Below are 72,089 nucleotides of genomic sequence, written 5' to 3'. Positions count from 1 at the left end.
AATTATTACTCACCTGTATACTGTTTCATCGTCCCTCATGTCCATATGCAATGTTGTACCGGGAAATGTTGTTACCCTCCTTTCCACCAGACGGCAATAATGAGTTTCTTTTCTCACCTTTAACCTCCCTGACGCCGCGGCTTTTAAAATTTAAACACCGCCGGCTTTATTAGTCTCATTCCTCTTCTCTCCTGCCGATCTGGAAACACGGGACAACATTCCTGATGACAAACCTCCGCATTGTATAGGTCAGAATTCGTGTTCTATTGCCTGAAGAAGGTCTCATTCTATGACCGAAACGTAGCGCATATTCTGTACGTAGTCCTATTTGTTTTTTGTTTTATTTTTGAATAAATACTTTTCCGAGGAGAAACCTTGTCCTCGCCGGTATTTACTTACCTTTTTTAGAGTGTTGTACATTCTCCCCCGCTATTCGGGAAGACTTTTCACACTCATTAAGACACGTACGGAATGTTACAACACGAGAGGGACGATCTCTGGACCGTAGTCCGTTACGGTCGCCGCAAACGACTGCCGCAGAGCGCCGCGGCCGCTCAACGCTCCGGCTCCGGCCAACAGCGGATCTCCAACGGCCAACTCCGTCCGGACCGCCGCTTCATTCAAGTCTCCGCACACCGGACCGAGAGCCGACACCGGATTCCTGGAACACAACAACACACACGGGAAGCGGTTCGGCCCGCACACAGAATCCAATCAGATGACCCGGACTTCACAACTAAGGTCCGTATTCTCCATAGGGTTATTATTGCAACACATCATCTGGTCAATATTTCAACGGATCAGGCTCCACCCACCATCAGCCGTATGACACAGACCTTGGCCGCATTCATCAGGCCGGCGTTCCCCACGGAGTCTACGAATCTCCTCATCCAGGGCAACGCCATGAACTGGGAACACACGGCACTTCTGATCCTGAAAGAACATTATAACTCAATTATTGAAAAAGAAATTAATAACCTGATGTTTTTCAAAAATCTTGACTGGCACGGCCCCTTCCAGATCGCCTCCATTTGGGCCAAAAGGAGGCTGGGCCGCCGCCTAAGGGCCGACACCATCCCACAGGCTGAGGCCATCATCCTGGCCCAGCTCTCAGACCAAGTCCCACCAACACAATCCATAACTACAACACACAACAATAAAGTCTCTCCCCCCACAACCAATAACAACCCACCTGCTCCAGCTTCCACTCCACCCCCCAGACCTTCCAGACCTCCCAGACCTCCCAGACCTCCAAAAGCCCCAGCGCCTCCAGCACCTGCATCCTCCAACAGAATTTCTGTTGGCACCTCCACTCCTCCTCCAAGACCTCCCCCACCAGCATCAGCACCTCGTCCTAAGGGAAACAACCACCACCCCCCTCCCTCATGCCCCCCCCTCTTACCTGGAACCCGTCCTGCTGCTCCAACGGCGGCTGCTCCACCTGGTCCATCTCCACGTCCTCCTCTGGCTCCTTCACGGCTCCTTTCCTCCAACTCACCTGTTCAGGTTTCTAAACACCGACCCACCAGGCACATTCACACCACTAAAAAAATGAGGGACTGGGGCCTCACAATCAGACAGCCAGTCCTGATCATGGGGGATTACAACCTGGCCCGTTGTCCCTCATTCAAACACCACGATTTGCAAATTGACAGTTATCCGGGGGCCAACTTCAGACACGCAGGGGCCATCATTTCTAAAGCTACCTGCTCCCAGGCCCCACACACAATTGTTTTGGCCTTTGGCCTGAATCACAGGGCCCAAAAAACCTCATCCTTTGCCATCAAACAGCTCCAAAGGGCCCTGAGAGCTACAAAGAGGCACTTTCCTCAGACCCAGATCAAGGTGCCTCTGATTAACTTTTCTCAAGAGCTCCCACAAACACAGAGGAAGAACCTGGAACGTGTTAATAAATATATTGCACAATATTGTGATTTTATTCCTCAGCTCCCAACCTCCAGGTTCAGCACTGAAAAGGACAAAGTGCACTGGTCCAGAGAAACGGCAGAGGCCATGCTTCACCACTGGGTGGAGCACTTGGACCTGAAATAAATGTCTCTTGTGACCTATTGTACATAATTCCTTGTTTTCTGTGTTTTAAATGCTACTTTGTGATGACCTTGTGATAACCCAAATTTTTCTACTATTTGGCCCCAAATTAATACCTTTTCAGGAATACAGAACACCATTTGTTGCCTGTAATTATCTCTGCCTTAAAATACAATTTGACCTTAATCAGACCCCAAGACAGAGAACAATGGGGACCCTAATTTGTAGATTTGGACATTTATATCCACAGGGCCTTGTGGGGGATAGGAGTGATGCTTCGCAGGACTGTATGGAGTGTGCACATAACCTTCCCCTTCCCCTTTCCCATTTCCTTTTTCCCTACCCCAACCCAACCCTAACTCTAAACCCTACCAATGCCGGTGCCTGCAGTCCATGTGGGGCATCATCTCTGACCCCCCCACGCCTATGTGATCAAAATTCCTTAATTATTAATATATTCTCTCTATTTCAATCAGACGGCTTATTGCCCTAACCTTAACCTGGTCATCTCCTTGACCAAGCCCAACCCAGTCACTTATCCTAACCTTAACCATTTTATAACCCTGGCCCTAACCTTAACCCCATTTTATTGTAACCCTAACCATAACCCCATCTGACTGTAACCCTAACCTTAACCACATTTGACTCTAACCCTAACCTTAACCCCATCTGACTACAACCCTAACCTTAACCCTATTCTACTGTAACCCTAACCATAACCCCATTTGACTGTAAACCTAACCATAACCACCTCCATCTGTAACCCTAACCTTAACCCCATCTCACTGCAACCATAACCACATCGATTTATGAATCTACCCCTAACCCCACCCGACATTTCTGGGTTCGGCTTGGTCCCCTGTATTCAGATCACTCAATCCAGTTCCAGTGTTTAATGTCTCGTTCATATTGTAACCTTATATTCTTGTATTATGATGTTCAACTATCACTGTGAAAAATCTTTTTTGTATTTTCATTCATAGGCTAATATAGGAGCATCAGAGTGATCTGGTACAACATTATTATTTGTGAATATTTTTCTGCACAATTATTATCATTAAGTTCAATAATGTCACACTACAGATTCATGTCAAAAAACTTTTTTATTTTTTACAGACAAAAAAACAGTAATACTTACCATGACCCTACATAATTTGTATACTTACCTGTTTAATTCATATTTATGAGCACAGTATTTTCAAAGATTCATCTACAATTTTTCCTTACCTGTTTATATTGTACAAAGCTAATTATTACTCACCTGTATACTGTTTCATCGTCCCTCATGTCCATATGCAATGTTGTACCGGGAAATGTTGTTACCCTCCTTTCCACCAGACGGCAATAATGAGTTTCTTTTCTCACCTTTAACCTCCCTGACGCCGCGGCTTTTAAAATTTAAACACCGCCGGCTTTATTAGTCTCATTCCTCTTCTCTCCTGCCGATCTGGAAACACGGGACAACATTCCTGATGACAAACCTCCACATTGTATAGGTCAGAATTCGTGTTCTATTGCCTGAAGAAGGTCTCATTCTATGACCGAAACGTAGCGCATATTCTGTACGTAGTCCTATTTGTTTTTTGTTTTATTTTTGAATAAATACTTTTCCGAGGAGAAACCTTGTCCTCGCCGGTATTTACTTACCTTTTTTAGAGTGTTGTACATTCTCCCCCGCTATTCGGGAAGACTTTTCACACTCATTAAGACACGTACGGAATGTTACAACACGAGAGGGACGATCTCTGGACCGTAGTCCGTTACGGTCGCCGCAAACGACTGCCGCAGAGCGCCGCGGCCGCTCAACGCTCCGGCTCCGGCCAACAGCGGATCTCCAACGGCCAACTCCGTCCGGACCGCCGCTTCATTCAAGTCTCCGCACACCGGACCGAGAGCCGACACCGGATTCCTGGAACACAACAACACACACGGGAAGCGGTTCGGCCCGCACACAGAATCCAATCAGATGACCCGGACTTCACAACTAAGGTCCGTATTCTCCATAGGGTTATTATTGCAACACATCATCTGGTCAATATTTCAACGGATCAGGCTCCACCCACCATCAGCCGTATGACACAGACCTTGGCCGCATTCATCAGGCCGGCGTTCCCCACGGAGTCTACGAATCTCCTCATCCAGGGCAACGCCATGAACTGGGAACACACGGCACTTCTGATCCTGAAAGAACATTATAACTCAATTATTGAAAAAGAAATTAATAACCTGATGTTTTTCAAAAATCTTGACTGGCACGGCCCCTTCCAGATCGCCTCCATTTGGGCCAAAAGGAGGCTGGGCCGCCGCCTAAGGGCCGACACCATCCCACAGGCTGAGGCCATCATCCTGGCCCAGCTCTCAGACCAAGTCCCACCAACACAATCCATAACCACAACACACAACAATAAAGTCTCTCCCCCCACAACCAATAACAACCCACCTGCTCCAGCTTCCACTCCACCCCCCAGACCTTCCAGACCTCCCAGACCTCCCAGACCTCCAAAAGCCCCAGCGCCTCCAGCACCTGCATCCTCCAACAGAATTTCTGTTGGCACCTCCACTCCTCCTCCAAGACCTCCCCCACCAGCATCAGCACCTCGTCCTAAGGGAAACAACCACCACCCCCCTCCCTCATGCCCCCCCCTCTTACCTGGAACCCGTCCTGCTGCTCCAACGGCGGCTGCTCCACCTGGTCCATCTCCACGTCCTCCTCTGGCTCCTTCACGGCTCCTTTCCTCCAACTCACCTGTTCAGGTTTCTAAACACCGACCCACCAGGCACATTCACACCACTAAAAAAATGAGGGACTGGGGCCTCACAATCAGACAGCCAGTCCTGATCATGGGGGATTACAACCTGGCCCGTTGTCCCTCATTCAAACACCACGATTTGCAAATTGACAGTTATCCGGGGGCCAACTTCAGACACGCAGGGGCCATCATTTCTAAAGCTACCTGCTCCCAGGCCCCACACACAATTGTTTTGGCCTTTGGCCTGAATCACAGGGCCCAAAAAACCTCATCCTTTGCCATCAAACAGCTCCAAAGGGCCCTGAGAGCTACAAAGAGGCACTTTCCTCAGACCCAGATCAAGGTGCCTCTGATTAACTTTTCTCAAGAGCTCCCACAAACACAGAGGAAGAACCTGGAACGTGTTAATAAATATATTGCACAATATTGTGATTTTATTCCTCAGCTCCCAACCTCCAGGTTCAGCACTGAAAAGGACAAAGTGCACTGGTCCAGAGAAACGGCAGAGGCCATGCTTCACCACTGGGTGGAGCACTTGGACCTGAAATAAATGTCTCTTGTGACCTATTGTACATAATTCCTTGTTTTCTGTGTTTTAAATGCTACTTTGTGATGACCTTGTGATAACCCAAATTTTTCTACTATTTGGCCCCAAATTAATACCTTTTCAGGAATACAGAACACCATTTGTTGCCTGTAATTATCTCTGCCTTAAAATACAATTTGACCTTAATCAGACCCCAAGACAGAGAACAATGGGGACCCTAATTTGTAGATTTGGACATTTATATCCACAGGGCCTTGTGGGGGATAGGAGTGATGCTTCGCAGGACTGTATGGAGTGTGCACATAACCTTCCCCTTCCCCTTTCCCATTTCCTTTTTCCCTACCCCAACCCAACCCTAACTCTAAACCCTACCAATGCCGGTGCCTGCAGTCCATGTGGGGCATCATCTCTGACCCCCCCACGCCTATGTGATCAAAATTCCTTAATTATTAATATATTCTCTCTATTTCAATCAGACGGCTTATTGCCCTAACCTTAACCTGGTCATCTCCTTGACCAAGCCCAACCCAGTCACTTATCCTAACCTTAACCATTTTATAACCCTGGCCCTAACCTTAACCCCATTTTACTGTAACCCTAACCATAACCCCATCTGACTGTAACCCTAACCTTAACCACATTTGACTCTAACCCTAACCTTAACCCCATCTGACTACAACCCTAACCTTAACCCTATTCTACTGTAACCCTAACCATAACCCCATTTGACTGTAAACCTAACCATAACCACCTCCATCTGTAACCCTAACCTTAACCCCATCTCACTGCAACCATAACCACATCGATTTATGAATCTACCCCTAACCCCACCCGACATTTCTGGGTTCGGCTTGGTCCCCTGTATTCAGATCACTCAATCCAGTTCCAGTGTTTAATGTCTCGTTCATATTGTAACCTTATATTCTTGTATTATGATGTTCAACTATCACTGTGAAAAATCTTTTTTGTATTTTCATTCATAGGCTAATATAGGAGCATCAGAGTGATCTGGTACAACATTATTATTTGTGAATATTTTTCTGCACAATTATTATCATTAAGTTCAATAATGTCACACTACAGATTCATGTCAAAAAACTTTTTATTTTTTACAGACAAAAAAACAGTAATACTTACCATGACCCTACATAATTTGTATACTTACCTGTTTAATTCATATTTATGAGCACAGTATTTTCAAAGATTCATCTACAATTTTTCCTTACCTGTTTATATTGTACAAAGCTAATTATTACTCACCTGTATACTGTTTCATCGTCCCTCATGTCCATATGCAATGTTGTACCGGGAAATGTTGTTACCCTCCTTTCCACCAGACGGCAATAATGAGTTTCTTTTCTCACCTTTAACCTCCCTGACGCCGCGGCTTTTAAAATTTAAACACCGCCGGCTTTATTAGTCTCATTCCTCTTCTCTCCTGCCGATCTGGAAACACGGGACAACATTCCTGATGACAAACCTCCGCATTGTATAGGTCAGAATTCGTGTTCTATTGCCTGAAGAAGGTCTCATTCTATGACCGAAACGTAGCGCATATTCTGTACGTAGTCCTATTTGTTTTTTGTTTTATTTTTGAATAAATACTTTTCCGAGGAGAAACCTTGTCCTCGCCGGTATTTACTTACCTTTTTTAGAGTGTTGTACATTCTCCCCCGCTATTCGGGAAGACTTTTCACACTCATTAAGACACGTACGGAATGTTACAACACGAGAGGGACGATCTCTGGACCGTAGTCCGTTACGGTCGCCGCAAACGACTGCCGCAGAGCGCCGCGGCCGCTCAACGCTCCGGCTCCGGCCAACAGCGGATCTCCAACGGCCAACTCCGCCCGGACCGCCACTTCATTCAAGTCTCCGCACACCGGACCGAGAGCCGACACCGGATTCCTGGAACACAACAACACACACGGGAAGCGGTTCGGCCCGCACACAGAATCCAATCAGATGACCCGGACTTCACAACTAAGGTCCGTATTCTCCATAGGGTTATTATTGCAACACATCATCTGGTCAATATTTCAACGGATCAGGCTCCACCCACCATCAGCCGTATGACACAGACCTTGGCCGCATTCATCAGGCCGGCGTTCCCCACGGAGTCTACAAACCTCCTCATCCAGGGCAACGCCATGAACTGGGAACACACGGCACTCCTGATCCTGAAAGAACATTATAACTCAATTATTGAAAAAGAAATTAATGACCTGATGTTTTTCAAAAATCTTGACTGGCACGGCCCCTTCCAGATCGCCTCCATTTGGGCCAAAAGGAGGCTGGGCCGCCGCCTAAGGGCCGACACCATCCCACAGGCTGAGGCCATCATCCTGGCCCAGCTCTCAGACCAAGTCCCACCAACACAATCCATAACTACAACACACAACAATAAAGTCTCTCCCCCCACAACCAATAACAACCCACCTGCTCCAGCTTCCACTCCACCCCCCAGACCTTCCAGACCTCCCAGACCTCCTAGACCTCCAAAAGCCCCAGCGCCTCCAGCACCTGCATCCTCCAACAGAATTTCTGTTGGCACCTCCACTCCTCCTCCAAGACCTCCCCCACCAGCATCAGCACCTCGTCCTAAGGGAAACAACCACCACCCCCCTCCCTCATGCCCCCCCCCTCTTACCTGGAACCCGTCCTGCTGCTCCAACGGCGGCTGCTCCACCTGGTCCATCTCCACGTCCTCCTCTGGCTCCTTCACGGCTCCTTTCCTCCAACTCACCTGTTCAGGTTTCTAAACACCGACCCACCAGGCACATTCACACCACTAAAAAAATGAGGGACTGGGGCCTCACAATCAGACAGCCAGTCCTGATCATGGGGGATTACAACCTGGCCCGTTGTCCCTCATTCAAACACCACGATTTGCAAATTGACAGTTATCCGGGGGCCAACTTCAGACACGCAGGGGCCATCATTTCTAAAGCTACCTGCTCCCAGGCCCCACACACAATTGTTTTGGCCTTTGGCCTGAATCACAGGGCCCAAAAAACCTCATCCTTTGCCATCAAACAGCTCCAAAGGGCCCTGAGAGCTACAAAGAGGCACTTTCCTCAGACCCAGATCAAGGTGCCTCTGATTAACTTTTCTCAAGAGCTCCCACAAACACAGAGGAAGAACCTGGAACGTGTTAATAAATATATTGCACAATATTGTGATTTTATTCCTCAGCTCCCAACCTCCAGGTTCAGCACTGAAAAGGACAAAGTGCACTGGTCCAGAGAAACGGCAGAGGCCATGCTTCACCACTGGGTGGAGCACTTGGACCTGAAATAAATGTCTCTTGTGACCTATTGTACATAATTCCTTGTTTTCTGTGTTTTAAATGCTACTTTGTGATGACCTTGTGATAACCCAAATTTTTCTACTATTTGGCCCCAAATTAATACCTTTTCAGGAATACAGAACACCATTTGTTGCCTGTAATTATCTCTGCCTTAAAATACAATTTGACCTTAATCAGACCCCAAGACAGAGAACAATGGGGACCCTAATTTGTAGATTTGGACATTTATATCCACAGGGCCTTGTGGGGGATAGGAGTGATGCTTCGCAGGACTGTATGGAGTGTGCACATAACCTTCCCCTTCCCCTTTCCCATTTCCTTTTTCCCTACCCCAACCCAACCCTAACTCTAAACCCTACCAATGCCGGTGCCTGCAGTCCATGTGGGGCATCATCTCTGACCCCCCCACGCCTATGTGATCAAAATTCCTTAATTATTAATATTCTCTCTATTTCAATCAGACGGCTTATTGCCCTAACCTTAACCTGGTCATCTCCTTGACCAAGCCCAACCCAGTCACTTATCCTAACCTTAACCATTTTATAACCCTGGCCCTAACCTTAACCCCATTTTATTGTAACCCTAACCATAACCCCATCTGACTGTAACCCTAACCTTAACCACATTTGACTCTAACCCTAACCTTAACCCCATCTGACTACAACCCTAACCTTAACCCTATTCTACTGTAACCCTAACCATAACCCCATTTGACTGTAAACCTAACCATAACCACCTCCATCTGTAACCCTAACCTTAACCCCATCTCACTGCAACCATAACCACATCGATTTATGAATCTACCCCTAACCCCACCCGACATTTCTGGGTTCGGCTTGGTCCCCTGTATTCAGATCACTCAATCCAGTTCCAGTGTTTAATGTCTCGTTCATATTGTAACCTTATATTCTTGTATTATGATGTTCAACTATCACTGTGAAAAATCTTTTTTGTATTTTCATTCATAGGCTAATATAGGAGCATCAGAGTGATCTGGTACAACATTATTATTTGTGAATATTTTTCTGCACAATTATTATCATTAAGTTCAATAATGTCACACTACAGATTCATGTCAAAAAACTTTTTTATTTTTTACAGACAAAAAAACAGTAATACTTACCATGACCCTACATAATTTGTATACTTACCTGTTTAATTCATATTTATGAGCACAGTATTTTCAAAGATTCATCTACAATTTTTCCTTACCTGTTTATATTGTACAAAGCTAATTATTACTCACCTGTATACTGTTTCATCGTCCCTCATGTCCATATGCAATGTTGTACCGGGAAATGTTGTTACCCTCCTTTCCACCAGACGGCAATAATGAGTTTCTTTTCTCACCTTTAACCTCCCTGACGCCGCGGCTTTTAAAATTTAAACACCGCCGGCTTTATTAGTCTCATTCCTCTTCTCTCCTGCCGATCTGGAAACACGGGACAACATTCCTGATGACAAACCTCCGCATTGTATAGGTCAGAATTCGTGTTCTATTGCCTGAAGAAGGTCTCATTCTATGACCGAAACGTAGCGCATATTCTGTACGTAGTCCTATTTGTTTTTTGTTTTATTTTTGAATAAATACTTTTCCGAGGAGAAACCTTGTCCTCGCCGGTATTTACTTACCTTTTTTAGAGTGTTGTACATTCTCCCCCGCTATTCGGGAAGACTTTTCACACTCATTAAGACACGTACGGAATGTTACAACACGAGAGGGACGATCTCTGGACCGTAGTCCGTTACGGTCGCCGCAAACGACTGCCGCAGAGCGCCGCGGCCGCTCAACGCTCCGGCTCCGGCCAACAGCGGATCTCCAACGGCCAACTCCGCCCGGACCGCCACTTCATTCAAGTCTCCGCACACCGGACCGAGAGCCGACACCGGATTCCTGGAACACAACAACACACACGGGAAGCGGTTCGGCCCGCACACAGAATCCAATCAGATGACCCGGACTTCACAACTAAGGTCCGTATTCTCCATAGGGTTATTATTGCAACACATCATCTGGTCAATATTTCAACGGATCAGGCTCCACCCACCATCAGCCGTATGACACAGACCTTGGCCGCATTCATCAGGCCGGCGTTCCCCACGGAGTCTACGAATCTCCTCATCCAGGGCAACGCCATGAACTGGGAACACACGGCACTTCTGATCCTGAAAGAACATTATAACTCAATTATTGAAAAAGAAATTAATAACCTGATGTTTTTCAAAAATCTTGACTGGCACGGCCCCTTCCAGATCGCCTCCATTTGGGCCAAAAGGAGGCTGGGCCGCCGCCTAAGGGCCGACACCATCCCACAGGCTGAGGCCATCATCCTGGCCCAGCTCTCAGACCAAGTCCCACCAACACAATCCATAACTACAACACACAACAATAAAGTCTCTCCCCCCACAACCAATAACAACCCACCTGCTCCAGCTTCCACTCCACCCCCCAGACCTTCCAGACCTCCCAGACCTCCTAGACCTCCAAAAGCCCCAGCGCCTCCAGCACCTGCATCCTCCAACAGAATTTCTGTTGGCACCTCCACTCCTCCTCCAAGACCTCCCCCACCAGCATCAGCACCTCGTCCTAAGAGAAACAACCACCACCCCCCTCCCTCATGCCCCCCCCCTCTTACCTGGAACCCGTCCTGCTGCTCCAACGACGGCTGCTCCACCTGGTCCATCTCCACGTCCTCCTCTGGCTCCTTCACGGCTCCTTTCCTCCAACTCACCTGTTCAGGTTTCTAAACACCGACCCACCAGGCACATTCACACCACTAAAAAAATGAGGGACTGGGGCCTCACAATCAGACAGCCAGTCCTGATCATGGGGGATTACAACCTGGCCCGTTGTCCCTCATTCAAACACCACGATTTGCAAATTGACAGTTATCCGGGGGCCAACTTCAGACACGCAGGGGCCATCATTTCTAAAGCTACCTGCTCCCAGGCCCCACACACAATTGTTTTGGCCTTTGGCCTGAATCACAGGGCCCAAAAAACCTCATCCTTTGCCATCAAACAGCTCCAAAGGGCCCTGAGAGCTACAAAGAGGCACTTTCCTCAGACCCAGATCAAGGTGCCTCTGATTAACTTTTCTCAAGAGCTCCCACAAACACAGAGGAAGAACCTGGAACGTGTTAATAAATATATTGCACAATATTGTGATTTTATTCCTCAGCTCCCAACCTCCAGGTTCAGCACTGAAAAGGACAAAGTGCACTGGTCCAGAGAAACGGCAGAGGCCATGCTTCACCACTGGGTGGAGCACTTGGACCTGAAATAAATGTCTCTTGTGACCTATTGTACATAATTCCTTGTTTTCTGTGTTTTAAATGCTACTTTGTGATGACCTTGTGATAACCCAAATTTTTCTACTATTTGGCCCCAAATTAATACCTTTTCAGGAATACAGAACACCATTTGTTGCCTGTAATTATCTCTGCCTTAAAATACAATTTGACCTTAATCAGACCCCAAGACAGAGAACAATGGGGACCCTAATTTGTAGATTTGGACATTTATATCCACAGGGCCTTGTGGGGGATAGGAGTGATGCTTCGCAGGACTGTATGGAGTGTGCACATAACCTTCCCCTTCCCCTTTCCCATTTCCTTTTTCCCTACCCCAACCCAACCCTAACTCTAAACCCTACCAATGCCGGTGCCTGCAGTCCATGTGGGGCATCATCTCTGACCCCCCCACGCCTATGTGATCAAAATTCCTTAATTATTAATATATTCTCTCTATTTCAATCAGACGGCTTATTGCCCTAACCTTAACCTGGTCATCTCCTTGACCAAGCCCAACCCAGTCACTTATCCTAACCTTAACCATTTTATAACCCTGGCCCTAACCTTAACCCCATTTTATTGTAACCCTAACCATAACCCCATCTGACTGTAACCCTAACCTTAACCACATTTGACTCTAACCCTAACCTTAACCCCATCTGACTACAACCCTAACCTTAACCCTATTCTACTGTAACCCTAACCATAACCCCATTTGACTGTAAACCTAACCATAACCACCTCCATCTGTAACCCTAACCTTAACCCCATCTCACTGCAACCATAACCACATCGATTTATGAATCTACCCCTAACCCCACCCGACATTTCTGGGTTCGGCTTGGTCCCCTGTATTCAGATCACTCAATCCAGTTCCAGTGTTTAATGTCTCGTTCATATTGTAACCTTATATTCTTGTATTATGATGTTCAACTATCACTGTGAAAAATCTTTTTTGTATTTTCATTCATAGGCTAATATAGGAGCATCAGAGTGATCTGGTACAACATTATTATTTGTGAATATTTTTCTGCACAATTATTATCATTAAGTTCAATAATGTCACACTACAGATTCATGTCAAAACACTTTATTTTTTACAGACAAAAAAACAGTAATACTTACCATGACCCTACATAATTTGTATACTTACCTGTTTAATTCATATTTATGAGCACAGTATTTTCAAAGATTCATCTACAATTTTTCCTTACCTGTTTATATTGTACAAAGCTAATTATTACTCACCTGTATACTGTTTCATCGTCCCTCATGTCCATATGCAATGTTGTACCGGGAAATGTTGTTACCCTCCTTTCCACCAGACGGCAATAATGAGTTTCTTTTCTCACCTTTAACCTCCCTGACGCCGCGGCTTTTAAAATTTAAACACCGCCGGCTTTATTAGTCTCATTCCTCTTCTCTCCTGCCGATCTGGAAACACGGGACAACATTCCTGATGACAAACCTCCGCATTGTATAGGTCAGAATTCGTGTTCTATTGCCTGAAGAAGGTCTCATTCTATGACCGAAACGTAGCGCATATTCTGTACGTAGTCCTATTTGTTTTTTGTTTTATTTTTGAATAAATACTTTTCCGAGGAGAAACCTTGTCCTCGCCGGTATTTACTTACCTTTTTTAGAGTGTTGTACATTCTCCCCCGCTATTCGGGAAGACTTTTCACACTCATTAAGACACGTACGGAATGTTACAACACGAGAGGGACGATCTCTGGACCGTAGTCCGTTACGGTCGCCGCAAACGACTGCCGCAGAGCGCCGCGGCCGCTCAACGCTCCGGCTCCGGCCAACAGCGGATCTCCAACGGCCAACTCCGCCCGGACCGCCACTTCATTCAAGTCTCCGCACACCGGACCGAGAGCCGACACCGGATTCCTGGAACACAACAACACACACGGGAAGCGGTTCGGCCCGCACACAGAATCCAATCAGATGACCCGGACTTCACAACTAAGGTCCGTATTCTCCATAGGGTTATTATTGCAACACATCATCTGGTCAATATTTCAACGGATCAGGCTCCACCCACCATCAGCCGTATGACACAGACCTTGGCCGCATTCATCAGGCCGGCGTTCCCCACGGAGTCTACAAACCTCCTCATCCAGGGCAACGCCATGAACTGGGAACACACGGCACTCCTGATCCTGAAAGAACATTATAACTCAATTATTGAAAAAGAAATTAATGACCTGATGTTTTTCAAAAATCTTGACTGGCACGGCCCCTTCCAGATCGCCTCCATTTGGGCCAAAAGGAGGCTGGGCCGCCGCCTAAGGGCCGACACCATCCCACAGGCTGAGGCCATCATCCTGGCCCAGCTCTCAGACCAAGTCCCACCAACACAATCCATAACCACAACACACAACAATAAAGTCTCTCCCCCCACAACCAATAACAACCCACCTGCTCCAGCTTCCACTCCACCCCCCAGACCTTCCAGACCTCCCAGACCTCCTAGACCTCCAAAAGCCCCAGCGCCTCCAGCACCTGCATCCTCCAACAGAATTTCTGTTGGCACCTCCACTCCTCCTCCAAGACCTCCCCCACCAGCATCAGCACCTCGTCCTAAGAGAAACAACCACCACCCCCCTCCCTCATGCCCCCCCCTCTTACCTGGAACCCGTCCTGCTGCTCCAACGACGGCTGCTCCACCTGGTCCATCTCCACGTCCTCCTCTGGCTCCTTCACGGCTCCTTTCCTCCAACTCACCTGTTCAGGTTTCTAAACACCGACCCACCAGGCACATTCACACCACTAAAAAATGAGGGACTGGGGCCTCACAATCAGACAGCCAGTCCTGATCATGGGGGATTACAACCTGGCCCGTTGTCCCTCATTCAAACACCACGATTTGCAAATTGACAGTTATCCGGGGGCCAACTTCAGACACGCAGGGGCCATCATTTCTAAAGCTACCTGCTCCCAGGCCCCACACACAATTGTTTTGGCCTTTGGCCTGAATCACAGGGCCCAAAAACCTCATCCTTTGCCATCAAACAGCTCCAAAGGGCCCTGAGAGCTACAAAGAGGCACTTTCCTCAGACCCAGATCAAGGTGCCTCTGATTAACTTTTCTCAAGAGCTCCCACAAACACAGAGGAAGAACCTGGAACGTGTTAATAAATATATTGCACAATATTGTGATTTTATTCCTCAGCTCCCAACCTCCAGGTTCAGCACTGAAAAGGACAAAGTGCACTGGTCCAGAGAAACGGCAGAGGCCATGCTTCACCACTGGGTGGAGCACTTGGACCTGAAATAAATGTCTCTTGTGACCTATTGTACATAATTCCTTGTTTTCTGTGTTTTAAATGCTACTTTGTGATGACCTTGTGATAACCCAAATTTTTCTACTATTTGGCCCCAAATTAATACCTTTTCAGGAATACAGAACACCATTTGTTGCCTGTAATTATCTCTGCCTTAAAATACAATTTGACCTTAATCAGACCCCAAGACAGAGAACAATGGGGACCCTAATTTGTAGATTTGGACATTTATATCCACAGGGCCTTGTGGGGGATAGGAGTGATGCTTCGCAGGACTGTATGGAGTGTGCACATAACCTTCCCCTTCCCCTTTCCCATTTCCTTTTTCCCTACCCCAACCCAACCCTAACTCTAAACCCTAACCCTAACCCTAACCCCTAACCCTAACCCTAACCTAACCCTAACCCTAACCCTAACATTGTGATAAAACCTGCAGACAAGGGATCCCAAATTGTCATACTGGATAGACAACAATATATGTTAGAAGCAAACCGTCAACTCTCCGACACAAAATATTACAAAAAACTGGAACACGGCCTCCAAAACAATATACTACTGGAAATCCATCAAATCCTGGATACACTCTACCGTCAAAAATACATTACAGCCAAACAGAAGAACTTCTTATCTGGACCCAACAATCCACGACTACGACAATTCTACTTACTTTCAAAAATTCACAAGGACCCCCGGACCTGGACAATCCCCTACGAAGTACCTCCTGGCAGACCTATTGTCTCGGATTGCAGTAGCCTCACGTACAACATTTCCCAATATATAGATCATTTTCTTGGACCCATCTCAACTAAACACCCCAGTTATATTAAAGATACCTACCATTTCCTTGACATCATTCGCCCCATGGTCCTCCCTAGCCAGGCCTTACTCTTCACAATAGACATTAATAGTCTCTATACTAACATTAACACCGACCTGGGAATAAAAGCAGTACAGACAGTCTTCTCCAGGCACCCGGACAGGAATCGCCCAGATCAACAACTACTACAGTTACTTCAGTTATGTCTCCAGAACAATGACTTTATGTTTAATAAAGAACATTATTTACAGGTAAATGGAACAGCCATGGGACACAGATACGCACCTTCATATGCTAACATCTATATGAGTGAGTGGGAGCGGGAGGCCTTACCTAAGTGTACACACCAGCCCCTTTTCTTTCTCAGATATTTAGACGACATCATTGGCGCCTGGACACATGGTCTAGACCAATTCCAGAACTTCATTCAAACACTCAATAACCATCATCCATCCATCACAGTTACACATACTATAGACGCCCACCAGGTTAAATTTCTGGATACGACAGTTTTTTACAGACCACTCAACTCCACACACAAAGTACTGTTAACCAGGGTTTATTTTAAACCCACAGATACTCATGCACTTTTACATAAACATAGCTATCATCCTAAACATACATTCCGGGGCATCATCAAATCACAACTCATCCGATTCCACAGGATCTCATCAACTCTGGAGGACTTTCATATAGCTACACGCACACTATTTGACTGTCTCAGACACAGAGGATACAGTAAACGTTTCCTCAGAAAAATTAAAAACTCCACCTGGGCCTCCCTACCTCCCAATCACTCTATACAACAGATGACAACTTCTACTACTGCAACTTCCATTCACCACCCACAGAAGAACACAATAGCACCACTCGCTGGACGTCATCGGACCCAACCCCAGGATCTACAGATAAACGCTTCAACCTTAGGAAAAGAATCTCCTACTTCTCTAAGAACTGAGAACCTTCGCCTGGACAAACAACTGATTCCCCTCATCTCAACATTTTCTCACAGGACCACACCTCTTTTATATAGCATCAGAAAAAACTTCAACAGGATACAACCTCTTCACCCTCCCCTCAACAACCACAGCATTATTTCAGCTTACAGAAGAAACTAGAACCTAAAAGACATCCTGGTCCACACCACCTTCTCCAACTCCAGACAAACCCCTGGATCACAACAGTAGAAAGGCTCACCCTGTTCATCACTCACTTTCTCTTACCTCAAGGAACCTTGTATATATAATCACATGCACAACTTGTAATAAACACTATATTGGAGAAACTAAACACCCCCTTCTGACCAGACTCCGTCAACACCTTTACAACATCCAAACCAAGAAGCTCACCACTGCCTTAGTCACACACTTCCAGACCCACTCCTTGGAAAACCTCATTATTACCGGCTTGGAGTGCCACCCTCATTGGACTACGGCACAGAGGAAAAGAGCCGAAAAAATATGGATCCACAAACTGGGCACCACAACTCCCATGGGCCTCAATGACATTAATCATAGGAACTCCCCCATCTTCAACAGCTCCCCAATAAAATATGCTCCATCCACTTCCGTCTCTTTAGCACGCCCACAGGACAACACACACTCTACACAATAAATAACTATTTCCCCTTGTCCTTCGTAGTGCTTCTTATTTAAGTCTACAATGCGTTTTACTGGAATTGGGCCTTTATGGCCACATTTTTAGAACTCCTGATACGTTGGATGATTTTCAGATGTGAGCTCATCATCTTTTCTGAGGGAGTAATATAGCTTCAGCAGGCGTCTATAAAACTTTTGCAGTTGATTTTCCTCCGAGTACCGAATACCGAAAGCATCAAGTCGGATTATGGCAGCTTTCCCCGACGTTCTCTTCTGAATAAATCCTTTATCATTCTGGAGGGAAATGGCATTTTGTCCTAGAACTTGCAGGCCATAGAGAACCCTGTACTGCAACACAAATTCGGCAAGACACATGAATTGAAATTCACGTGTCGCGGGTCTGTGTGCGTACTTCTGGAAATCCAGACATCCACACGTCCTCATCATCTGGATTCATGTTCATCAATTTGCTCATTGGGAGACTTTTCATTCCATCCTCGTCAGTCTGTATGAATATGACTGACTGGGTGCACTTTAAGTGGCAGGCTGCATACTCGTGCCACTGCTTCCTGAGCACTGACCTCCCTGTGCTTAGCGAAAGCTTGTATGTATGCTTCATTTCGTACTGTTCATTGACGTTGGATTTCTTCATGTGGCGAATGACCATGTTGAGGTACACTGTCATCTCATGCTCTGGCTTTGACACATATGACATCATATACATGCTGCAACTGTAGTCATCAAGTACATACTGTATGTCCATGTTGGCATTCCAGGCTCGCAGTAGATCAGGGTTGTATCAGTTTACCCAGCTGTCCTTAGGGTGACACTTCATCATGACGACCATCCCGTAGGTGAGGTCATCGACATATCCTCCATATTCTTCATGGGTCATCTTACATTTCTCCAGCAAGTTGGACAAATCCTGAAATGATTCATTTGGATCCATGAGAAAGTCTCTAAGCACTTTTAACTTCTCCTTAGCCTCCTATTGTTTCTTTCCAACAACTTTCTTATTGGCTTTGCGTTTTTTTTTCCCCACATTTCTTTCTCTGGACATCATCTATTCCTTTTACAACTGCTTGTTTTTTCTGGTCATCATCCTTGCCTTCGTCATCTTCAACTATGGAGGCCCTCCAGGGCGGGATGGTGATTCTTGTCTTCTCCACGGGGAGCTTTGTGAAACCAAATCTGCAGGCTACATTGACTTTCCTGCATGTTTTTGAGCGGTTTTGCCTGTGGACTCAGATACTATTTTGTGGAGCTCAGGGTTTGCTTTCTCATCGGGCATCTGGCAGCTGATGTAACAGTCAATGAAGTTGACGAGTTTGGCCATTTCAATATCATCCTCTAGATCAAGCTCTGGCGCATCTCTCAAACCAGCATATGAATGTGTGTACTTCCTCGTGCTTGAAATCCACCTGATAAAAGTAATCCTCCACTGGACCAATGGGATGCGCAGGTGACAGGATCAGATCTGTAATGAGTGCATCCACTCTCTCCTCAAACATACGCATGACAGTGACAAGGTTGCTCCGGAGAATCTTGCATTTTTCATTCCAGTCGAGCTTTGAAAAGTCTACTTCTTCACCCTGCTGTGCTTTTATGACCTCTAACTTCAGGCAATCTCATTTCAGCAGCAGAAAAGGTGACAAAAAAAGTTGACCTGCTCAACTATCACTGCCGAATATCACTGCTTCTTGTGCTATTCGCTCCAGGTGGTACACTTGCTTTACACATCACTTTCCTTTGCCTTTCCTTGCTCAGTTTGGAAAAATCTCGAATTGCTGTTGTAGCATGACGGGTGATGTTAACTGCCTGATTGATGTGCAATTTCTCTGATTGTCTGTCACCTGTTTTTCTTCTAGGGAGGTTAACATCCACACTCATCTGCTCATCCACTGACTGCCCAGGGGTCTGTCTGGAAACACGTTCACTTTCGAAGGAAACAGGCATCAACTCATGCATGTAGACCGCGTTCTTTGAAAACTTCATGCAAGTGCTTGGCCATGTCACTGAAAGTCAGCATAATGGAAGTTCCTCTGGGCTGTGGCAAACCTGTCTCAAATCTAGAGTGGGAATCAAACAATCCATTGCGTCCAGATCTGTCTCGGAAAACTGCAAAGCACTCTGGAGTTACTATGAGCACAGCATGGCAGACGTCTTGTGAAAGGCACTCCAGGTTCTTGGCAAGGGACAATAGACTACTGTCTTCTTCGACTCTCTCTTCATTGTGGTAGGCCAGAAAGGTGAGAGCCATGCAAGTGCATTGACTGCAATAATTGGTAAAACAGATTCAAATCAAAGGGTGAGTATTTTTGTAAGTATTTTATAATCACATGTAAGTAGGCTAATTGGTCAATTTTGCTTAATCATCATTGTCATACCATGTTATGTCATTTACATATCTGAGCTCCCTTGTTTCATTTAGTTTAGTTTGTTCTGCACCCATATGTAATGAGCATGTTTTGATTTCTCACTTATGAGTTAAAAACCTAAAAATTCAGCCATTGTTACACTAACCCTAACCTTCCTTCAGTTAATTAATTAAAAGTCAATCCACAGTAAAGAACATCCTTTCCAGATTGAGACTTGATGAAAGGCAACAATAAATAACACAATCCTAGGCACAACACTTGACCAGTTTCAGTATCAGATATTGATTCTTCAAGGCTGGTAAGTCCAGATTTTCTACAAAATTGTTTGCATGACAACTGTCCTGTACAGGGCGGAATAAAAATATTAAAACTTATCATTTATATCTTTCAGATCTGATTTGATTGAGCCATCAGTGGATTGCATTTCTGGAATATAATTGGCAATGAAAATTTGACGAAATTGATGAGAAAGCAGTCTACTCGCACCTTCTCAATGCTTCTCATAAGTCTACCACACCACTGGACTGACTGAAAGCCTCTATAATAAGAGCAGATTTGGAGGGGAGGTTGCTGGGATTTTAGAGAGGTCGAGAGAGGGTTACAGGACAGTATTGAAATCTCCTCCTAATATCAAATGGTGTGTGCCTGACTCTGGGATGCAACCAAACATTTCCTTAAAGGAAAAAAAAAAAAAAATCTGGGTTGTCCCAATTAGGGGCATAGATGTTAACTAAACCCACTGGAAGATTAAATAGACTGCCCTGAACGATAACATAACGGCCATTTATATCAACCACCACCTTTGAAAATGCAAACAAAAACAAACAAATTCAAAAAATTTGGAATGGAAGACTTGTGATAGACAACCTCTTTGTAATCTGGAAATATCTGATGTGTGTAAGTGTGTTTCCTGTAGGAATATTACCTCTGCCTAAAATTTCATCAGGTGGGAAAATACTGTGCTTTGCTTTATGAAGTGGTTAAGTTCCCTCACATTCCGGTTTATAAATTTTATTGATGCTCTACTCATCTCATCTGTGCAGGCCATGACTGGGAGAAGGGGACTGACTGATGTCCAGAAAAGTTCGCCTGGTGCCTGGTAGGGAGGGTGAGAGAGAGAGAGACAATGAACACAGTGAGAAAATAGACTGACAGAAAAAAATAAAGAACCCCTAATGTAACATGTAACCCCAGTTGCTGGCATCTCCCCAAATGAGGCTGCACCCTCCCTCCCACCTAATGGTTTAGGTGGGAGGGAGGGTAACCTATTCAACATCTTACCTATCAGGGCTGAGGCCCCGTAAGAACCTTATATAATTTATCTTAACAGCTGTAACATTTCAAGTAAAGGAGACTTGTTCAGTGTGTGCGTGAGTGTCTGTATTCACATCTATTTATGTGTGTGTGTGTGTGTGTGCACATGACAATTTGCCCGTGAAGTCGATGTGTGTTTGTATCTGAGTCTGTGTATCTGAAATAAAATAAAAATGTGCATATGTGTATTACGATATGAAAGCACGCAAACAAATTACTTTTTAACAGGTCAAGCCCATGTGATAATACCCATAAAAAAAACATTGTAAAGAATATTGTCCATCCCTGGTGATCCTACCCAATTGCTAATTGAGAAAACAATATCAGCAACAGTTTTGTAAACAGTTCAGTGTCACTGTTGTCAGTCATGGCATTTACAAGGGATGAAGCTAAACTCAATAAAATATAAATCCATGTTTACTTGACAAAAATGAGAATTCACAAATAAATTGCTTATTATCTGACTGACTGTGACTTGACATCAATGTGTGAAATAGCATCAGAACAGCACTTTTAAAGTATTATCTCCAACAGTGGGTGTCAAATATGTCAAATTTGAAAATAGACTAAAATAAAAGATAACAGAGTTTCCTGAAAAAAATTGTCTCTACTCTACCCAGACAGGCTCCTAAAGCCCAAAACCGTGTCACCTTCAGGGACTTAAAAAAAAAAAAGAAATAAAATATGACATTGTATGTGCATTACCACCCCCAACTTAAAAAACAAAGTGCTCTACTTAACCTTACTTAGCCTTCACATACTGTCTTAGATACTGTAAAGAAAGTTATCTTATAACATTTAGATGGCAGAAGAGGAAGCAATAAAGACAGCAATTTTTCCTAAGTACATTAAATGTTCCTCCTGTCAGCCATGCCTGCTTTTTACCTCAGATCACTGTGGCACAAACTGCTCCTACAATTTTAAAATCAAATAACTTCACATGTAGTGAGAATCAATTAAGTATTTCAAAATGAAAAGTTATCAAATTCTAGCAATTTCGATGTGTCACCATAAAAGAGGAAGTCCGTGTAACTCCAGCATACATCAACCAATCTGCCCCAAATGTTGCACACTTGTTCAGTCTCCCACTCTGAACAAGACAATGTATCAATAGTGGCTCAGACTCAGAGAACCAGTCATTGGACACAGAAATTCATTACACAATTTTTTTCCAGTTTCTATATTTACAGGATGTGTTCTCCACATTCTACATTTCCACATGATGTCAATCCGATGGGTGCTCTGTGGCGCCAGACAGTGCACACTTACAATCCATTGTATGCTAGCCACGCGCAACGACATGTTACAAGTTTTAAGATGTTTGGATGAGGACAAATCCATGGGTGGTTTTCAAATTTTAATGGTCCTTCAGCATGCCAGACAACTGGCTTCAGGGTGATTATCTTGAGTACAAAACCTGGTTTGTTTGTTATATTTAAAATATTTTGTTTTAACTCCAGTGAACTTCGACACTGCATTAGGGTGTTAATGCAATGGGTTTGATTGCATTAAAATTGGTTCTTACTCCTGCTTCTGTCAAGCGTTTGAGGTGCAGTAGTCTGTCAATGTTTTTGTCTGATTACTTTTGCAGACAGATGTTCTACTCTTTGTTTTTACAGACAAACTTTGTATTTTATACACTCCTGTCATTTCTACTGGTTCAGTAAAGTGGTTGAGTGTTGTTTTATTACTCCTTGCAACATAGCAGCTGTCTACTGATTTCACACTGTCAGAGTGTTGTGATGCCTAGAATACAAACATATAATAATCTGGAGGTGTTTATAGATTTACAATGTTGAGACCAAATGGGATCAGTAACAGGGAATCAATAACAGATCACTCTCAAGTTGGTGTCAGTCAGAAGTTGGTCCCAAGTCATTCACAGGTCATTCAGGTCACTTTGACTTCTCAACCACTTTATCTTTATTTATACATCACTGATGGTCTGCTTTAATTTATTGACAGTAGTTTCACAAAAAAATATATAACATTAATATCTATTTGCTTTATATTTCTGCTTAATTGCATTTAAGAGATACATATTGTCTTTTTCAACTGCAATAGATATGGATACAGGTCTGTAGATAAAATTCAAATGAGTCTACTCAAAACATTTAACATACCTATATCAACATTTGAATTGCTGTAAAGTTGCTATATTCAACTGTTGCAATAATGATACACAAAACAATATATTTTATATTCACACTGAATAAATGTTCCAGGTAGGCTATGGCTCAAGCAACTTTGCAGCTCAATGGAGCTTGTCATACTAAGAAAAATATTGACAGTACTTCTCTCTTCGCTTGTGAAGCATTCAGCATAAGACCAAGGCTGAGCTCAAACGACAGTGAATATTGACCTGTGAAAGCAGCCAGCCATAACCCTGAGCTCAGCTATGTTGGAGATTTTTTTTAAGTCTACAATGAACTAGGGTCTAAATGTGACCTTGTAAAGTACCCCAATATACTGTTTGTTATCTGTATATATGTTGTTAATGTATGTTATTTGTTAATGTTTGTAAATATATATATATATATATATATATATATATATATATATATATATATATATTGGTCGATATTTGATATCACTTTAAACCACATATAGAAATTATTATTTTGAGATCTTAATTAAACAATTCAGATGTTATTTTTAAATAGCTGTGGGATTTAATTTGTGCGCGCGCGTGTGTGAGACAGGTGCCAGGACCGGATGTGGTGGGGTGTTGCGGCTCGTGTGTGACGGTGGAGTATATAAAGGTATGGACTGGGATCGCCTGGGCCTTTACGAGTTGAACATCACAGTCGGAAGGACTCGGTTTGTTTAGGGGCTTTCGGATGTCTAGAGCAGTCCTGTGAGGCTTTAACACGCACGAACCAAAAACACGAGGTGGGTCAGCTGTTTTTTTGTCGAGGTGTGTGTTTGTAATAAAATGCCTGTTAAACTCCAAATCGCCAGAGCGACACTTCGGATTGCATCTCCGGGGTCGAGCGCCTCGTGTTGTACCAGGATGTGTGAATCAAAGTTTAGCGTGTAATCGACTCCATGAAACCAGGACCTGGAGGAGCCAGGCTGTGATTGCTCTGATTTAACTTGGCCATCGGCCTGTATCAGTCCCCACAGCTAATCCAATTCACAGCTAAATGCGCACAAAAAGCTGTTTGCTCCTCTGGGGTTTTTCCTGTTTTCAGCTGTTTCTGCTTCTCCTACTTTCATGATTCATCCATGCTGCTCAGTGACCGGCAGAAATGCAATGTCACGGGGTTGGCAGCCGCCCAAGCTGGGCTGAGTCTACCCTATCTCTATTCAAGCCCAGTTCACAGCACTAGCATCTTCCTCTGCAGCTGCAGACACAGCGTTGCTGTGGCTTCCATTTATTAGATGTGTCTCTGTTTTTCCAGTGTGGATCTCAACATGGTGCAGTTGTCACCTTCTCCTACTATGGATGTAACCCCCCCACCTGAGTACATGGAGGATGACAGGATAAAGCAGGAGGACCTAGGGACAAGTGGGAGTCTGAAAGTGTGCTCGCCAGGTGAGCTGAGTGCTCTGCAGCTCAGCCTGGAGGTTTCCACATCCTACCATGGCTATGAGACCTATATAGAAGATGGCCTTATCTGCCTCAAGCACAAAGTTCGCAACTTGGAGAAGAAGAAGGTGGGATGGGTGCATGGCAGAGGTGAGGACACTTGGACATCTGAAGGAAAGGTTATGATATTTCTTATTTGTCCATAGCTGAAACTGGAGGATTACAAGAAGAGACTAAACCGGGGTGAGGCACTGAACAAGGATCAGATGGTAAGACCTGGTGACAATGATATGACCATACAGATGTAATCTTGATTTGCTTGATGTCTGCACTAGTTTAATTTGTTTTTGTAGGTGGCTGTGGAGAAGTATGAAGAGGTGATACACAACCTGGAATTTGCTCGGGAGCTTCACAAAACCCTGGATGGATTGACTGAGACTGTAAGACTCTGTTTCCTGTATCTACATACATATATCCTGTATGCATTAGAGGCTATGAAGCTGGCTTGTTGTAGTTATGAGTACCTGGGAGCCTCAACTGGGGTTAGGGTTATTATACTTAGTAAATTATAGTTCACACAATGACATAGCTCTAATAGGAATTGTGGCAGTTCCTATTAGTCACAGTTTCAACTTATTGAATCCAGTATTTTATTGGAAAGAAGAGGGCAGTTTCTCTCTGTAACATTCAGTGCAGCTGAAGCATCTTAAAAGATGTTCAAAGTCATCACAACTGAAAAAGTTCCTAAAATACTGTGATGCCCAGCTACCAGGATGGACCAATAGAAGTTATAAGAGTGAATATTAATGAAATGGCACAAAGGGATCTTTGTGGGCACTGTTTCAGCCCAAATGGACAGAAATCATTAATGACCAGTAACTTGTCATTTACATAACGTGAATATTTTAAAGTATATTTTTATATTTTTCAGTAGAAATTAATTTTGAAAGCAATACATTTTAGTTGAGATCACATTGACGTATCTTCAAGTATCTACCAAACTAATTAGTTATCCAATTTTCAATGTTTGTTCAACAATCTGAATGATTATGATTATTATTAGGATTTAATATAGCTGCATATACCAATATTTTACTTCAAACTGAAATTATAAACCCTAACCCTTTTCTGAAGCTCAAAAACAAGTCAGTGAGTTGATAACACAAGGCGAAAGTTTGCTGTCTATGTTTGACTATCTTTAGAGGCCAAAAGTTTGGACACACCTTCTCATTCAAATGAATGAGAATATCAGTTATGCGATTATATCAATTGATGTCAATCTGTCAGAATAAAGTTAAATATACAGATGAAAAAAGTGTCAACTGCCACGAATCACCAGTTTAAACTTTTTTTTTTATTATTATTTCGAGCTTTTATACTTCACAGTACAATCAGGAGGAAAAAAAAACAAACAAAGAAAACATATGGGCTATTCACAATCTGAAACACATCACCTCTCTCGTGTGTTAGTTGGAGGATTTTTGGCTTTTTTTTTTTTTTTTTTTTTTAAAGATTCATTGTTAACATACAGTAGATACTCAGTTTAAACAAAAGGGTTAGGGTTAGCCAACAGTGTCAAAGTTCAGACTATTCTCTGAAACTGATCCATTTGTTCTCTTTCGATTAAAATAATTACACTTAATGTTGTCCTCTATTGAAAGGAACCAAAAAAGACTTTAAAAATGGATAGATATACTCACATATACTGAACTTTCTAAAAATTCCGATGAGTTGGAGGATCTGAGAATCATTGGTCTTCCATCATGATAACACAATTTCATGTCTTTATCATGCTCCTGCAGTTGCTGAGAGCTCAGAAGAAGGTGGTTAAAAAAGAGCAGGTGGCAAAGGTGGAAGTTGAGAGGAAGCGTCTAAGCTTGGTGCTCCAGGTACAGCATCTCCTTCACAGTATGCAGCAGGAGCATGTTCAGAGAGACTTGCTGGATGGACAAAACCAGGCTCCCCACATTCCAGCCCAACAACTGCACAGTCTGAGTCAGCTCGCCACCCTGCTGGGAATTAAGAGGGATAACCGCCTGAGGTGAGTCACATCAGGGCGGAAGTTATCAATATCATTTTATGATGGAATTGTCCCAATGGTTGTCATAGAGATGACATGACGTGTCTTTGATACATTAGTTCTTTTACTATGTAATTATGTCAGTATTCTGTAGTTACAGCTACATTATTTGGTGTTATTCTTGAGGTATTACTACGTTACAATGTTAGTCTTAAAATATTACTACTATTGTTACAGCAGTACTTTGTATATATCACCTGGTGTCACTAAATGTACAATAATTTAATTATTTGGCATTCGTCAGTTTTTATGTTATTACATCTGAAGACTATGGAATACTACTCTATTCTATCAATATTTCATTTTGGAGCGCGTGAGTTAATACCTTACCTCAGTCTCACTCTTTAGATTCTACTAATTACCGCAGAGTGGGCATGAGTTACATTTCATATTGTCCAGTTGGACTTGATGTCTGCTGTGTCTCCTGTGTCAGTTTATAGGATTATTGTTGAACCGTGATTCAGTACTTTCTGGACTCCATTTGACTCCTTTAGCCCCTCTAACAATACGATTTCAACATATTTCTCTTATCCAGCCTGCAGCACCCATTAATTTGTTGAATAATAGATCTTGATGCTGTATATAGTCAAATGAACAATGTTTTCAGGATAGCCGTGGTTAAAGGAAGAAAATATGTGAGACTGTGCAACATGATTGAGCCTTTGTCTAACTTGCACTCAGATTAGGAGTTTCAAACCAGAATCAGACAGCAGACATATCAGAGCTGTTAGTGTAATTGGCACCTTTTATTTGTTTGTCATCTAATAACTGATGATGGCAGATACTTATTTAGCACCTACCCCATCTCCTTTGATTTGTGTCCCTGATTGTTTGAAATGGTGGAAAAACTCAGCCATGGTGCATGTAGTAAAAACATTAACAAGAATCATCAGGGGGTCTCATAAATTAAGTATATGCAATTGTCAGTTGACATAAAAAAATGAAAAACATTCTCTGACAGTTTCACTGGCAAAAAGAATCCCCTCAAGTAGAGCTCAATTTTTCCATCATTTAATCTATGCCAATGTATCCACTGTCCTCACTGCCTTTTAGTTTAGTAGAGCACATGGAACAGGCGACCCTGGTCTATTTGGACCTGCTGGAGGGAAAAGACAAGCCAGTGGCTGGATCCACGTGTGAGTATGTGTATGGGTTATGTCTATGTTTTCAGGGTGTTTTTTTTTTTTTTTTTTTTAATTGTTAATACTTATCTGAAGTTCACTCAAATGAGATGGTGGATTGAATTGTGCTCTTCTTCAAATGATTATATTCTCTGATCTTGTTCAAGAATTTCTCTTAGTTAATCCACACTTCACAACGGTGGTATACATTATGTCTTGAGGGTAATTTTTGTCATCTCAATTATGATAGTGGTTTTGGTCTTAATTGTGTAGAGAAAAAAAACATGAGTTAACCAGAAGTACTCCCAGGACCATTAGGTACTTCGCTTCAGGCAGAGTTGATCTTTTTTTGAAAACATGAGGTCATGTTATGGTTGTATATGAAGAACTGAACTTGATGAGCCTTTTTGTCTTTTCAGTTAAACTGCTGAAAGAGGAGCTCACCAGGTTGTTGAATTCAAAATACTTCAGCTGTCTACCACCTCCACCCACCAGAACTCCAGAGATGTTACCAAGCTCCAACAGTAAGAAACACATACACCAGAAAGGGGTTATGAGGGCCATTACACAAAGCAGATTTAGTAGAAACTCTGGGTTTGTTAACCCTGAAATGAGGGAAACTCTGAGTTTTCTGTTTCACAAAGGGAAGTAACTCAAACCAGAGAAAGTGTCAAGCCTGTTTCACAAAGAGAGGGAGCTTAACCTCTCGGTCAGTTACCGTAGTATCGTACTAAACTAACCTGATCGGGACCAGGTTTTTCTCAGTAAACCTTGAGTTTCTCTCTGACTCCACCCTCTGTCAGCCACACACGATATTTGATTTCCTCATTCATTCAGTCAGCAGGCAAGTTTTGGCGTAACATAATTCTGCTTTCTGTTATTTAAAAAAAAATAATTTAAAATAAATCAATCAGTAGCTCTATATTGGAAGTCCATTTGGCAAATTTTTTCACTAACATGGCATATCCTTTTGATAGTGATCACGTGGATGAAGGTGCAGCATTACTCCGCAGAGAATTAAATATTTGTTGGGATATGGTTGTCAGACTGCGCATAGATGTTCAGGGATTTCCAGACAATTATCTTTTTGAGCGGTACCATTTCATGGCACAGTCCATCATCTACATACGCAACCTAATCCGTCCTTACATTTGCAACATTACCGACCGTAATGCTCTCACATCCGAGCAGAAATTGTGTTACGCAGGATTTCTTTGCCAATGGGAATTTTTTTTTTTGTATGTTGGAGATGCAGAGCACCTGAGTGAGGCAGCAGAATAACAGCTAGTTTAGTTAATGTTCCAATAGTTAACATAATTAACATAATTGACCTGTGACTTACACCCTCCTCTAGTATTTCAATTTCTAGATCTGCCCTCCTAATCTGGCCATCCCATTTTGCATTTCTTTGTCTTTTTTTTTTTTTTTTCAGCAGGTGAATTTTTGTACATTTCTTTTACTGATAACTGGGAATACATAAGGAGGCCATTAAATGATACAGTTGCACATGGATTCCATGGAATGACACTCTGGTGTTTACTGAACATCCATCTCAATGTGTCAATCTGTGCAGTGGAAGCTGAGGGACCCTCCTGCTGCTGCCCAGCTATGCCCTAAAAGGGGTGAGAATGTGTTAATACTTCAATGTAGGCCAAATGTCACTTTATATTCCACCACAATGTTAAGAATGGGAAGAGAACTATCAGTATATATCAATCACAGTAATATTACTGTGATTGCAAGGGACTAATTTTAAATTCATGCATTGACCCGAGCAGCAATGCTCTCTCAGGCCGTCTCCCTCTCATTTGCAGCTGCAGCGGTGTTGCATTTATTTCTAAAAACATGTTCAAACTCGCCGTATGAGTGCATTAAGATGCTCAATTCTAGTGGGGTGAAAATCGCAGCCCTCCTCTTCCCAATTGCCATGGTGACTCGTCAAATCGGGGCTCCATTGATGCTGTCTTTTTAGAGTTGTGGTACACGCACTTAACTCTGGGTGAAACTACTCTGAGTTGATCAAACTAACTCAAATCTGTCATCAAGTAAAAGTGGAGGTACCTTCTCTAAACAGGGGAGAGGGTCTGTGACATCACCTATCTCCCATCTACAGTGCTGCCGTGTCAACCTTACCCAGGAGAATGAACAAGCCCGAAACTTACCTCATGTGACCCCAACGATCACAACTACTGTCATTCACCAGTGGGCTCACAAGACTCCTAATGACAGCCATTCACTGGAGGCCTCACATGACCATCTATGGTCAGTGAAGCTCCACTCACGAGCTTTTGTTCACCAGGAACTGTGTGGACACTACCACAGAGGTTCAATACCTGGGTTCAACTCCACTGTTTGTCTGACCAGTGAGGACTAGTCAGACTGTGTTCCAAATTGAAGCTCCCGTGATAAGGAGATGAAACGTCTTTGATTAAACCTAAGTCCTAAGTCCAGTTGTGTTTGCTTCAGTTGTTGGCTGGATATGACTATGACCTGGATGAATGAGAATTTGCACAGACATAACTCAAATCTGCTGTTCTGGAACCAAAAACTCTGAGTAGATCAACTCAGAGTTCAGGGTTAGACTCAATTTACTGAACCTGCTTTGTGAAACGGAGCCCTGAAGTGCTCTCAGAAACACAAACAAAAAAACACTTTAAAACCTCAGCACAATCTCAATAAACCTGAAGGCTGCCAAAAGTCAACATTCAGACTTTTTGAGGACCGTTCACTGCCTTTGCTTTGCTCATTGTACACTTAGTTGCCACTTAATTAGGTACACCTTGCTTGTGCTGGATTGAACCACCTATTGCATTCAGTACTGCCTAAATTCTTTATTTTGTAGATCAATAAGGTTCTGGAAAGATTCCTCAGATATTTTGGTCCATATTGACAAGATTGCTGCGCTTTTGTTGGCTGCTCATTCATGATGCAAATATCCCCTTCCACTACATTCCAAAGGCAGCTCTATTGGAATGGTATCTAATGTGTGTGGAGACCTTTGACACTTGAACATGACAATTGTCATGTCCAAGAAATGGGTTTGAGATGAGTTGAGCTTTGAGATTACACATTATCCTGCTGGAAGTCCTCTACAGAAGATGCATACACTGTGGTGATGAAGGGATTAACATGGTAAGCAATACTCAGGTAGGCTATGGTGCTCAATTTGCACTAAGGATCCCAAATTGTACCTCAAAGGTATCCCCCACACTATTACACCCTCCCTTCATCATGTTATTTACTCCTATTTCTGTACCTACTATCCACATGTCGCAGCAGAAATCGAAACTTGTGACATCAGCCGACGTTTTCCAATGTTGCCCCCTCTGTGGTCTTCTGCTCCAGATTGAATGTGTTGTGCATTCAAAGATGATCTTCTGCATACCTTGGTTGCACTGGGAGGTTATTTGAGTTTCTGTTCCCTTTCTATGAGCTTGAAATAGTCTGGGTGAAAATGCCTTATCGATGCCAGAGGACAATAGTCAGAGAGCTCCTGCTCACTGGATATTTTCTCTTTTTGGACCATTCTTTGTAAACCCTAAATATGGTTGTGTTTGTAAGTTCTATTAGATGGCAGTTTCTGAAATGCTTAAACCAGCCTGTCTGGAACCAACAGCTATGCCACATTCAGTCACTTAAAAAACTTAATTCCCACTTTTGAAGCTTGGTGTGAATTTGAGCAGATCATCTTGACCATATTTATGTTAATGAGCAGATGAGCAGTTGAACTACGAACAACGCAAAAGAGCATATTTGGCTTGAAAAAAAAGTATATTTGTCACCATGCCCATCTCTTGGATATTTTTTTGGGGAAATCACTGCGTATTGCATCAGTCATATATTTTGTGCATTTGTTTTAACAATATTGAACAAATGTTAACCCTCCATAACATCACCTATTAGTTTTTGAACTGCTGTGAAAGACTGGACACTAGAGATTGATTTTGTAAACTTGCCAAGAAAATGTTTACTGAGCTAATAAATCAGGTAAGAAATTGGGATATTTTCATAGACTTCTTCAATACAATCTTCCTTATGATTACTAGTGCATTCCCTAATGATAATCAGATAGAAAGTAGATTTAAGACTCTTCAATGTTAGTTTCACTTTTCAGACCATAAGTCTAGCTTTTCTAGACAGTTTAACTTCTAAAATGGGAAAACACCTCACCTTGAGTCTTAATGGTTTATGGCCCCTCACTCTACTGTAAGCTTTCACTGACTCTGAAATGGTTAACTCACTACCTCTCTTTCACATCAGCCACAGCAGCATCTAAACCAGGTGAACCATCTGAGAAACAGGTGAGACCACAATGTAGTTGAAGATTTGTGTGAGACTGACCATGCTCCAGGTTCCACTAATGCTTTGTGGTGATATGGCAGTTTTTCAACAGACAGTGCCTAACTGAGAATCCTTCCGCTCAGAGCTGGAAAGGCAATTTCCAAGGCATGAGAGAGTGCGAGCCTCCTGACTCCTGGGACATGGAATTCCCAGATGACCCCTCCTCACCCCACACTGCAGTCTACAAACCATGGAGAGGAGCTGCTACTTTCATCCCCAAAGGCCCAGTCAGCACCAAGAAACAGCCTGACAGCAAACGGGTGGGTGAAGGCAAACTGGAGGTCAAGTATAATTAGAGCCTCAGTCACTCTGACATAAACTGATTTATTTTTATTTATTTTTTTTTTTTATATTCCCAGGTCACAGGTGTCACAATCCAAGCTATATATGTGTGTGTATGTGTGTGTGTATATATATATATATATACATACATACATACACACACAATTTGCTTATTTTCTCCACAGAGAAAAGAAAGGCAAGCCAGGGCAGAGCAAAGAGTCAAGGTGAGAACAAACTCCTGGTTTGAAATCATCACCCACCTCCACTGTGATCTGTCTGCACAGATTTTTATTTTTTATTTTTATTTTTTTTTTGTTCATCTCATCAGGCAATAAAGATGGACATGCCCATAGAGGTTTTCAACTCCCTGTCTGCCTTACCAAAAGACCCCATCCTGAGGAGGCAGCAACTAGAGGACCTCATGACAAATATCCATGGCTCCTTAAGTTTCATGCAGGTGGAATTTGGCTATTGCAAACAAAAGCACATCTTAAATCATAGCTAATTTCTCTTCCTCACCACCAAATCCAGGGTTAGACTGGTTTGTGGCCAGCTGATTTTAAATGGTCCTATACTCTTCAGGATTCTCTTCTGGAAGGTGAGACCTCTCCCACTCATGGCCTCCCTGGACTGAAGAGACGTCTGTCCGGGTCTGCATCTCCTCTGGGTAATGTGACAGTTAACAAGCAAAGCAACATCTCAACTTTTATCAAACTGTTAAAGGTCAGAAATGAACTTTCATTGTTGTTGTTGTTATTGTTGTTGTTGTTGTTATTATTATTGTTATTATTATTATTATTATTATTATTATTATTATTATTATTATATAGCCCAGACCAGTGTGAGGATCGGAACATCTGACTTGTTTAAGTGGGGTTAAGAACAGATTTGGATTAATCTGATTTAAAAGTTTAAAAGCAGCTGTGTTAAAAAAGGAGCCAACTCTTAAAATCTGACTTCTAGATGAATTCCTCAGTTTTTCTCTTGACTGAGACTGAACTTTAAAATTAAAATCTTGGTGATTCTATCTTTAAACTTGTTGTATTACATTGAAAATTTGCACACGTTCATTAATGAGCTGTCTATTAAAAAAATTAAAATAAATCTGAAGTCCTGATTGTTGCAGCAGAGATTAAAAAAAAAGGTAAAATATCTTTTATCAGATTTCATCCTTCTGTGGTTGATTTACAGCGCCACATTAATTTTTTAGAATTGCTTTATTTTCCAGCTCAGACTGACAGGAGGAGCCCCGTTGATGTCCTGTCCAAAGCAATGCATGTATGCATTTTTTTTTTCTCTCTGTCAGTTGTGAGTGAAATGGAAATCTGACTTGTTATCACTTCATACTCGCCAAACTCTCCCCCTCTCCACTCTCACTTAGTCTACCCCAATGCCTACTAGGCTCATTGAGCGTAAAGCCAGTCTTACTGGTGGGGACCAAAGTCTGGAGACTTGCGATATGAAATTTTCTTCCAAGGACCTACCTCATGTAAGTAGTAAAAACATTAACTCTGAGATGCAAACTTTTTTTTTTTTTTTTTTTTTTTTTTTACATCAGAAGCTTCAGTGGCTATTCAAGGTGTCCTCTCTGCAGGAGCCACTTCAGTTGACTGAAAGAAAGGCCTTTCCCTCACCAAAGCTATACTGCAGGGAGTCAACCATCTCTGTCAGCCTGGAGGAGAAGAGTCATCCTTATGTAAATGGGCCAAGAAATTGTGCCAAATGTATAGATTTGCTTTTGACAGTGCCTTTAACTTCCCCTTGTATTGCACAGACGCCTGGAACTGAGTCAGGGAAGCAGTCCCCACATAATGGGGTGGGATCCTGCACCTCTACCCCACCCCAGGAACAGACTTTTGCCACACCCCCCACCAGGAGAACGCTCACCTCTGCACCGTTTCAGAACATCCAGTCAGTAAGTTTCACTACAATTCAAATCAAATCATATGGAACTCTTTAGAGACCCAACAGATCCCCCGATGAGCAAGCACTTGGCGACAGTGGCAAGGAAAAACCTCCTTTAAGAGGCAGAAACCTCGAGCAGAACCAGGCTGAGGGGGGGGCGGCCATCTGCGGAGGGAGATGGAGGGAGAGATGGAGGGAGAGATGGAGGGAAATTCTACAGCAGTTTGTCATGAAATATTTCCCCTCACTTTGATGCTATTCAGTGTCAATATTCAGACTGTAACAAATCACTTCATAATTATTCACATGAATTCACTGTTTGACATCATAACTAAACAGCAATTTATGCAATTCACACAATAAACATAAAATGCTTGGCATTTTGACCAGTTCATCTTGACTGTCTTGAGAATGTCAGTCAGTGAGAATGTCTGGACCAGCCCAGATCATTCAATCATTAATTCATCTTCAACCGCTTATCTGTTTCCGGGTCGTGGGGTTTGCGCAAACGGATCCCAGCTCACACTGGGTGAGGGCAGGGTACACCCTGGACAGGTAATCGCAAGGCCAACAGACAGAGACAAACAAACACACACACTCAGACCTACAGACAATTTAGAGTCACCAATTAATGCGAACATATGGTGGTAGGAAACCCACGCAGGCACGGGGTGAACGTGCAAACTCCGCATAGAAAGGGCCCGGGAGACAAAGCCATGACCTTCTTGTTGTGGGGCAACAGCACTAACCACTATGCTGCCATGCTGCCCCAGCCCAGATCAATAGAATGAGAAAAACTTTTTTACTCTGCCACACTTTTGGCCAAGTAATAAATCTAATCAAATCCAGTGACCTGAAACTGTTGGTTGGGTTAGCTCAAATGTAAGCTCAGAATAATAATCAAATGATTTCTGTTTCTGTCTGTTTTCCTTTAACTGTAGGTGTTCAAGGTGAATACATCCATATCCCAGAATGGGGATCTGAATTACAAACCAGACTCCCCAGTCTTCTCTGAGCCGAGGTACAGTACTGCCAGTACCCAAACTCCCCCCGAGTTTGCTCCCTCAGAAGATGAACCACAGCCTGGTATGTTGCCTGAATCTTTATGTTATTGTGTTACCTATGTCTTTCAACCCCTTGATGGGCTGCATGGTCAGCAGAGACCAATTTTGTGTTCCTACATCTATGTAGTGTACCCTTTAGATTGTACAATGGGAAATGGTGGCCAGAACTTATTTTCCCCTGGCCAGTCAGGAAGCATGGTTCGACCCAGCCAGCCGCACTACAGAGGATCTGTGAGAGGTATGACACGTGGCGGCAAAGGACTGGCACAAACTTTTCGCTCATCGGGTTGGCATCGAGGTATCTATTTTCAGCATTCCCATTTCTTTTGGGTTTTTTTTCCATAAAGCACCCCCCCCCCCCCCCCCCCCCCCCCTTTTTTTTTTTTTTTTTCTTTGCTCGTTATCTGATCAAGGTAGTTTCTAATGTTCTGGTAGATAGATCTGAGGCTCAACACTGATATTTGTTCCTCAGGAGGACCTTACATCCCTCAGACCCATCTCAGGGACTCTGGCCCTCTTCTCTATGCGGCCAGAGTAAGTAAATCCTTTTGTTTAGTACTCTTAACACCTCTGAGACTCATAGGAGCTACCCTGGGAGTTACTGTGACTTGAATATGAAGGTTAATTTCTTAAATGGTTTATACAAGAGAGTGAGACAAAGGGTCAGTTCAATAAACCAGTGGACAAGGTCAAGGGAATGGAACAATTTCTTGAAGGTCCATGAATGTATTGAAACGGTGTTCCAAGATGGCACATGTTCACTCCACTGAAAGTGGCTCACTGGGTGGGCCTGCCAAGATGACTAAGGGATAACATCAGACCATTCAAATTCTGGCTGATCCGCTGCATGACTAGAACCAGTATATTTTTATGTTTCCAGAATAGTTTAAATTTCCCAACTTGCTATGAGACACATCCAACAAAGTCCCCAAAGTCACCTGGGATCGACAGATGCTAAACTTATCACCGGTTCATCCATTCAGTTATTTTGCAAGCTTCTTCAATGTTTGATATGTGCTATATTGTTATCTTGTATTTTGGGAATAGCTTCAGTAGTTCAAATGTTTCAACTACAACTTTATAAACCTATAAAACACAAACCAAATGCTATATATCCTCTAACCTAACATGTCTAACCAATTAACCACAAAAGCATCAAAACCATTTTTTTGTTTTGTACAGGAGGCATCCACTCACCAATCAGAAACACGAGATGCGTGCAGGTTTTACTTGATTTTTTTTTTTTTTAACTGGCCTGTTTGAGCGTTTTACCATTTTCCCCATCTCCAAACAAAAAATTATAAAGGTTTTGAGGACTAAACGATAGGATGGGCGAAAGCAAATTTTGGATGGACTTAAGCCCCCCCCCCCAGAAAAGGCTAATCTCGCCACTGATGAGAGCAAACACTGAGCCTCAGCCTACACATCTGTGTTTGTATTTTGGACACCTTTTTGGATACAAGAAGAAGGAATTGATACAATCACAATCACCCTGATGCTTTGAAAAAGCATGGCTCAATAAGACCAATAAGTGACAAAGTCGTTCATCATTAACCCTTGTGAGAGTAAAAGTGTTAATGTGTTAAGTGTTATGATGTTAATTCGGAGTCACATTGCCCAGACACAGTTCCAAATGACATCAAACACAAAAACACTCCAGGGCCATTGCTGCAATCTGACTGCCATACAGGCTGATGTCCATTTTGTGTTTTATCATCATTAACAATAATCAGTTTCCTAGATCAGAGCATAGTCATGGGGAAGCCTGAATGTGAATGTAGCAATGTGTACATTTGATAGTTCAACGTTTACCCACATTTGACCTTCCCAGTAGAAGTAATAACCTAGTACTGAGTATTTGAGGCAGTGTTTATAATCAATAGGACACTGAATGTGAGCTAGATATGTCCAACATTAGTGGGGAAAATTTGTTTTTAATATTAAACCTAGATGAAAAATGCAATTATTACAAACTGCCTCTTGTAGACACATGGTTTTCTTGCGGTATTAGAAGTGTTTTAGTGCTCACTGTTACTTGCGCTCTCTGATTTACAACCCAAGAAGCAATTTAGGTAATCTGTTTTAACCATTTTGTTTACTACCTGTATGTTTTCACCCACTAGAATTCATTGTAATTTTACCATTTATACAAAAGCTCAACAGCTAAAATTATGAGCAGTCCCAGTGTTATCCTTAAGGTCAGCTTTGGCTTCAAGCCAGAGAAGCTGTGCTCCTATTAAAAATACTGGCATATGTAGCTTAGTATGCTGCATACTTTCATTTGGCATGACCAAAAACAAAACCTGGTTATGTAGACTTCTCCAAACTAGCTTGCAGCAGCCCCATGTGCACTTTATCTTGCTGCTTTGAATGTAAATCAAATCAAATCAGATTTATTTATATAGTGCCAACAAACAAAGTTACATCAAGGCACTTTACATATAGAGCAGGTCTAGACCAAACTCTTTATAAAATGAGCCATGAGCAAGCACTTGGTGACAGTGGCAAGGAAAAACTTCCTTTATGCCCATGTCCCCCCCCCCCTCTTTTTTTCTCAGGACTCTGGATATCAAAACAGCTACAGACGAGGAGGAGGAAGACACAACTCCACTGGTAAAAAGATGGGCATGGAATCTAAGGTTTCTAACGGCAGGCTATCCCTCTGCGAAGGATATTTGTAGCAATCACCTGAATATCTATTGTCCAACCATCATCTTTGGGAAAATACTTAAGATTATAACCCAAGGGTTTGTAAGGGAGATTACAATTTGCCAGTAACATCACAGCACAAGTCTGAATATACTGTCTTATCTATTTGAAGAGTTGCCTCTCTGAGTAGGCTGTGGTAGAAGTGTAATCAGCTGCTTTTCTTTGAGTAAAAATTCCACATCTCTTCAGTGGATAATGTTGACTCATTCAAAAATAGACAACATTTACATGAGCATACAAATTCTGGGTAAATATAGTGGCTGCATTTCGGGAGTTCTTTGCTGGATTAATATTTGCCATGAAGACCTGTTAAGGTAAATAAAATCCAAATAGGAAACGAAACCAGAAGTGGCTTAAGTGGGACCAAGGAACAGAATTGTCTTTAAGAGTATCATTGTTTATCATTGTGCAATGTATCACACATCTTTTCTGTCTTGACTCTGTAGTAGGCTGGAGTGACTCTTCCCAGGTGAGTAGCCCAGACCGCGAAGGAACCTTCACAAATATGGACTCCGGACATGGTGATTCTCTGTCAGTCTCCACCATGGAGGTCCCACTCACCCCCCATGGCCACCATCACACAGCACTGCTCCCTATGCAACTCTACCCACTCTCCCAGCCTCTGCGAGTTGCCTTCACTGCCTCTCGGACTGCTAATTTTGCCCCAGGTAATCTGGATCAACCAATTGTGTTTGACCAGCTGCACAGCAACCTGGGTGAGATGTATGATACCCATATTGGCCGATTCACCTGCCCTGTCAATGGAACATATGTCTTCATCTTCCACATCCTGAAGCTTGCCATCAATGTACCACTCTATATCAACCTCATGCGCAATGAAGATGTGATGGTGTCAGCATATGCCAACGATGGTGCACCAGACCACGAGACGGCCAGCAATCATGCGATCCTGCCTCTCTTCCAAGGAGATCAAGTTTGGCTCAGATTACATCGTGGGGCCATCTATGGAAGCACCTGGAAGTACAGCACCTTCTCAGGCTTTATGCTGTACCAGGACTGAAGTGCTATCAACCAAATGGCCTCTTTCTCCCAATGTGTGAACTGTTTCCTTTGCAATGAATGGTGATAAAACTTGACATTTCAGTGTTGTGGTCAGGCTGCATGCAAATGCAATTTTCGCCATGAAGGCCATTCGTAACATACAGTGTTCTCTATCCATAGCCATAAATATTTGAAATGGGGGGGTGTGATTATTTGAAATTTTCCAAATCTACCTTATGCTTCAGCGTGTGGTACATTGATGGCGGTGCTCAATGTGTCCATGTTATTGGTACAACTGGACCTTGATCTCATTTTCTCGCTGTAAATCATTGTGTAGCCCATCAGCTCTTCAATCCACTGGTCACTAATTTCAGTGAGAATTCTGATGCAATGTTTGAATTTGCCTTTGTTTCTGAATGGCTTTGGCTCTTTGATCAGGCGTTAAACAGCTAATGACCTTAAATGACTGGCTCACTTGCTGGATGAATTATAACTGACTATCAGCACTTTGCTTGATGCTGGGTTCCTACATTCAGTCTCACCTGCTGTACATGAATGTGAATCTAAAAGGGAAGATTGTGTTCTGGGTGGTGGGTGTGGTTTCAAACACGAGACCAAATTGTTGCACTAACAGACACTGTGGAGACTTGGAGGAGGTCCCTTAATGTGCCTAATATAAAATAAAAAATGAGCAGTGACGTTTTGGTGATTAATTTGTCCTGTATTTAAAGTTGTAGCCAACGAACAGGTATACTAATATGCATCTGTTATTTTTGGTAGTGTATAAAGCCAGAGCCTTCTGGGTATATATATATATATATATATATATTTTTTTTTTTTTTTTTTTTTTTTTTGGACTGGGCCGTAACTACACAAAAACAAGAGCACTCCTGATAGCACAGCACACTATTAGCTGACTGTGGTGGTGACATCAACTCCAGCAGACACCTTGACACTTTACCTGGTCTTAACATAAGGAATGGAATTCCCCAGTACCTGAAAACAAGCCTCATTATTCAATGGACTTTCTCTAATGTGCTGTTGGGTAATGGTTAATTATGTCTGGCTTAGCACACAATTAGCCCCAGTTGGGGATGATGTGGGATCACAAGCTATTACAATTAATCCTTTTTAAGATTTTTATTTATTTATTTATTTTTAATTTATCCATCTGAGTTGTGCATGAATGTGAATCGAAGGCCTGGAGTGAGAGTCTTAGTACAGAGGGGGTGTGGCACTCAATGAGCCCCAATTAGTGTTTTGTTTTTGTTTTTTTTTTTTTGTTTTTTTTGGGTCTCTCTACAGTATCAATGCCACACTTATCTGTCAGGTTTGCATTTGGGTTTACCACAACTTGCGACTTGTATCTACCCTGAGTGTAAACCCCTTCTGATGTTCCATTGTGAACTGCTATTTTGAAGCCTGTAGTTTTCAACTTGGTTGTTGGCCATCTTGTGTTTTTTATTTTTATTTATTTATTTTTTTTAAACCATTAGCGATACTTGGAGAAGTTGGTGCCAAGGGAGTGAGAGAGTTAGGGTTTTACCTGATCTGTAATACATATGTTAGGCAGGTTTCAGTGTGTGGTACAGACTATCAGTCACACGATAGGCAATCCCTGGTGGCTCTGCTGGTTTATGGTATTTTTTTTCCCCCTCAATGGGGAAAAAAAAATATCGTGTTGTATTGGAAACCAGGACCATAAACCAATTAAAATGCTTACTGAAGTAATAAATCAATCGAAAATAAAGCTTTTTTTTCTTGGACTTAAATACAATCTGACTTATTTTTACAGCCCACGGAGTCACCCCTGATGTTCATATGATGGTTTCGAATGCAGATCTCCTCCATTAACTGTGTGATTCCCCTCGACAGAGACCAGGAGCAGCTGCAATAACAGCTACAACACTGATGGTGGCAGCACCGGTTATGTCAAACTTTTGAGATTACGAGGAGAGGAAGAAGCCCGTATACCGTTTTGTTTATTGAACTTTACGTCCAACGACAGGCAGGAGGTAAGGCTACCCCAGGTAAACGTGGGCGTTTGACAGGAAAACTGGTTATGGCGTAAAAATAAATGTGCCAACACCACACAAGCTTTTATTTTGAAAGTTGAGAGCGGAAGTTATTTTGGTAAGAATCGCTGTCTTGACCCTCTTCGTGCTACAGCAGATTCAGATCCCAACGCTGGGCTGACTTCAGGACTCTAACGTAAGCTAGTGCTACATGTATGTTGGTAGCAACACAGAAGAAATCGTGGAACTGAACTCGCATGGATCCAAACAGAATAATCCAGGCCCTGAGAGGGACAATAGACCCCAATCTGAGGGTCGCGGCGGAGAATGAGCTCAATCAGGTGGGTGAGCTAAAGTGGCATACTTTTTGTTTGTCTGGCTTTTTCCTGGTGCATCACAGACCAGTTTGGCCTAGAAGTGATACCGGTGGGGGATGGCAAGACGTGTTGACGATGACCAGGCTCAGTTTTGGCCTGTCGAATCATCGGACCACGTTTGCTGGTTTTTATTAGGCCTATGATCTGCGGTTTGACCTGTACTTGCTTAGACAGCTGCGACGGAGAACAATGGGAGTCAAGACTGACAGCCGTCATTGAGGAGCAGGGCAACTATTAAAACCATCAGAGCCCTCAGGACCAGGGCAACTATTATAACTATCAGAACCCTCAGGACCAGAGTAATTACCTGGTCTAGGTGAACAGAAATAAAGTTCACCAATGCCAGAGAAACATTTCTGATTAAACTTCATTAAACTGTGACAGATTATGATGAACTAAAGCAACAGCTCAGGACATACGTAGTCATGAAAAAATAGCACTTAGGTCTCAGTAGACCCTGCTCTGAGGTTTGTGTGTCAGATTCTGGTTTACGACCATGAACCAGGTGAGGGAAGTTCTGGGTGACTCAATTTAACAAAGCTGTCTTTCACTGAATCTGCTGTGTATTTCAGTCCTACAAGATCATCAACTTCGCTCCGACTCTGCTGCAGATCATCGTGTCGGAGCAGGTGGACTTTCCTGTTCGACAAGCAGGTAAGAAGACATCGTACTGTAGCTCTGGTGTTCACTGCTAAAGAATCTACCTCTAGTCATATGGACAATGATAATACACATAATAAAAGGTAGTTCATCCATTATTATTCATATCGGAAAAGGTTTAAAGGGAAATATCTAATTTCTTCTCTTCATGGTATCCCTGGCATTCGCTGCATAAACAAAGTGATATTCCCACTGACAGGTTCAGTCATACTACTTGTGCAATGGTGGGTTAGTTATTGAGTGTATGTGATTCTGAGTTGTGGCGTGAACTAATGGGTTGAGATCAACTTAAAGCCCATTGGATCCTACTGAAGACACTTGTTTTTTTTTTTTTTTTTTTAAAAACACCTCACATGCAACTTCCTAAAGCAGCTGGTAACTGTGTTGTGTTACACTCTTGTGGTCATCATATGGTTGTCAGATTGCAGGTTCATGCTGATGACGGAAAGTGCAAGTGTAACACTGCTGTGGATATATTTGAAGGGGAACAGTGTTTTATGTATACAACCATTGATAGTAATAGATATTAGTTAAATGAATCCATGGTTACTTGATTGTGTGTGTGTGTGTGTGTGTGTGTGTGTGTGTGTGTGTGTGTTTGTGTGTGTCTAGCGGCAATCTACTTGAAGAATATGGTGAGTCAGTATTGGCAGGACAGAGAGCCATCTGTGGGTGAGTTTGTCTTTCCGTTCAACATCCACGAAAACGACCGGCAACAGATCAGAGACCATATAGTTGAAGGGATCATCCGCTGTCCAGAGTCCATACGGTATGGTCCACATAGTCCAATGTTCCTAACAATCCAGGGTCCATATATATATATATATATATATATATATATATATATATATAAATTAATACTAATAATTGATAATTATTATTATTAATTATTATTATTTTTGTACTGTTCATAGCGCCCAGCTGACTATGTGTCTGCGAGCCATCATCAAGCATGACTTCCCTGGCCGCTGGACTGCCATTGTGGACAAGGTGGGGATGTACCTACAGTCTCAAAACAGCGGCAACTGGTACGGCAGCCTGCTGGCTCTCTACCAGCTGGTCAAAACCTACGAGTGAGTAACCAGTTCCAGGAGCTTCTCTGCTATTGCTTTCCACTCTGAACATCCTCCTGGGGAGATGAAGTGGAGTTAAAGGGGGACATAGACTCCACATTTGAAATAATCAATAACACACCTCTGCCAAATCTGAAGGAAAGACAGACAAAACAAAGCTCAGAGAGGACCCAAACTCTTAACTGCATCAGCAAAGTGGTAAATTTTCCCAGATTCATTACTTTGTTTTTTTTTTTTTTTTCACACAGAAATAACAAATTTCTGATTAAAATCAAGTCTTTTGGTGAGGAGGACCAAGTATCTTTAGCTGAAACAACAGCCACATTCAATATACTGGTGTTAATGAAGACATGAAACTATATATTATGAGTAAATGATTTACGAGATCGTGATTTCCGACATTGTAATTAGCAATTTGCAAAAGGCCGTAATATAGAAAATACTCACAACAAGTTGAACCCAGAGCGAAAGCTTGGCTTTCCTCTTTGAACAAATCACCATAATAATCTCCTGAGAGGGGTAAAATGCTCTCAAGATACCAATAGCAGCGGACAGTCTCCCTTGCACACCTTTTTGTGCACTTTGAATTGAGTGGCCCATGTAGTGTATAATAGGGCTGCAGAGTCCGTTGAAGGATTTGTCAGATGTTGATTTATCACAGTCTGCTCTCATGATTGTATACCCATCAAACCTGATGTCTGTCCTTTCTTCATGAGAACACTTCTCAGTAAAGCAGATCAATTTACTTTTTCAAAAATCTTCCTCATGACATAGATGTGGTGTGATCTTTTCAACTTTATAACTCAGTGATTTGATGTTTGTTGGACAGAAGTGGGAGCCATATCACAAGGAAATACAACAAGCCTCCACCAGCACTAGAAAAAGCACAAAATTAAATGCCAAATCATATCGCACTTGAAATATCCATCAGAAATCACAATAAGATTTTTTTTCCCATATGCCATTTTTACCCAGCACAAAAATGTATGTACTCAACATTTCTGAAAGCCCATTGATTGATTTTTATGACTTCATTTTAGAATGTTTTTGGGGTAGATCATCTGACAAAATGCATGAAAAAGTAATCAAGGACAGTCTGTCTGAAAATGAAATGAGCCCTTAGCCCGTCTTATAAAAGTGAACTATTCTGGCTAATGACCATGGATGGGGGGCTGCCTTCTGGTTGCAACAAAAAGTCAGAAGAAGACTATGTGAAAATGGCTCTACTTTCTACTATTCCCAGTTAATGTTTTCCCTAATCTGATGTTGGTATCATTTCCAGTTTCAGGTCTTCTGTATGGTGACCCAGAGAGTTAAAGACAATGCAACTTAATTTGAGAACGCATTCACAACTTATTAAGAAAATTTGGTGTAAATAGCCTATGGCACAATGGAAGTGTTTCTGGAAGACTTAAAAACTATGCACAGTTTTTGAGACTTGGCATTTTGAATCAGAAAATCTTTATTGCAAAGTACTTTATAAACATAAAAGGAATTCATCTTGGTTTTTGGTACAGAAATGAACATACATAGTAAAATTATAATAGATAAAATGAATAAAAATAATATCTATTTACAATAAGATGTAGTTGTATACGATGTAAAGAGTTGGAGGAGCCCAGAATGAGTGTGTTCATTTAATGCAAATCGGAAGACATTAATGTAATGTGTATTGTCTATTGTGCAGTTGGCTGTGTTGGAAAATGAGCAGAAATTTGTTTTTCATTTAGTTTAACATTGTGGTTGCATGATTCAGATATTAGACTATTATAAGCCTTGCTATTCGAATAACCTGAAACAATACCTACAATTAACTGTGAAACAAGTCGTCAGCTGGCTGTAGTGAGATAACATTGTCCTCTGCTGCCAATGCAATTTGGAATTTAATTATATTGCATTTTCATATTGGATAGCATAGCTGATGCACGGCTTGTTTATGTGTTATGCATATCTTGTCAAATTAAGTAGCAGAGAATCTTCAATTAAACATAGTGTACTTTTTTTTTTTTTTCAAGACTGTAAAGTAGCGTATGCATCTGGGCGTGGTTACTGTGTGTTTGAAAACCTGCGCTACACACATTGACCTGCATGTTTCTACAAAGATCTGTTTCTGTATTAGATAATAAAATATCTAAAGCACAAAAAGATAACTCAAACTGATATGGTATAGAAAACAGACGTCATTCAATCACATGAATGCTACCACTCATCTGTATCCGGGGTGCCGGCGGTGCTGTAGGGGTAGACCTTTGCCAGGTCACCAGTCCATTGCAACAGACAAACAACCAGTCACACTCACACTTGGGCTTATGGGCAATTTAGAGTCACCAATTAACCTAAACATGTATGTCTTGTATGTAATGATGTATGTGGGAGGAATCCGGAGTACCTGGAGTAAACCTATGCAAGCATGGGGAAAACATTCAACTCGCAGAACGGCCTCAGTCCTGAGAACCGAACCTGTGACCTTCTTGCTGTTGGGCACCACTGCTAACCACTATGCCGCTGTGTTGCCAAAACTAATTTCAATGACTGTCTTATTATGTTCATTTTGAACGTGTTTATCTACCTTTAGTAATGTTTTTAATTTCTCATGACTTGTGAGATACTCTCATGTTTTGTGCATGCGTGTGAAATTGTTGTGTTTCAAGAACACGCTGCTCGAGTGCAGTCTCTTACAATATACTCTTGTCTCTCTCTCTCTCTCTCTCTCTCTTTCTTTGTTCTTGCATTTGTGTCAGGTACAGGAAGGCAGATGAGAGGGAGCCACTGTTGGCGGCCATGCAGATCTTCCTGCCAAGGATCCAGCAGCTGATCAGTCAACTTCTGGCTGACTCCACGATCTTCTCTGTCCTTATCCAGAAACAGATCCTCAAAATCTTCCACGCTCTTGTACAGGCAGGTGTATGTGAACAAGTGAAAAAGGTGTTGGATACCTAATATGGTTAATGCAATGTACACGCAGTATATTAGAACTAACACAGCTCCTGTTGAAGCCACTTAATAGGTCACTGAAATGATCATGAAAGGAGCTTTACTGTCAATACTTTCATTTATATTACTGTTCATGATTTCCCACTTACTCTACTTCTCTCTGTCCTTTCTTAAACTGGTACTATATGAATGGAAATTGTCTTGACTGATGAAAAACAAAACATGTCTAATTTATATGGACATGGCTGGTTTTAAAGTTTGAAACCCAGATGCCTCTTGCAAGTAAAGGTATCAAAACACATGAGTGAGATCAGGCTATTTGTTCGACCTTGGCATCATTAGTGAGACTCACTTGGTATGGAATGGACAAACGCTGATGATAATGATAACAGCATCAACCTTTCTTTTGCCCTACAGTATTCGCTGCCTCTTCAGCTGATCAACAACACAGTTATGACTCAGTGGATGGAGATCCTCAGAGCTATAATGGATCGGGACATCCCTGCTGTAAGACACAACAAATGTTCACAGAATTAACAATGTTAAACTTAGTAGTTGCACAATCTCCTGAAAGTAACAAGAAATTATATGTTTATTAGGAGACACTAGAAGTAGATGAGGATGATCGTCCTGAGTTGGCATGGTGGAAGTGTAAGAAGTGGTCGCTCCGCATCATCACGAGACTGTTTGAGCGGTATGTCCAGATCACCAAAAATCACATAAGCAGTTTTCAGCAAGAGCAGCTGTTAACTGGCCTATGCTCTGAATTACAGGTATGGAAGTCCTGGCAACGTCACAAAGGAGTACTACGAGTTTGCCGACTTTTTCCTGAAGTCGTATGCAGTGGGCATACAACAGGTTATGTGTCACTGAGACATGAACCTTTTACTGCAGGCTGATCAGTTGCTCAGACTTGTTCTCTGTATATATAGGTCCTGCTGAAGGTGGTGGACCAGCACCGACAGAAACAGTACGTGACTCCTCGTGTTCTACAGCAGTGCCTCAACTACCTCAACCAGGGTTTGTCACACTCCCTGACCTGGAAGCAGATGAAGCCTCACATGCAGGTGGGACAAGCAAAGAGGAGACGCATATATCACAAAAATTTTATGACTTAAGGCCGTCTGATTCCATTGCTACTGGAACTACTCTAAAATTTGCTGATTTTAAATCTGCAATCTGAAGGAGAAGATATTACGTTATTCTGATTATTCTGGTTATTCTGAAAACAAAATACAAAGTCTCATAATCTCTGGTTGTGTGGCTAACGCGCTCATCAATTAGCCATAACATTATTAAATGTGACAGGTGAAGTAAATAACATTGATTGGTACAGATGTGAGCACCAAAGTTGGACCATAGAGCAATGGAGGAAGGCTGATGCAGTTAAGCTGATTTCTTTTACATCACTGGATGGTGTGGAGGGTGCATATGTGTGTCTTACTTGGGGAAGACATGGTGCCAGGATGCACTTGGGGAAGCCAAACTGGTGGAAGCAGTGATGCTTTGGACAATGTTCTGCTGGGTCCTGCAATTCATATGGCTGTTCCTTTGACAAGTGCCCACCTAAACATTGTCCAGCCCAAGTCCAGTACTTCATGGAAACAGTGTTCCCTAATGGTAGGAGCTCAGCAGGACAATAGTTTGAGGAACAACAACCAGTTCAAGATGTTTGACTTAGCTCCTCAAATTCCTCAGATCTCAGTCCAATTAAAGAAATCTGTGGAATGAGCTGGACCAACAGGTTTGTTTCATGGAAACTCCACCCCACAACTTCCAGGACTTAAAGGATCTTTTTCTAATGCCTTAGTCCTGACACCACAGCTCATATTTAGAGGTCTAGAGTCTGGATCTTAGATCTTAGATATAAAGGGCAGCAAAAGGATGACCTACACAATATTGGTCAGGTGGTCATAATGTTATGGCTGTCGAGTGTATAATTGCTGCAGATTCAATCCTCAGCCCAAAGTGGTTCCCAGACCTGATCAGACCTGTATTCTTATATTGTCCCACCATCTGTCCTGCTTTCGTCCTCTTACTATTACTGTTGCCAACGTTCTTTAGAATCCTTCTGAATTTATGATTATCCTTCCTCTCTTTCAGACGATATGCCAAGAAGTCATCTTCCCCCTGATGTGCTACAAAGATGAAGATGAGAGGCTGTGGCAGGAAGATCCATATGAGTATATACGCATGAAATTCAGTAAGTCCTCAAATGCTCTGGTGTAAGAGTGGACTCTACCTACAAACTTCCCTGAGGTGATGAACCCAAAACACATTTCAAGTTGTCTCATCTTGTGAGGACCACTGTTTCACAAAAGTGATGATGGATACAGTCGTGAATAGAAAATACACAAGGCTCCTGATCCTGCTCCACACTCTGATAGCTAATATCCACTGTATTTAAAGCACAAAGGATGGCTTTTGTGTGTTTGTGCGTGTTGTGTGATCGATTTTTCTTTTTCACAGATCTTTATGACGACCACGCCCTCCCGGCCACGGCTGCTCAGAGCTTCCTGTGTAAAGCTGCTCGCAAAAGGAAGGAGGTGAGGAGCTACTCTAACGCACAGTTTGTTAGTTGGACATCCTAACTTGTATCCCCATTCCGCTAACTCTGTTTAAAACTGCTAAAACCACAGTAAATTAGTTAAAGTATGAATAATGACTATATAGCATGCCATGAATATTGGAATATATGGAATGAAAACTGATGTCATCTCGGCACTAGAGCCAACTTTTGTTCTGATTTCATTTCGTGCAGCTGTTGCAGCAAGAGGTATGTGTGTCGGTATGAGCGAGTCATCCAAAAATGTAGTTGCTGCAATACTGAATTATGAAGAAGCAATCAACACCCTGGCGAATTTTTGTAATGTTAGTGGCCAAAATACTAACATTAACCTGTACTGTTCTACTGATCAAGAAATTCATTCTTTGTTCAATTGAGGCACACAGAATAACCTCTCAGGTTCCGCCAGGCAGTTTCTGCATATCAGGCTAACTTTCAGAGAAACTCTTCTTCTTCACCACATTGGATATACATCCAGTGCTGTCCTATGTTTTTGTCCTCTTTTATGTTGTGCCAACACACAAAGACAAACAACCCCTCACGCTTGCACTCACACCTACGGTCAATTTAGAGTCACCAGTTAACCTAGACATGCAAGTCATTGGACGGTGGGAGGAACATGCAAACTCCGCACAGAAAGGACCCAGGCCAGGAACCGTACCCATGACCTTCTTATTGTGGTTGCAACAGCGCTAGCCACTATGCCGCTGTGCTGCACTTTTTTACATTCATTCTGTTGTGCACTAGTAGGAGCAATTTGGAGATTGCCGATTAATATCAGTGATTATGGAAAATGATTATTGATATCTAAGAATAAGTAATCTAAGTACTGACTGTTATGAATCCAGCTATTTTCACAATTATAGCCACAATAATCACAAACAACAACGGATTAAATTATAACGGAATTAATTCATAGCAACAATTATTCAAAATAACATCACTCAGCATAAATGGCGGTTATAGTTACATTTTCCAATGGCACACATCAGCTACTGACTACAATAGGTAACACACGTGAGTGTGTGGGAGCGTGTGTGTGAGCAGTAAAGATGGCCGCAGAGTCACGTGAGTGAGGTCTTTAATGTCCAAGATGGCGACTATGCACCCGTCGGACCTAAGATGGCGACTAATTGCAGCGTGCGAATAGCGTTAACAAAGAGAGAGAGAGAGGATGAGGTCTTTGGGCCTAGGTACTGAAGTTGCAGTAACGGGGTAATGGAGCTGAGATCACGCAATCACAATCAAGGCAGGGTGAATGTAGAGTGTGTGAGGTGTGTGTTGGGGAAGAAAAGAGAAGGAGAAAGAGATCAGACGACGTCACCACAGTTGATAATTACAATATCACTACACAATAGCGGAGCTGGCAAACGGAGTTCAATGGTCGGGTATTGGTCCTTTAACAAGTGATATTGCTGATCACGGTGACAGCCGACACAAGAGATCTGTAGCACCAACCAAGTTTACAACTTATAGGACTTAAAGGAGGTCAAACAAACAAAACAAAACAAAACAAACGAAACAAAATACCAAATAAAACAAAATACACACTATTCTAATTGTCTCTGCCCAGACGTAAGCTTCTTACTTTTGTTGCTCTGCTCCTCCGGTTTGAGGGCGAAAAAGGGAGCGAGAGATCCGTTTCGAGTGGTCGCAGCGTGTTCTTCGGCTTGGTTGAGCGGTCTGTGTTGCTCGTCAGACAACAGTGACGTGATGAGTTCCTCAGCGGCAGCGGGGAAGATCACGGGAAAAGACGATACACTTTGTTAAATTCTGGTAACAAAGTTTGGCATGCTGGTCCTCACAGCACATGAGATCAGCTGATTACGCAGCGATTCGCGCTGGGTTCAAGGAGAATAAAGAACAGAAAAACAAACAAAAAAAACCCACCGCAGTCTGCACTCATCGCACGAGTTGAAGACTGTGACCCAGGTTTTGTGATGGTAGGGTTCAAATGTTTGAGGTTGCTCCCTTCGGGAAGACAGCTGGGACAGCTCTCCACTGCAACTGGTGCACTGGGAAATCAGTGGAGGATCGCTGTGCGTCTTAATTACCTGCTTGACGTCACCGGGACCCTTGCTGGTGGTGCTGGCGTCCAGCCAATGTCTGCGTTCAGTTCCTGTTCAAACTCAGATTCACACCTTGAGTGTGGCTCATGGGGGTCATGGCGCCAGACAACTCTGGCCCAGACTTTTGGAGGGACGTGTGTGTATGTATGTATGTATGTATGTATATGACTATATATATATATTTTGGTAAAATAGTAAATTTGAAAATTCATGGAAAATACCAATTATATTTTAGCATTAAAAATATAATTTCAGCAAAAGAGCTTCGAGATACTGGTGTACTAACCATTACAGAAACATAAAAAAATATTTTGGTCGTTGTCAATGCTGTTATTTTAGGACAGCTGTGGCATGAACCTTATGAGTGGTGGTCTAATAAATTTGTATATATAATATGTATGTGTGAGAGAGAGAGGAATGAATCTGACTTTATTGATGCATATGAGTGCATATCTGCAGTAAAAACCTAATCAAAGACTTCTGTGGACCAAACTGAGCTTAATTCAGTCAGTGAATTTCACAGGGTGGTGGAAAAAATAAAGGTTCTAGTGGCATCTGGTATCCTAATGTCTCAATATCATCATATACACAGCTGTTGATTTTGTTTTACTGGCACAATCTGTCATATCTAAAAAGTCATTTATGTGCACAAAATCATGTCAGCTAAACTTTTCCTTTAAGCTGTGAAGCTGCTGAAGAGAGTTTTTCATATACAGTTACACGCTAAGCATCATGTTTCAGCTATTAACCTCTTCTTCCTCTGTGCTTTTTTTCTTGGAAGGTTCTTCCTCAGATCATGGAATTCAGCCACCAGATACTGATGGACCCCTCTGCTGACCCCCGCAGGAAGGATGGAGCACTGCACTGCATCGGCACACTGGCTGAGCTCCTACTGAAGGCAACACACCCAGACACTTTTAGTTTTGTGACAGCTTGGATAGACAGCTGACAGGAGGCAAAGACCCCAAAGGTGCTGCCGTCGACTAGCAATCCATGGTAGCACTGGCATAGTTTAGCAGCCTTGTCACAACCAGCACGAGCTACAAGTCAGATAAGGAAAATACCCCAAGGGTCAGCGAGAGCAGGGGTGGAAGATGACTCACAGGCAGACTACATGGTCACAGACACTGGAACGGATAAGACTATGAGTTGGATATGTGACTCAGTGAAAGATAGGGGCACGGACCTATTCTCTAGGACTAGAAGTGGGGAGAATAGTGTGAAGAGCAAAGTGAGCGTGGCTGGAGAGAATAAAAATGGTAGGTTAGAGGGAAAGAAGCTCCAGGTTTGTCCTTGTGGTTGGCAGAAAAAGTTGAAAGTTGAAACTGTGATGTTTGCAGTTTGGATTATTTCCCAGATTGATGTGGCCACTGTCGGTATATGAGATTCCAATATCTGCTGCAGAGAAAATGAAAAGACTAGTACGCTTTTACATTAGGAAGTGTCTTGGTGTTCTGAGATGTTTAAGCACTGTGGCACTGTATGGGAAAGGCATACTTCAGCTCCCAGTATCTAGTCTAGTGGAGTAGTTTAAATGCACTAAGGTTAGACCAGAGCTCCTGCTATCTGGGAGTAAAGACGTGGTAGTTAGTAAGGTGGTTCCAAACCCAACCAAGGGGAGAAAATGGAATCCAAGAATGGCAGTGCAGGAAGCGAAAGCCAATCTTGGGCATACTTTGTGGGTAATGTACAGATGGGGAGGCTTGGGGCTTGGCCCAGGCAAACCAGTGTGGATTAGAGCAGGTCCCAAAGAAAAGACGGAAGCTAGTTGTGGAGCAGGTTCGTAGACAGGAGGAAATATTAAGGAATGCAAACGCAGTGGCTCAGGCTAAGCAGGGACAGTGGTTGAACTGGGAAGGTGTAGAGAAGAAAAAGCTTAGTTGGAAAGAGCTGTGGAGTATGGAGGAAAGTAGTATTAGATTTTTGATAGGGTTAGGGTTAGGGTTAGGGGCAACGTATGATGTATTGCCAACTCCACGGAACCTAAAACTCTCGGTAAATGGAGACTCGCTATGTTTGTTGTGTTCAGGTACTGCAACTCTAAAGCACATCTTGTCAGGTTGTAAGGTTAGTCTGTCACGGTAATCTGACGGTATACTAGGTGACATAACCTGGTTTTAAAAAGCTTAGCTGAAGGCATTGAAGATATACGGAGGCAGGCAATTTTAGGAAGGTCTAAGGCAAAGAGAGTTGCAATTCAGTAAGATCTAGTCAGTGGATTTGGGTTAGAAGAAGTAATAGTAGCTGGGGGCCCAGCAGGGGGAGCTCTTAAGATAGACAGACTCTAGGGAGAGGTAGAGGAAGAAATCCAGGAAGAGGAAGTGTATTTAAGTGGAGGATGTGGCCTGTTTGAGCATCTTTGAGACTATGTGGTTCGTTGGCCTTTATTGGTTTGATTTGGGTGGATTATAGGACTGTCCAGGTGAGTTTGCTTGCTGAATCTGCTAGTGTAGCTTGTCCTCCACTTCCTGCACCCTCTATACTTTCATGCCCCCTTCCCGAACCAGGGTCTGTATCCCATCCCTACTTTTATCTCCACCTCTTCTATTTCTCTCCCCTACCCAATTCAGGGTCTGTATCCCCACCCCGCTTTCACTGGTGCAGTTTGTGAGAGGTCAGAATAGTTGACAGTAGTGCTGCTTGAGATAGTTGTCTTTATGTGAGGAGCAGTGATGGCTGACAATAGGGGAGTGACTCTGGGACACCAGTGATCACGGTTTAGCCTCCTGGAGGTGTCGTGGTCCTAACTAGGCGTAACACAGGTGAAAGGAGGTTCCCACCTGATGACCCCAAAGACAGGTTAGCTATCACTGCTCACTGGCCTAGTTAGATATTGTCTGTAGGGCACATAGGCAGGGCAAAGTTTGTTGTAAGGGAGTTAATCACTGAGTCTGGTCCATTTTTTTGTTGCCCAAGTTTTTGTTTACTCTAAATGCTTTCCTGAGGTGTGACCGTATAAGTTCTGTTGCATCATCTCAGTGCCTGTGTGTTCTGTGTATCCTTCTACAGAAGCGAATGTACAGAGAACAGATGGAGCTGATGCTGCAAAACTATGTCTTCCCTTTGCTCAACTCTCCAGTTGGTTACCTGAGAGCCAGAGTAAGTGAGCTCTTATCACACTGTGAAACCCTAACCCTCTTCACATCACTGCAAGGACTTGAAAAGAGAGGTGAAAGAGGCAGTACAATTAACAGCTCGTCCAAACATCTTCACAGTGTCTCCTTTGTCAAATTTCTAAGTATTTTGTTGTTTGTCTTTGAATGAAGACTTTCGGTCTTGATTTTGCTAGTGATTAAGTCAGAGATTAGAATAATGTCAGTAAGATGACTGTAAGAGAAGTATTAGATGTATGCATATCAGCCAATCTTCACTGTTTCTGAGCTCCAGTTTTAATGAGATAAATTTCCTCTTAACAGAAGTGTGGGCTCTGGTGTCTCTGGGCCTCATAGAGGAGCTCTTACATGTTGCCCTGTTGCACTGCATGGTGAAGTCTAGATGTACTGTGTGTGATTTGGAAACATCTGTTTGTAAGCTTTGCTACTGTGCCTCGCCTCCCTTCAGCCTATATGGCTCATCCAGTCAGTTAATTTCAATGTCTCAGTATCATGTGTTTTGCTCATTGACATACTTGCCACTAAATCAGGAGACATTGTGGTGTCAGATCCAGAAACAGTTTGTAGACTTAAACCTGTTGTGTTGACCTGCCACTGTCTTCTGTCTTCTGCCAGTCATGCTGGGTGCTCCACTGTTTCAGTCCCCTGCGTTTCCATGATGATCTGGTTCTCAGGAACGCCGTGGTGTTGGTCAAACAGGATCTGATTGATGATAAAGAAATGCCTGTCAAGGTGGAGGCTGCGATTGCTCTGCAGACATTGGTCAGCAACCAGGAACAAGGTCTGAGGACAGTTTAACTGGATAAACAAGCATTATAACAAGTGACCATTAGGGTGCAACTCAAGTGGTTGTCTCCAAGTGGACGTGAAATATGGTTTCCTTCTTTTGCCTGATGACAAAACCCTAAACTGGAGCCTTCAAAATGGCAGATAGTGATTCAAAAAACGTCAGTCAGGGAGGCAGAATGCATTATGGGAAATGTTTTTAATTGGAGCAGATTACAGGAGTTTTACAGCTGGAGCAGAGACCAGTACACTGACTGGAATAAAACTGTTAGCACCTTGAAAAAAAAAAAAACACTTGCAGATGCAGTTCTCCAGTAATGTGACTGGAGATCACCTAACCATTTGGTGAAATGAAATTGTAAAAAAAAAAAAAAAAAAATCAACAGTAAAACTCACAGCTATTTTTGATATTGAAGTTAAGAGAATTTTCATAAGCACAATGTGAAGAGCACTCAAGGTATTGGAACTAAAAAGCTGTGTAGCCTTGAAAAAATTACTTATTAGTGGGTTAGAGGGCTTAGGCTATTGGGGGGGGGGGGGGGGGATTTACCCTGTTCCAGACTGATGGGCACTTTAGGGTAAGAAGAGAGGGAGATGGAGTGATGCCCTCATCGTGCGCCTACCATACAAGTCCGTGGGGGGCAGTGTTATGAATGTTATGAATTATGGGAAGTGCTGGAGAAGACTTTATGCAGTGGATCTTCCATCATGAATGCTAGAACTTAAAATGAACTTATATGAATTTGTACATTTTCTTTCAAAATCAAGAATTAGTTTAATCGAAGAGAATAACATGAATACAACACAGATGACATCATGCACAGCACATCCCTTATTGGTCAGAGGGCATTGCAAGGTATGATTGATCTGCCTGATATTTTGCTCATTTTTATTGTCACACTTTACTTGTACCTCTTATGGTGTTTGTGTAGCCAAATTGTACATCAGACCATACATCCGGCCGGTCATGCAGGAGCTGCTGCATGTGGTAAAAGAGACAGAGAATGATGACTTGACCAATGTCATTCAGAAGATGATTTGCGAGTACAACCAGGAAGTGGCTGCCATTGCTGTGGACATGACGCAGAACCTGGTAGGAACACCATTCACCTGAGACTTTCATGGTGGACCGCATTTGAGTATGAATCTGGATGTAACCTTGTCTGTTAATGCAGACAATCCAATAGGATGTTGCTCTGTGCGTGTGTCTCTGTGTCAGGCGGAAATCTTTACTAGGGTCCTGCAGAGTGAGGAGTACGAGGAGAATGAAGACAAGACTGTCATGGCTCTTGGCATCCTTAGCACTATTGACACCATTCTCACTGTGATGGAGGACCATAAGGAGGTCTCTCACACACACACACACACACACACACACACACACACACACACACACTGTCTTCACAGTGAAATATCTAAAGATTTTGCTCTATTCAGACCAGTTTTAAAATGTGTCTTGGTGACCGCTTCTGGTCACTGATCTCACATTCTGGTTTTTATACAAATAAGCCAATGAAACAGATGGCTCTGTCATGACTGCTTGTGCACACGCATGTATGTGCTTTTTTTTTTATTAAAATGACTGCGGCCGCAGACTTCACATGGTGGGGGAAATGAACCACTAGTACAGTACTACACTCATTCACCTTCTAATGTTTATCTGTTTCTGGGTCATGAGGGATGCTGGAGCCAATCCCAGCTCACGCTTTGCGATGGCGGGGTACACCGTGGACAGGTTGCCAGTCCATTACAGGGCCAACACAGAGAGACATAGATACGAACATCCTCTTACACTCACACGTATACCTATGGGCAATTAGAGTCACCAAGCAACCTAGACATGCATGTCTTTGGACTGTGGGAGGAAACCTACACAAGCACAGGGAGCACATGCAAACTCCACACAGAAAGGTCCTAGGGCTGGGAATCAAACCCACAACCGTCTTGCTGTGAGGCAGCATTGCTAACCACTATGCCGTCATGCTGCCGCCCCCATGGGTACTTGACCAATTAAAAGGTGTTCAGAACACACCTACGCCAGTGCCAAATTCCTGGAACATGGAAAGTTCCCCCACCATCACGGACTGTTTTGGGCGTAAATCAATGGCCAAGGAGCTAATCTTTTTTCGCCCTGATTTCCACGGGTCACACAAGATTCTTCAAAAAGTTTCTGGTCATTGGGGAAATTTTCTGCAATTGGAATGTGGTTGAGGGGTTGGATGAATTTACACATGGTACACAGTTTTATCTATCCTTGAAATATCTGAATTTATTATGAAGTTATGGGGACTCACTCAGACTCACTCAGAGGTGAGAGTAGGTGATCAAGTGGATTCGTGACAACAGCCATCTGCGGTTGGTGTCACATGACTTAAACAGTGGTCATTCAAACCAGAGCTCAGGCAACTTAAACAACTAACAATTGATCCAACACCCAGGAGAAGTAATATACTAAGTATTGTCAAAGTCCTTGTTAATGAATCCATTGAAGATAATTACCCAGGTTTCCCCACCAGTCAGTTAGGACTGATGGATGATGTCTTCAGGAATCTACAACTAAGTCCAGTTGGCCTGGACTCAATCTTTCAGAGGGGTAAACTGTTTCTATAGGAATTCAGTACAGTAGGTGGCAATTCAGAGAGCTTATAGTATAGTTGGCAGCCCTTCAATTTGAACCAGGTCACACTCATGTTTACACTGTTGAAGGATGTGTTATGGAATTTCAAATGCTTCCCCAAATCATCTCAGGTGCATTCAAACCTGCAGTTGCCCACAGCTGCCCACTTGTGAGTGGGTCACTGGAGATGGATGTTAATGCCAGGTCTGAACAGGGCTTTGTCTTTCAGATTACTCAGCAGCTGGAGAACATCTGTTTGCAGGTGATTGGCCTGGTCTTGCAGAAGCCCATCATAGGTATGGCAGGTGTGTGTGCACGGGTTTTTACACAAACAGCATCATTCACACACAAACTGAGTCTCTGTCTGAAGTATTTACATTTTCCTTCATAATCCTTCTTTTTATTAACCCATATTTGGGTGCATCGCACTCTGGAAATAGTCAAGGTTTGCATGTTTAAATGCAGATTCTTGTTGGTGAGTTGATGAACTGAAAACTTCATAATACTAGGTCATAATAAACCAAATCAACAAAGAGAGGAAAGAAAATTTGAGATGTTTGGCTCCTGCTCCTGAATATTTTCATTCATCCAGGTCATTGTTCTCGCTCTCAAAATTGATTTGTTGGCAACTGGACTTGAATTTGTCTATGAAGACGTTTCGCCTCTTATCCAAGGGGCTTCATCAGTTCATGCTTGTTGGTCTACTAGTCCGCACTAGTCCTACCAATCAAACCCTAACCCTACGTCTTCATAGACAAATACAAGTCCAGTTGCCCACAAATCAATTTTGAGAGACAGTCCTTCTCCTGTTCTCTTCTTCAGAAGCCACACATTTTTGCCATGTTTGTTATGTCAGACTGACTATGTTGTGTGAGCACTAGTCCAGCTCTTCTTGTATAGACATGAGTAATGATACCAGCTGTATTAAAATGAGGATCGGGATCAGTGTCAGTTCTGGTGAGGCCTGGTGTCCTCAGGGAAGACTACATTATGAATCTGTGCCACAAACACATCCCCAGTTGGAAGACCTCTGCTCATAGCAATGAAGTGCTTGTTTGTTTAGAATTATCTCATGAACAGTGTGACTCATATTAGGAATGAAAAGCAATGAATTAGGTCTTTACTCTGTGTTACTTGGAATCTGCATTATTCAGTCCACTTTCCATTAAGCTGTAACCCTTTTTCCACTTTAGGTGAATACAGAATTTGTAGTTTCATTAATTATCCTTTCTGCTTTCTGCAGAATTTTATGAGGAGATCCTGTCATTGGCATTTGGCCTCACCTGTCAGACAATCTCCCCCCAGATGTGGCAACTGCTGGGCATCCTGTACGAGGTCTTCCAACATGACTGCTTTGACTACTTCACAGGTAGCTCACACACGAAAGTCATTATCCCAATCCTGCCACTGCTGGCTTTCACACAAAATTCACATTCTATAAACAATTACCGTAATTTCTGAATTATAAGATGCTACTTTTTTCACATGCTTTGAACCCTGCGGCTTAATCAACTATGGGCTAGTTTATGTATTTTTACGGGTAACAAGTTTCATTCTGCCAATACATTTAGCGTCAGACCAATGAAATTACCAAACAGGTCACAGTGGACCTATGAAATTGTTCAAATTAAATTAAATACACCCACACTAAATTCTTCAGATCAGTCATTTATTTTGCGCTTCATGCACACACCCTTATCATGGAAAACACACAAACCATTACATACGGTGCAGCTTTCAATTTAAAGTCGATCGATCTGGCGAAAAGGCAAAATCTTTCTGTGTAACATAATTCCCACCATATGTCATTTCCTCTCATATTTCCAACACCTGTGGTTTATAAACAAGTGCGGCCTATATATGTACAAAACAGATTTTCTCTTCAAATTTAGCAGGTGCAGCTTATATTCAGGTGCGCTCTATAGTCTGGAAATTACGGTAAAATCCTAAATGTTCTTATTAGTTGCTTCACTCGCTGTAGCTTGTTGTTCGACTGATAGACATGTAAAACTCAACGCCGGCCTGAAATACAGTAAAATCCGGTCCATCAGATAATTTCATACGTTTATTAATGGCCTGTTGGTATTTAGCATTCACACCAATCATACAACAAATCCAATAATGCAATGCAACAACTGCCATGCCAATGAAGACCTGCAAACAGATATCCCTCCTCCCTGCTGCTAAGTAGCTTTTTTTAACCTAGGTGAGGAAACCAGTTCATGAAAAGTATAAGACTCCACTGTGAATCAGGATGAAAAGAGGCTGAGTGAGCTGGCGTTTCTATGCGAAGTGATCAAACATCTTACTGCATTAACCCTCCAGCTTCATGGGTGGGATTGTGGGATGCAGTGAAAGTTTTTCAGGCCAAGCTGGCCCTGTGGAAGAAAAGGAAAACAAAAACTGTCTCCCTTTTCATGTTGCCAAACAATGGTAAAGTTGAATGGCAAAGGGCGCTGTGTTCCCAATGGCACACTTTGCTGTTAAACTGAGTATGCATCGAATTGAGTTTCCATGGCACAGAAAAGTAATTTCAAATTGCTTAGTAATCCATTTGCAGTTGACGCAGAAAAAGGACCTGCAAACCTTCAGGTGGAGCTGAGATCGACAGTGTAATGGCACACTCAAAGCAAAGTACCGTGGCGAGTTCCCCCACTTTCGTCCTTGAAACAATGCCCCAACTCCACCTAGCTGTTGTACATATGTGCTAAGCATCCTGATCAGACAATGTTTTGGGAATTTACACCAGTTTGTTTTTAAATGTTGTAATTTAGCTTTAGTTTTAATCTACCCATTCAATGTTCAACCTGTTCAGCCTGCAACTAAGACCTTGTTTTGAATTTTGGCTTTTTCTGTCATTAAGATTTGTCAATAAGATTTGAATGTTGGTACACTAACCCAGAAAATAGCTGCAACTCTCATAATGTACTATGTTTATGTTTCAGATATGATGCCTCTTCTGCACAATTACATTACTGTGGATACAGACATGCTCTTGTCTAACCCAAAAAACTTGGAGGTCATCTACAACATGTGCAAAAAGGTCAGACCTCTGAGCTATGCAAAGTCTAAAGTGTGACTGCTGAGCTATTTACTGATCTTTGGCCTGTTGTAGGTACTGACCATAGATGCAGGTGAGGACGCAGAGTGTCATGCTGCCAAACTGTTGGAGGTCATCATCCTGCAGTGCAGAGGAAGAGGCATCGACCAGGTCAGACAGTCTGTCATTTTCATGTCATTAGCTCTTGACATGGAAAGGTCATAAATAAACTCCTCCTTCTTCATCTATCCCACATCCGCGTCCTTTTTCTCCTTTTTCTTGTTCATTTTGTCTTTATTTTTCTGTCCTCATTCTTCTTCTTGCGTGTGTGTGTTTGTTTATGCATGTGTGCGCACAGTACTGGTATATCATAACACAGAAACAACACTGATAAGTTGCAAATGACATAATGGCTTCAGACAACAGTTGCCCTCCATACTTGTCCTGTGAGATCTTACTGGTGATTAACCATTAACCATAATGTTTTATTGCAAAGACTGTAACATGTAATTGGGATCAGAGAAACTGCACTAAGCTGGGTTAAATCATTTTATCAGACAGATATCACTTTGTTCATGTTAACAATGGGCCTGTTCCTCATGCACTTTAGTTAATCATGGAGTTCCACAGGGTTCTGTGCTTGGACCAATACTTTTCACCCTATCCTGTATATGTTTCCCTTAGGCAATATTATCTGGAAGCACAGCACCAATTTTCACTCTTATGCAGATGATACACAGTTACACACATCAATGAACTAGGAAAAGTGATAAAATTTCTCCTATGCTTGCTTCTCCGCATTGGCTCTCAGTAAAATTCAGAATTAAATTTAAAATCCTTCTGCTATAATATAAAGCTTGTCGTTTCATCCCCCGCCCCCTCCCCCAGGCATACATTACTTGAATTTTTATGTACTCTTGAAAAGCAGTTGGCCACCTGGTTGGCCTTCCCTGCTTGGTGCTGGACTGGGCATACAGTTGCAAGAACAAAGACCATGCCATGAGGTGAGTGTTGGAGTCCTTATTCAAGTTCAATCACTGCATAGCACAATGATACCTGTCCAGGAAGGTGTGATGTCCCAGCTGGTAGTACCACAATGACTCAATGGCCCACTTCATGGCCAAACACTCCTTTTCCATTGTCAAGTACCTTGACAACCAGTCCAGGAGCTTGCAGCTCAGGAACAGGACTGGACACCTCTCTGTCTGCTCCCAAGCCAATATCAGATGTATCCATCTGCAGAATGAATGGCAGGGAGAAGCCTGGGTTGTAGAAAACTGACTCATGTTGGCATCCCTTAATCCTTGAATGCTTGATCACACTCCTTGAGGTGAGGTCCGTGAGTGTGGGTGCCCTCTTTGGGTTGGGAACAAGGTGCGAGTGAAAGGCATCCATCTCCTCCATTCAAGGCTTGACTACCTCCTGTCCAATGACATAGCCCAGCTACTCAATCTGCTTGCATACAAAAGCACACCTGGGTTGATGGTCACTCCAGCCAATCTGATCAGCAGGAGGACCCTTCGGAGGTGGACCACAGATTCCACCCACGTCTGGCTGAAAATAACATCATCCAAGTAGGCAGCTTCTAACTGTGGCACCTTTCTCAGCATTTGAGCCTCAGCCTTTGGAACTTTGCTGGCAACCCCTGTTTTTACTAAAACTTGCAGAAGTCATTGAAAACGCTGTCAGCTCTTTGGTCTCTGGTGCCAGGTCACAGCTGCCAATGTTCTTTAACAGCTCCAGTGTACTTATGAACTTGGCTTTTCATATTCCCTCCAACAACTAATCTATGAGGGGCATTAGGTAGCATTTGAACCTGAAGTTGATGCAGAATCTCTGCAAGCCATCTTTCTTTGAGGCTGCACCACTCACTATTTAAAGCTTCAATGATGCCTAGCTGCAAAATCAGGTAAATCTTCTTGAGTTTAGGCACCAACCACTCTGTGCTCCTATACCACTTGCAGTGACGACTGGCATTTGATTTGAGGTGAACTTTGTGTAGGACAAGACTTGTGAAACCGGTTATGTAGGTGAACACCTCTAAATCCAGCATCATTTTATCTCCCTCTGCTGGAGAGACGGAAGAGGGGGCACATCCACTGCCACAGGCTGAAAGATGGTGTTTCTTATCGGTGAACAAATAGATGAGAAGATACTGCTTGACTGACAGTGTCAGCTCCTGACACACCTTCAAGAGGTTAATATGGAAACACTGATGCATTTTGTCAGGCAGATCACAATTTGTTAGACATACAGAGTTCATAGGTGAGCTTACCAAGGAGTGTGGTGACTTCATATGACCTCTTACATCTTGACATCAGCTTTAGAGATAGGAAGCAGAAGCAGCACCTTCTGGTCAGGTTCTGTCTCTTGCCTTTTTGTCTTACCAGTTTTTCTGATTGGCTTGGGTAGCCTTCATGTGTTCCTGGGCCAGAGCTGTCATCTGTTTTCGTCTGTCTCATTTTCACTACATAGGCCACCACACTCTGTTACTTAGCCCTTGGGTTCTACCTCTGCTCCTTCAGGAGGTCAAGTGCCCCCCTCACCTGATGACCATAGAACACCTCAAATGGTGAGAAATCAGTCAAAGCCTCTACTTCACTCATGACACACGAATGTGTACTGTATTTATTAAAGCCATTTTTGCACACCATTCTGTGGACATTACCACTCTTTGGTCACTTCACAGCTTATGCTGTTATACTGTTTTGCTTTTTTTTCCCTCCTCACTGTGTTTATTTTAGTAATATTCTCTCTTAAAACTTTCAGGTCTTCTCTAATTTATCTTGTTAGACTTTATTTCTTGCTTGCACTTTACTAATTGTTTGTTTTCGTGACAATTGCGAGGCCTTGAGTCACAAATTTAGTTCCCAACCTATAAGTGCAGGCTGGAATGACAATTTAAAAAATCCTTGAATCCATTGACCTCCATTGAACTTAATGCATCTGGTGAGGTTTTCTTGGCCAAAGGTGGTTCTCCTGTACTCAGTCCTAGCTGACAGGGCACCCTCTGCAGGGTGAGCAAAATCTTCTGCACACTTTGAGTCCCATTTTCAGATCCAGATTTCCAACTTGAGGTTCACCATTCTCAAAAACTTCTCCAGAATCAACAATTCTGAAATTTCCTTCACTGCGGAGCTCTGTGTTAACCCATTTGTTAGATAGGTCTTTAAAGCAGATATACAGCTCACATAGAGTTTCATCTTAGTTGATGTTGAGAGAGTGAAATATCCCTCTGTATGTGTCGGCTGCGATTTTATATTTGGCCAATATTATCTCCTTGACCAGTCATAGTTTTCAGCCTCAGCAATGCCCTTCTTGCGTTGCCTGTGAGCAGAGAGATCAGCTGGATAGCCCATTCTTCTTTTAGCCAGTGGCAGCCTATTCTTCCAAACATTGTCAAATAGTGTTCAATGTCATCATCATGAGGGGCAAGTGGTATCAGCTTAGGCTTATCTCACATTTTGGCTCAGCTTCTTCTTCACTACAACAGATCAGTACATCAAATGCATCACTGCTGCTGCTGCACCAATCTGTATGTCAGTCTCACCTTCCATCCTTCCATCATCATGAACAAGACCCTGAGATACTTAAACTCCTCCACTTGAGTCAAGGACTATCTTCAGACATGAAGAGGGAAAACCACCCTCCTCCAGTCGAGCGCAATGACCTTGGATTGAGAGGCACTGATCTTCAATTCCTCCGTTTGCAACTCAGTGTGAACTCGGCTGCAAACCATCAGAGGGAGGCTGAGGAGTGTGATCCCCTATAGTTGGAGCACACCGTCCAGTCACCCTTCTTAAAAAGAAGGCACTGCGATGCTGCAGAAGCATGTCAGCCAAGACAGCCCTACAGCATCTAGAGACTTAAGGTACTCAGGGCAGATCTAATCTATCCCCGGTGCCTTGCCGCAGAGGATCTTCCGAACTGTCTCAGTGACTTCAGCTTGGTTGATGGATGAATTTTCCTCTCTGCCCTCAGCCTCTAATTTCTCTACAGAAGGCATGAACCTTGAAGTATTCCTTCCACGGTCGGAAAATATCCTCAGTCAACTACTCCCTGCCTCCACTGTAAACAGTGTTGGCATGGTATTGCTTCCACTTTCGAAGGTGCCGAACAGTTTGCAGAACTTCTTTTGAGGCGGAACGATAGTTTTCCTCCATGGCTTCATCAAACTCCTCTCAGACCCCTGATGTGTGCTAGACTTGCCGGTACCTATCAGCTCTCTCAGGAGTTCCACAAGCCAACCAGGCTTGATAGAACTCCTTCAGCCTGAGGTCATCCCTTACTTCTGGTGTTCACCACCAAGTTTGGGAGGTGCCGCCACAACAGGCATCAGAGACCTGATGGCTACAGATCCAAACTGCCACTTCAGCAATGAAGTGGAGAACATGCTCCACTCAGACTCAATGTCATCAACTTCCCTTAGGATTTGGTCGAAACTCTCCCAGAGGTTGAAGGCCCCCTTGACTGAGGGTTCCATCAGACATTCCCAGCAGACCCTCATAATATGTTTGGGTCTGCCAAGTCTCTCCATCTTCTTCCCCACCAGCGGATCCAACTCACCACTAGGTGGTGATCAGCTGACAGCGCTGCCTGTCTCCACCTAAGTTTTCAATTCATGTGGCTGCATGTCAGATGATATGACAACAAAGACTATCATCAACCTCCAACTTAGGGTCTCCTGGTGCCATGTGCACCGATGGACACCCTTATGCTTGAACATGGTATTTGTTATTGAGAAACTGTGTATATCACAGTAGTCCAATAACAAAACCCCACTTGGGCTCACATCAGGGAGGCTGCTCCTCCCAATCACATCCCTCCAGGTATATCTTTTGCTGCTCATGTGGGCATTGAAGTCCCCAAGTATAGTAGAACTATGGAGTCCCCAGTTATAGCACTTTCCAGCACCTTTCCAAGGGCCTCAAAGAAGGCTGTTTGACCCATAAGCCAAAAAAACATTTATGGACCAATCCCTGGCCCTAAGGCACAGCGAAGCAACCCTCTCGTTCACCAGGGGATAATTCCAACACATGGCGGCTGAGATGGAGTGCAATGAGTAACCGCACACCAGTTGTTGCATCTCACTGTGGGAACCTCAAGAGGTGAAGTGAGTCCAGTCTCTTTTCAGGAGTTTGGTTCAATAGCCCAGATTTTACGTGGTGGCAAGCCTCACTATCTCTAGTCGGTACTGTTCAACCTCAGGCTTTCACTCAGGTTTCTTCCCCCCAATGTGGTGATGTTCCATGTCCCAATAGCCAGATTTGTTTTCCAGAGAGGGGACATAAGGGGTCAATGCATCGTGGTTTGTGTAGCAGTCATGGGTGGAGACCTATCTGGATTTTATTGTTTTATTTTTTTGGTCTGAATCAGTGGCTGTAGTCATTTGATTAAGTTTTTTTCGTCTTCTGTTTATGTTTAACAGATTTTATACATTTAGGTGGCCGGGTGATTGACATATTTACTGTGGGATTCTGGGTGGGCAACTTTTCTAACGGAGGTCCAGAGAAGCATTTAAGACTGCAGTTATGCCACACTGGTCGCATTTGTCAGAGGCCCAGAGAAAACTATGGAGCCTGACATTACTTAGCATAATCATACGCTGACTCCACATTCATCTTTGTAATCTCTAATTGGGGCTGTTGGATGTATCAATTGCTGATGTGAATTTCGTCTGATGTACATCGGCGGATACTCTGTAAAAGTATCTAAAAGTTGGCAGTTGGAAAGTCTTGTTCTTATAGGTTGTTCTTTCCATCCATCACTATCATGAACTGATAGTGAAATGTATTAGTTCATGACAAATTCCTTATAAAGGTTATGTTACACATGAAATGAATCTGACTCTATAGAGGTACCTGCAAACCAGACATAAAACTGCAGGGTAGGGTTCCAGTATAGCTGTAACACCAGTTTGATTTCTCTGTCTCCTTGCTACAGTGCATTCCTCTGTTTGTGGAGGTGGTGCTGGAGCGCCTGATGAGAGGGGTGAAGTCCAGCGAATTGAGAACCATGTGCCTGCAGGTGCCAATTGCTGCTCTGTACTACAACCCAGCCCTCCTCATCCATACTTTGGACAGCATGCACTTCCCACATAATCCACAGCCTATTACTGCCCACTTCATCAACCAGTGGATCAATGACACAGAATTCTTTTTGGGGTGAGGGGGACACTCTTGTTGTTTATTACTGTTATGGTAGACTGTGAATTGTTTGTATCAAGTCTTACAGCTTGAAAGCCCTGGGGACAGTTAGGGATGTGAGAAGAAGAAACTGCATGAAGTGGAAGAGAAGGGAGTTAGTGGAGAGTATACATGCTGTGATTTTGAGTCTATGGGCCATGTTACCATGTTGGACAGGATGGGGTGTTACATGCTTAGGTGTAGCCTCCTTCATAGTGAGCTGGAGAGGACTCAGGGGTGGAACTGCGCTGCTCTGGGCCCTTTCCTGATTACCTAGCAGATCAGTCTGTGGTAGTCTGTAGCCATGCCCAGATGCATTCCCTGCCTTATGGTCCATTTTCCTGGGAGTATCATAAAAAAAAAAAAATAATAATAATGGTAAATTTAATACACATTTAGGACACTCTGAAACAAAGGTGTTCATTAAACATTTTTATTGTAGTTGATCACAGTTAATTACACAAATGTTGGCATTACGGCTTTAGGGCCAAATAGCTTGTATCACAATTTTTTTTCATTCAGGTGAAGAAAAAATTGACAGTTGGATCAGATTGATTACAGGCTACCCATTGCTTTAAATTAAATAATAAATAATATTAAATAATACTGTCATGGAATCTGCTTGTCCTAAAAATTTCTTAACTAATGATCTGACACACACATTTTATCATGATGTGTTGCCAGTCCACAATGTTAAAAAAACAAAAAAAAAAACTACCGTCACAAGGAAGATGACAGCCTGAGATCAGACCATAACCTACAGTTAATTCCAAATTGAGAAAAGCCGTTCTTTGTATAAAAATAGGTGAGCGATCAGTATACCTTTCAGGTCTCCTCTTGAGTCAGAAGAGACTTGCTGACCTGGTGTTTGTGAAGAAAATACTGACATAATAGTCAGTGTTTTTCTGGAGTCTTCCTCTTTCCCAGTCTTTGCCCTCTTTCCTCCCCTCAGGCTCCATGACCGCAAGATGTGCATCATTGGGCTGAGTGTGCTCATGGAGCTGCCGAGCCGACCAGCCGTGCTGGAGGGAATCGCTGGCCAGGTCATCCCCTCTGTCCTGCTCCTTTTCCTGGGCCTCAAACACCTCTATGCCTCCCGTCTCATCAACAAACCAGACCTCCTGGCTCGTGCTGGGCCTCAGGATGAAGACCAGAATGGTAAGACATGACCAAGGAGAGGAAATTGATTAGGAGTTAGGGTTAACCCTAAGTTTAGGTCAGAGATTGAGAAGTAAGAATGGACAGAAATGAGTTGTGAGATACCTAGCTGTTGTCCATGAGAGGTGTTTCTAATTTTGTGCTCCCTGTTTATGTGAGGATATAATGGCATGATATGTGGGTTTAAACAAACTTCAACTGCAGGGAATTCCATGGAATTGTCTCTAATAACAACAGCAATAATAATAAAATAACATCTAATCACTTTTAATAGGCAGTGTAAATGCATCAGACAGCTACAGTCTTGGATACCAGTTTTAGGAACACCGTATTTTACATCACTGGTTTGACTGCAATGAGTCATCACTGCGACTTGCTGCCTTCTTTAACTTCTAGGATGGTATTTACATGCTGACTAGATTTCAGTGAGGGTGGTGGATTTATTACAAGTGTTCCTTCATTCAAGTGTTTTTCAAATTCATGTGGTAGAGACTGAGCTAGTTAAAACTATGAACCAACCAACCAATCCAAGGCAATAAAAACATTTTAGAGATGCCATGTTACATGCTGCCAGCTCTCCATGAAGTAGCTCTGAAACCATTTGAACATTTTTGTCAAAACATGTATTATAAAGTGGTGATCAACTGCTTTTGACAGATCAATAGACAGAGTTGCACAGAGATGCTGTCAAGAGTTGAAATCTTTCAGAGTGGCTTCAATAACAGTACTTTTTTTTTTTTTTTTTTTTTCTCCCCCCTCCGGGAACCAGATTCCTCTATCTTTTTGTTCAAACTGAAAGGTCAAAATGTATGCTGTGCTGCAGTCTACAAGGGGTCAAGTTTGTTCTCACTCATCAAATTCTTTAGAGCTATATAACCCAACAAAAGAGAGAGGCAGAAAATATTAATATCTTTAATATTGAGTTAACATTACTCAATATTAATTAATTTAACAGTTTTTCAGAGCCTCTGCCTTTATGCTGGTTCAGGTAGCAGTTCTCTCATTTTGCTCATCTAGATAGAGCTTTCTTGTCTGTACTGATCCAGGTTAGGTTTATTTGGGTTTGATAAAGTTGGCCTGTCTCTGCTGGTTTGTAGGCAGAGCTGTTCCTTCTGTATTCAGAAAAGAGACTGTGTTGTCCTTTGGCAGAAGAGATTCCCAGTGATGAAGATGAAGTGAATGAGACCCGGTCTGCCATGCAGCAGCAGAGCAGCACGCCAACAGGGCAGGGTGGCGAGGAGGATGATGAAGATGAAGACGACTACTGGGATGATGATGGCTTCGAGGGTACACCCCTGGAGGAGTACAGCACACCTCTTGACTACGACAATGGAGAGGACGAGTATCAGTTCTTCACCTCTGCCCTGCTCAGTAAGTCATCATTCAATTGTCTTCAAAATAAGATAGGGATTGCATGGCAGATATAATCAAAAGCAAATTTTTGGGCTTGGTTTTACAGTTAGTGTAAGTTTCAGGGTTTGGCATTTTGTTTTAATGGTCAAGGTTATGTGAAGAGGCATTATATCCTCACAACAAATGTAAGATTTCCAGACACTCACAAACTTATAAATGAGTTACTTTTCGAATGGCCGTTTGTCTCCTGAATTGTTTGTTGTCTTGAGTTGTTTTTTGTTCGTCTAGGGTATCGAACTCTATATGCTAAGGCAAGTACAAAGAACTGCAATGCTGGGGTAGCATAGGCTACGATGCAGTGTGTCGGGGGTAGCAGCAACACTCGTACTAGGCAGAAGAGGAATGCAGAATAAGATTTGAGCTCACAGGCAAGGGGAGCATTCAGAACACTTGAACTTTTAACATTTTAACTTGCGGCTCTGTCTGATCATATCCCTGAATGTTTGTAAAACAAATGTTCTTGAGTAGTGATTGAATATATCTTGGTTTTAGGAGTCCAGAACACTGATACAGCCTGGTATGAGAGTCTGATGGCTCCACTCAGTGATGACCAGAAAAAACAGCTTCAGGAGATCTACAGCATCTCACAGCAGAGGAGGAGCACTGCTGCGAAGGGCCAGTGGTAAGAGAGAAGGAGCTTGTAGGAGCAGAGGGAGAGAAACAGGTACAGATAAGTCTTGTTGGAGTTTGGAGCAAACATCTAGAAGTACCACTTATAACAGTTATAACAGCAACTTTTTTGCACCCTGTCATCCCCTCTTTCATTCCTTGGTATTGCTGTCATAATATAGGCAGAACATACTGTGTTGCTGAGTCCTAAGTCAAAATGAACTTGTGATTTCAGAGTGCAGAGGAAACAGATGGACTGCAGTGAGAAAGTGGAATAAGAAGAGAGAAGTTGGTCCAACCTTACCTGAATGTCAGTCTATTCCACGTGATCTCAGTTCAGTTCAGACCACATCAAATGGATCTCACCAAAACCAGGTCCAAGGGTGCCATCAAGAACTAAATGGAGAAAGAGGGGCTGGCTTGACATTACTTCAGTTTGGGAACTGGTGCACTGTATAGATCCAAAGCACCTACTGTGTTTTACTGTCACAAGGACAGGACTCTGCCTGTGTGTGAGTTTGTGTGTGCACATGCGCATGTATGCGAGTGTGCATGAGAGATAAAACTGTAAAAATTAGGAACAAAGTGTGTGTTTGTATGTACTGTACATGATTGTTGTCATCTCTCTATAGTTGAGCTTTTTATCATCTCATGAATCATGGCAGATAACAGCAAGAAGAGCCAATTTCTGTCAGGGTGCCTTGTACATAGTCTGCTGATAAGAAAAACAATATGGTCATGGATTTGTGTCCTCCAACTATGGTGCCACATAGATGAAATGTAAAATGGGAAGGGGATCAAGGAGAAGCAGCCTTTGTCTTTGTCCCTGGCTTTTGTTTTTGAACCAGTTTTCAGGACTAATTTAAGAAATCATAAACATTCATGTAACATTTGATGGAGTTCTTGTTCTGTCTGTTTTAACTCCATCCTACCATTACCAAACAACGCTTGACACAAAGTCCAGCTCAAACTCATGGGATTGTAAAAGTGTTGGGAACATATGGTCATAAATCAAGCTAAATTAAAGTTTGAACTTGATCATGCCACTGTAGCAAAGGCAAGAAATGACAGAAAAAGGCAAAAAAGGCAAAGGTGTGGGACCATTTCAAGTTGCAAAAAAAATGCTGCACTGCAGTACGAGTGTAAATGTGATGGCCTGGAAACCTTTCCAGGGTGTACCCCATCCTCACTCATTATGAGCTGGGATTGGCTCCAGTACGCCCGTGTCCCAGAAATGGAAAAGCGGTGGAAGATCACTGAATGTTTCCCCTAAAATTCATTAGGACAGGATACGTACCATGGAATCGTAGTGGAGAAGGAAGATATCTCACGAAACTTATAAAAGTCTCAATATATTGTTTACTTACAGCTTCATTTGCACTACACCAAGGTAAGAAGAGTGAGCTGACCGGAAAAAAAAAAAAAAAACCTGACCCGCTAAGAAACGGTGAGAATGAGAAATACGATGTGGGTTGTAGCCCTGTCTCGTTACACAAGCACCTAACCTTCTCTTATGTATCAAGTTTTTACCCCATAACCTCAAAGTGGGGCAGATTTGAAACGTTTGGGTTATAAAGATAAAGATATTTTGATGTAGTGCATGTAGCCGAACTTTTTATCTCTATTAGGTTAGATGACGATGTTACCGGGGGACTCGAACAGGTAGATGTAAATATCGATGTATGTCACCTCCGCCTATTCAGTGGGATAATTTCTCCATAAAAATGAAGGGAAACAAGGGACAATGAGTAAGACCCGCATATGTGAGTTTTCCATTGTACTGTTTTTTTTTCTCCGGCACAGCTAGTTAAAACATTTCAACATGTTAAATGATTGTTTCAAGATAATTACTGGACAGTCCTTTTTAAATTATGCCGCCGATTGTTTTCCCCTCCGGTGGGCATGGCTTTCGGAGTATGACACGTTGCGTTATGTCACGACCACAGGATGCCCTGAGGAGGATTTTCCCCCAGCCCGACCACGGGTATTCACTGGTGTTACTCGTATTGTACTTGTACTCGCCAAAATTGCTATATGCGAGTATATACCGATACTCATTTCAGCCGAGTATCCCCAACCCTACAACATAT

At 42.7% G+C, this 72,089-nt stretch overlaps 2 protein-coding genes across 6 annotated transcripts; both read left to right on the top strand.

Annotated features, from left to right (window-relative positions):
* Nucleotides 1-24,112: 24,112 nt before the first annotated feature.
* Nucleotides 24,113-39,403, top strand: caprin2 (caprin family member 2). The gene is made up of 18 exons (XM_029495729.1): nt 24,113-24,168; nt 24,753-25,008; nt 25,087-25,149; nt 25,234-25,320; nt 26,683-26,921; nt 28,014-28,096; nt 28,501-28,605; nt 32,342-32,382; nt 32,506-32,682; nt 32,890-32,928; nt 33,033-33,161; nt 33,287-33,427; nt 34,479-34,619; nt 35,551-35,695; nt 35,813-35,911; nt 36,146-36,207; nt 38,232-38,286; nt 38,832-39,403. Exons 1-18 carry the CDS (start codon nt 24,113-24,115, stop codon nt 39,401-39,403), a joined length of 2,490 nt encoding a protein of 829 aa, XP_029351589.1.
* A 1,983-nt stretch (nt 39,404-41,386) lies between these two features.
* ipo8 (importin 8) lies at nt 41,387-70,894 on the top strand. 5 transcript variants are annotated; one of them, XM_029494876.1, is made up of 26 exons: nt 41,387-41,399; nt 41,554-41,740; nt 42,349-42,430; nt 43,049-43,205; nt 43,351-43,509; nt 46,251-46,407; nt 46,861-46,950; nt 47,043-47,137; nt 47,217-47,301; nt 47,376-47,510; nt 48,547-48,646; nt 48,913-48,989; nt 51,860-51,976; nt 54,088-54,177; nt 54,807-54,972; nt 55,910-56,070; nt 56,197-56,322; nt 57,824-57,899; nt 58,838-58,963; nt 60,540-60,637; nt 60,710-60,805; nt 66,578-66,798; nt 67,772-67,977; nt 69,127-69,348; nt 69,883-70,012; nt 70,235-70,894. In XM_029494876.1, coding segments are annotated over exons 2-26 (3,057 nt in total). In that variant the 5' UTR covers nt 41,387-41,399; nt 41,554-41,656; the 3' UTR covers nt 70,236-70,894. The 5 variants fall into 5 exon arrangements, 4 of the variants coding, with proteins under 4 accessions (XP_029350736.1, XP_029350737.1, XP_029350738.1 ...); XR_003840419.1 differs by lacking the exons at nt 41,387-41,399; nt 70,235-70,894 and adding an exon at nt 69,619-69,758 and having other exon boundaries at nt 41,440-41,740; XM_029494877.1 differs by lacking the exon at nt 41,387-41,399 and having other exon boundaries at nt 41,442-41,740; nt 46,257-46,407.
* Nucleotides 70,895-72,089: the final 1,195 nt, after the last annotated feature.

Source organism: Echeneis naucrates, chromosome 23, assembly GCF_900963305.1.
Source record: "Echeneis naucrates chromosome 23, fEcheNa1.1, whole genome shotgun sequence".
Taxonomy (NCBI): domain Eukaryota; kingdom Metazoa; phylum Chordata; class Actinopteri; order Carangiformes; family Echeneidae; genus Echeneis; species Echeneis naucrates.
The sequence above is the reverse complement of the archived record's forward strand: the minus strand, read 5'-3'. Positions and strand labels throughout refer to the sequence as shown.

What these genes read in the sequence shown, in the direction of transcription:
- caprin2 (XM_029495729.1), top strand. Translation starts at nt 24,113, where the DNA reads ATGGACTGGGATCGCCTGGGCCTTTACGAGTTGAACATCACAGTCGGA. An exon ending in TGGATGGATTGACTGAGACT is followed by an intron (nt 25,321 to 26,682) that starts GTAAGACTCTGT and finishes ATGCTCCTGCAG; the next exon opens with TTGCTGAGAGCTCAGAAGAA. An exon ending in CGTTTCAGAACATCCAGTCA is followed by an intron (nt 34,620 to 35,550) that starts GTAAGTTTCACT and finishes CTTTAACTGTAG; the next exon opens with GTGTTCAAGGTGAATACATC.
- ipo8 (XM_029494876.1), top strand. Translation starts at nt 41,657, where the DNA reads ATGGATCCAAACAGAATAATCCAGGCCCTGAGAGGGACAATAGACCCC. An exon ending in ATCACGAGACTGTTTGAGCG is followed by an intron (nt 47,138 to 47,216) that starts GTATGTCCAGAT and finishes TCTGAATTACAG; the next exon opens with GTATGGAAGTCCTGGCAACG. An exon ending in TCAGGATGAAGACCAGAATG is followed by an intron (nt 67,978 to 69,126) that starts GTAAGACATGAC and finishes GTCCTTTGGCAG; the next exon opens with AAGAGATTCCCAGTGATGAA.